Source organism: Aphelocoma coerulescens, chromosome 3 (assembly GCF_041296385.1).
Source record: "Aphelocoma coerulescens isolate FSJ_1873_10779 chromosome 3, UR_Acoe_1.0, whole genome shotgun sequence".
Classification (NCBI taxonomy): domain Eukaryota; kingdom Metazoa; phylum Chordata; class Aves; order Passeriformes; family Corvidae; genus Aphelocoma; species Aphelocoma coerulescens.
This window is the reverse complement of record NC_091016.1, coordinates 78,670,072-78,722,965: the sequence shown is the minus strand read 5'-3', so window position 1 is coordinate 78,722,965 and position 52,894 is coordinate 78,670,072. Positions and strand designations below refer to the sequence as shown.

The window sequence follows — 52,894 nt, the reverse complement described above, 5'->3', positions numbered from 1 at the left end:
AGCCTTCAGAGCTGAGAAAAAGAGGACAAGGCTGCTGAAGGCAGGGCTGGCTTAGGCTGGTCCCAGGCGCTTATTGACCTATAATTTAATTTAGTTATGTTTCTTCTGACAGCTGTCCCTTGCAAATGGTAACTGTCCTCATCCCCCCTGAGAACAGCAGGAGTTGGCAGCCATGGCTGAATGTGGCCTTTCTTGGCCCTGTCAGGCCATCCCAAATTAAAGAAAATCCCTTGCTTATGAAAGGAAACACTACAAAAATGACCTTTGCTCCATTATTAGAACTTTATTTATCAGTTAATTTTAATTACTGAAGGATTTTGAGTGGTTTTATAACTCTATGGACAAAAAAGCTAGACAAAAATGGATGATAACACTCTCAAGTGAGCCATTTAAGATTTAATGAGTCGTTTAATCACTCAGAGTCAGACCTGTACTTTGATGGTAAGATCCAATTTTGGGGAGTGATTATCTTCAGACACATCAAAGGGCTTGAACTGCTGATGGGAGTGTAAAGCCCAACAGAGCCTCTGCCATGGAGTGAGAGGGTCTGGGCTCTGGTGACTCAACTTTCTTACAGCAGAGGAGCTTGCTCATGTCCAGTTACAGACAAATTTTTCTTTAGAATGTTTATCTAGTCTTAAATGCTCTTCTATGAAACTGATGCTGGTGTTAGAATCCTTGTTGGTTTGTCTCCAATTTATTAATATCAGATGTTGTAAGGAAAGCAGACAGTGTTGTTGTGAAGTAGAAAAGGGATGTTGCATTCCCAAGCCCACTCTGAAAGGTCCTCTTCCGTAGAACAAAGGCCATATCAATGTTGCTGTGCGGGGGAGGAGGGGAGGGGCTGGGGGAAAATCATTGGTGTCTGAGAGCAAAATCTGAGGGCCTTGAAGGAAAAAAATAGATTTGCAAACAAGTGTAAGAAAAGATGCACAAAACTGTAGCTCATGTGGGGCAATATTAGGAGAAACTAAGTTCCCTGAGGTGCAATGTGAGCAAATGCAGTGATCAGTATAACAGACCAGCTCTTAAAATCACACTTGCCTGGTCACTGTGTGTGAGAGTGAACTAACACTGCTTTCTGTAACAGCTGACCTGAAGCACTGTAATGCAGCACCGTGTGGGGTTTTCTTTTCCTTCTAAATCATACAGACAATGATAAAATTTGTTAGCAAGATGGCAGAAGGGCAATTCTAGATTAGATTTGGTACAAGAGGAGATAACTGATTTTTACTGAATCTGAGCCTACTGCATCAGATACCCTTTAGATGAAGATGCAGAAATGCTAAGTTTATGTTATTTGTATTATACCACAGCAATCTGATCCCTATTATGTGAAGAGTATTTATGTATCTTATCTTCTCCTTCACATGAGGCTAGGACAAATGTCCAGGGCAGAAAAAATGTCAGATGGAGGAGATGATCAGCTGGACTAATACTTGGATCAACACATCATGCCTTTCCCAGGCAGCAGAAGATACCACTGAGCATCTGCACTGCAACAAGCTGTTGACTTAGTTCCCTTCCATCCAGTAATGGAGTAAAAGTCCAAGCTGCTACTAGGAGATGCAGCACTAGCTGTAAATGGAAAAGGAGCCTCTGGGATTCAAAGCTTGGCCCTCGATGAGGAGCCCTGCAGAGCAGAAATGCACTCTCCCACCAGGTGAGCAGCCTCATTGGCTGTGCCCCTGTGCACTGAAAAGCCACCTGCCCCATGCCCATAGTTGTGGACCACTGGGAGCTTAACTCCTGCTTGGCTCAAAACCCCTCTCTGCACTCTCACACACTGCCTGGATGGCCTCAGGCCCACCTTCACCTCGATATCATGAGCTCCCTGCAGTGAGGGCTCAAGGGAGCAGCATCTGTCAAAGATGTCTCTAGTAGTGCCAGGGTCAGGGGAGAGACTCCAGCTCCCCTTTTCCCTGGTTCCCCCCAGCGTCACCCTGTGTATCCCTGGGTAGATGTAAGTTAAGCCATCCCCATCCCGGATGAAGTGTTTCACCCATGGAGCATGAACCTTCAGTACTTGTCCCCTGACAGGGAAGAGCTGCTTGTCCCCCACCAGCTGGTGGGCTCCCATGCCTGCACAGTTGACAACAACGTCATATTCGCTGTGCAGCTCCCACAGGTCTGCCACTTTCCTGGTGTACATCTGGGTGCCAGTTGCTTTCAACCTGCAAAAAGACTCCAGAAGTGAGGCAGAAAAGAAACCCCTAAGCCCTTATGTTATTATTATGAACATTAAGTAAATGAGATATGTTGCCTTTGCCTCTACATACTGATCAGAACCAAACAACAGATGGGACAAAAAGCAAAGAAAATGCCATGGGGGTTCTGTTTGTGATTTGTCTGATTTGACCAAAGGTATTTTTTAGCCTGGTTGGGCTGGAAAAAGTACAGCAAGTTGAGCAGTTTCAGAGAAGGGTCTGGCATCAGACCCTAGGCAAACAGTCAGGTCCTCATGGTCTCAATTCATTTCTGTAACAGTACCAAGCTTTAACAACCCAAGCAAGCTGGGAAACAACAAATTTATTTACCAACTTGCTCATGCTAGTGGCAGAGATATCATAGTACACCCCTTTTAATGTGCCTGCTATGTGCTGTCACATTCATTCCCAGCTCACCTCCTGAGCCACATAGCCATCTAGTTCCACGTGCCAAGCCCTAAGATCTGCACTAAGGCTGAGTAGATGTGGCACAGGACCCCCAGTGAACCCATAACCTTCTGGAGCAGCAGCCCGGAGTCACCGAGGATGGCTCAGAGCACTAAACACGCATGTCTGCTCTTCAGTGAAAGTCACCTCTTCTTGAGGTTCACTTTTGAGCTCAATTTCAAGCCAAATCCTCTCCTGAACTTGCCTGAATTTTGAAGCCCTTCCCTGTGGAAAATCACTGGTATGAGATGGAGTCACTGCATGCTGTCAGCTGGATCTCGTTGCTGGGGGTTTTCACTGGGGGTTTTAGCATAAACAAATCAGGAGACAGGTCTGTGATGCACTAAGTGGAAAATCCCATCCTCTGCAACATTCTAGGAGCTGGCAAAGTCATCAACCTCACTATAAAGGCAGTGGTTTCCCACAAAGCAGTGAGTGAGCCAAGAATCCAGGGCATAGTTGATGCTCTGGGGCCTGATGTAGCAGGACACTGAAGCTGGCTGGGAAGAACAGGGGAGACCTCGTGCAGCAGCTGTGGCTGGGCAAATTGCAGGGAGAGCTCATAAGTGTTGTATTTGGTACTCTGTCATCATGCCATAGAAAAATACACCAATGAAAAAACCTGTTGAAAACTCCTGAATTCAGGCAATTAAGCAGGAAAAAATTCCAGAAGTCTATTTTTGGAAAAGCAAGGTGGGCACAACAACAATTTTCCTTGTGGATTGCCAGGAGAATGGTCTATAAATACTGCTCAGGTCACTAGGGGTTTGAGAATTAGTTACATGTTTAATATTCTCTCACTTCTCATCACCATGGAGAAGAAAAAAAAAAAAAAGAGCTTGATCACTTCATTAGACTACATCCTTTGAGAAATAAGAAGACTACAGCAGGAACGAGGAGGGAGCAGAAATCACATGGCAGATACTAAATGGGTTGTACAACTTAGCTGTCCTGCAGCAGAAATTTGCTTCAGTTAGGCAATGAAACATGACAGAGCATGTGTACCGAGTAGATGGCACAGACCTCACATGGCACTGGTGCCACAGGAGAACTCCCAGCCCGCCTGGCTGCTACAAGAAATGCTTTTTCACATTTTGCAGTGTGATGAAAGGCATCCAAGTAACCAGCTGAGCTGGCAATTTGTACCTTGTTGTCAGTACGCATCTCTTTACTTAACCCCAAATCAGCTTGCAGCCTGTCACTTTCTCTCAAGCAGATACAGCCATTTGCTCACTTTAGAGGTACTTATTTGGATTAAAAACTTATCCCAGGTGTCAAAGCCTTTTTAGATCTGCATCCTGTCTCTCCTACAGTTCTCCAAAATCCATGTATTTGGGGAAAACTTAGAAATTGGCAGATTTTCTAACTTTGATGTCAATCCAGGCATGAACTCTGAAGCCACAACTCCTCAGAGTGAGTGCATCACCCATTTTATGCAGCCAAATATTTTCAAGAGATTTGTTACAATGGTGCTATTCAATGTTTTGGGGTTTTTTTCACCTAACTGGATTAAGAAATTCCTCCAATTTTTGAAAAAATTTGAGATTAATTGGTTCGGCTACTTTGTAAGTGCTAAGTCTTGACAATAAGATACCTTCGTAGACATGCTTATTGTCTCAGGGACTGGATGTCTCTTCAAAAACAGAGGGATATTATTTGGGAAGTTTGGCAAATGTGGAGCAGCCAAATGTTTTCTCAGAACATGGCAGGTTCCTGATGTACCTTCAAGGTCTGGCTGGCCAAGCATGGCCCCTGTGGCTATGCTGGTCCTATACCCAGGGACATTCACACTCCAAGCCCCACTGTACAGACACACTGGGAGAAAGGGGACATTGCATAAATGGGGCCTTTCACATTTTAGGAAAGTTGGGTATTTATTTCTTGTACTTCTCCCCAAAGAAGAGCTTGTTGTATTTTCCCCAGTGAAAACCAGCCTTTTTCCAGTTTTGTTCAAATCTAAGGCTCTCAAGGAGATCCTGTCTTGCCTCCAGTCCCTCTGCCAGGGTTTCCCTCTGCATGCCCAGCCTTCAGCAAAACCAACCTTTTCTCCAGCCACAGCAGGTATGGTGGACAGTCACATTTCAGTGTCGTAAAGGCCTGACCAAATTGGTGCTGTGGGAACTTTTGGAGTTCTGCTTCCGACATTGGTCGAAATCCCAGCACAATATCTGACCAGAAAGGTAACTCTTCCTTGGGAGTGCTTTTAAAGACCTGCCACCTAAAAAGAGACAGAGGAAAAGATGGAAAACTTCACTGCTAATGCTCTGCCATGTTATGTGTCATGGCAATCTTAGCACAAACCCAGGAGCTCAGGAACCTGTTTCCTCCCATCTGTCCAGCTCTGCAAGGTTAACAGCAATGGGGAAACATTGCTGCCTGCTCCTGCAGTACCTGTCTGGGCAAACAGGCAGGGGGTTGGCACAGCTGAGCTTCAGGGTAGCACACCAGGGTAAATAAACTGCAAAGGGCCCTTCCAGCGATAGTGTATGTACAGAGTTCCCTCAAACAGTGTCCCCACCACAACTGCAGACACCTGGCTGGACCTAGTGGGGTCACTTGCACACCTGTTCACCATTGCTTGGGCATCCACAAAGCTACAGAGTGTTCAGTCTCAATACTCCCAAGAGGCAAATTTCTGAGTATGTCATAGGCAGCATAAAATACCCGCAACACACAGCCCACAGCTGAATCCCTGTACCTAGCTGCTGAAGCTGGAGGATCCTGCAGTCCCATCCCTATGGAGATGACCCCTGCTGCAAACAACTGGTGGGTGACAGTGTGGAAAACATCAGTAATTAAAAGATATTTGATGCTGTTCAGACTTGAGTGGGCTTTCTGTGCATACCTATGCCTGAATTTTGCCTAAAAGTACATAATATGTGAGCAGCCACAATGCAGTTTCTTGGGGATATGGACATAAAAGCTATTCCTTGAAGGGAATATCCCTGAATTCTAGCAAGGAAAACCTGTCTGCCTGCTCCAGAACACAGCACAAATGTACCAAAAGTTGCCCTGGGGGCTGTTCTTACCCAGAGACCAGGTGAATGCCAGCCTCTGATGCCTCGGCTGAGTTGCTGATGGCAAAAAGGTAAGTGAAGGTCTCTTTGAACCACTGCTTCTGCCTGTGGATTGGTGTGTCTGCATGTGAACAAAACCAAACGTGCAGAGAGGAATAATGCAAGGAAGAGAAGCATACAAATGAGTGTCAAGGATATGGGACAGACAGGAAACACAGGTCAAGGCACTTTTCCTCCTGAGCGTCTACACATCATTGCACACCTGGACACAGCTGCATGAGGTGCCATGGGCAGTGCTGCCCTGAATTAAACAAACCTGGGTAGGTGTGAGGGATGAGCATCCCAGCTGCCACATCACTCGTTGTGTTGGGGCTGAACTGGTCCGAAAGGACCGTCACGGAGCAGCCGGGACAAGTCTCTGTGATGCACAGTGCTGTGGACAGGCCGATGACTCCTGCACCCACCACTGCGACCTTGGGGGAGGCCATCTCCAGGATGCAGAGCCAGAGGAGAGAGGTTGCTACCTGCATTTGGAAACAACGTATCACATGTCACTATTATCCAGGGCGAGTATCAGGCTATGAAACACCCACATGAAATGTAACATAACCCCCCTCCCTGACAACTAATTGAAGGCTAACTGCTGCATACAACCAGGACTATGGTGAGGATTAAAAAAATCATCAGCCTTTGATATGACAACAAAGTTTTGAGAAGTATTTCAACAGTCACTACCTCATCCTCAGCACAAGAGAGTGATTTGCATGTGCACCACTGGTGTTTGGGCTGGTTTGGGGAAGGTTTCCACAATAAAACCTGAGGGAGTGAGGCACCCATCTAGTTTTCTATTGTGTCAGGTGCAAAAGGCACAGAGCTCTGGAGAAACTGGCTTTTTGGCACCATAAGCAAAAGGTTACTTGAATATTGGGATCTCCAGCAGTGACAGCAGGACTGTCACTGCCTGGGCAGCAGAAGCAAATCACACTGGAGGTCTCCAATTCATTCCTGCTCCTTGTACCTGCCAGCATGACCCACTACCTTGGACAGATTCGTGGGCATCCAAGGCTGCCTAGCTCTTTCAGCAGCACATGGTGGTCCACTCAGAATCTTTATCTGCTGATTGCTACTCCAGGAAGTGCAGTGTCTCTATTTTCCCCTGTCCTGGGCAAGTTTCAGAGCTGGCACCTGTCATGGGGAGTGGCACACAGCTCTTGGTTGACAATCACCTGGTTGTCCATCCCAGTGAGGTGTCAGCCTGTGTTCCTGGCCATGGCCAGCTCAGGTCTTACACTGGTGAAGGCATGAAGCAGAACTGAACCACACAGCTCAGTCCACCTTGCAAATTCCCTGAAGCCAGGACTAAATGGGCCCAAAAGAGAGAGACTGGGCAACCTCAGAGGTGATAAATCCTTTAGCAGCTTTGAACCAGGTGGCTCAGGGACCCCTTCAATGGGTTACTGCCAAAATCTGACCAAGGATGTAGGGAGAGGATCTCCTCTGCCTATGACTAATTTTTTCCCGGAATAGCTACAACATTCACTCTCAGAGAGGATGCTAAGTGAGACAGACCTTTAGTTTTGTGCCCTGATGGCTCTGGTTTCTCCTGTGGGGCTTGCCTATCAGTGACTGTAGAAATCCAGCCTTGTTAATTGCTTTCTGAGAACTTTTACTGGAAACCAGTGCCTGCACTTATAATGACAGGCTGATTTACCATCTTCCTGCGGCTTTTGACATCTTTGATGTAAATTTAGGCAAGACAGACCATGAGGAATTATGATAGGTCAGGTTTATTTATGAGATCCTTGCTCATAACTGTTCACACAGCTTCTCACTTACCCCTGAGGTTTTACTACTTCAAGTTTGATGTCTCTGCTATGTAAGAAGGGAAAGAGCAGCAGGCACTGTTGCCTGTCACTGCATTCCTTCTGCATCACAGCCAAGGGTTGCTACAACCCGTCTTCTTCCTCTCAGGGCAACACTTAAGTTTCTTTCTGTTAATTATCACATCTTCTTTCACAAGCTGACTATAGAAGTGCCCACACAGTGGAGAAAGAGGACACAGTAGGAGGGAAAATGGACCCTGGACCAGAACTGCTGGCCTTCATGGCTGACACCTGGAAACCCAGACTGGAAAAATGCTGGGGGAAGGAGAAGGGGAAAGAAAGGAAGAATATTAATAACAAATTGGGAGGCTGGGTAATAATCCTGTAATTACTTAGGAAAATTGGCTCTGAGAAAGGTGTCTAAACACATTTTTATGAACAAACCTTTTCACTCAGAATTGGCAGCTGTGGAAATGGCGCGTGGCTCTCAGAGTGCCCAGCGAGCCTCCCAGCAGTCCATGGACAAGCACAGTCCTGCTTTTGCAGCTGCCCTGGAACATATGCAATGGGTACATTATCCACCTGCCAGAGATGTGCTTTCAGTTGTCCCTCACAACCCTCCTTCGCTGAAGCCCTTGGACCACGATGGAGATCAAATTTCCTGACTGACCTCCCTGTCCCTGGGGAAGAAAGGGGAGCTGTGGCTTGGTGGAGATTCAGGTTTCACAAGTCTACCCAGTTCAGATGGGATTTTTGCAGATGAGCCAGTTTGACATTAACTGATCCCTATGCTGCAAAATCCAGAGAGGGCAGGAAGGGGCTGCTGACAGTGCTGGAGCCTGTGGGAGCTGCTCAGAAGGCCATGACAGGCACCTGTTCAATGTACCGTTTTTCCTGCACCTACTGCTGCTGTCCAGGAGCACATCAAGCTTTCATGCCAAAAATTAACTGGGTGCAAAGCAGAGGCTACACACAGCTTGTATGAGCGAGTGCAGCTCGGGCTTTGCAGAGCCACTGACCCCACTATGAGTGCAAGGCCCACCTATGGCTCTGCCCTGGCAGCATGACCTGCCTGCATCTTGCTGGGAGGGGGTACAGAAGGAGAAACTATTTTTAGCTGATGTGGCAACCCAGCTTAGTCCCAGCAGGGGTGACACTTCTCATCCTCTCAGTCAGGCCTGAGCATTTTGCAAAAATCAGCATTTAAAAGGCAGATCAGTTGCAGTAGCTGTTGGGGAGGAAGGTGAATGGTGTCAGGTACTGTTTAGCTCTGTGTCCCTTCATAGTGTCCAAAGCACAGGACAGAAGCCAGAGAGAGTCACCTGGAGCTGTAATTCCCCAGCAATGAGGACACCAGTTGCCTGATGTGGGTTTCATGTCCCTGCCACCCTCCTACTTCTCCCAGGCCAGAATGAATTATTTTTTAAAATACTGAGATATTTTGTGATGCGGCTTCACCTCCCAATTCCCACAGCTGAGGAGACAATGTCAGCCTCATGTGACACAAGGAGATCTTTATTCTTTCTTGCCTCAAATAGCTGTATGTCACCACTACGTGCCACTAACCATCTCTAACATCATTCTGGCAGTGGGTAACATGACCAATATGGATAAATACACTGTTCCCCAGCACGCACACACGCGCACACACACACACACACACACAGAGGAACGTGCATATCCACTGCCAGCTGCAGCTGCAGCCCACCGTCACAGCAGGCTGGATGCTCTTAGCTTGCAACCTGGCTGGCCTACGAAAATAAGCTATTTACACACCCAAATAAACAGTGGAAAAAGCCAGCTGAACTGTTGACCAGAAAAGTCAGAACAGGAAGTAACTAGAGAAAACCAAAACCTGCTATATTTGAAGCCCTTGGTTTGTTGTTGTTTTTTTTTTTTTCAAACTAACTCTCATCATAAGTAAGTGCTGAAACACTATTTTGAATCGCTTGAAGGCTGTGGTACTGGGGAGCAAAGGCTCAAGCCTTTCTGAGGTGCTGGAGGGGCTCCTCATCCACCACGGCAGCTGCACCTGCTGTCCCTGTCAGTGCCTGCTGTGGAACAATTTTTCCCTTCAATGTTTTTTTTTATCACTTTTGTTTAATCACTTCCCCAGTTTACAAGCACCCTTGGTGTTACTTCCCTTCACATGACCCCAGAGAGGGGTTTTTCCAGGAAAAGACTGACCCATTTGTGGCTGTTTGCTGAGGAGGAGCTCCTGATTTTGGCCTTTTGACTCTGGCCTGGTCCCTTTTCTGCTCTTTGGGCTGCCCTGTGAGATTTAGGAAGCGCTGCAGAAGAAAGGCTAGGATGATCTTTCTTCACCGAACAAAGGACTCTAGAGGCTCCTTGGGATCCCCTCAGCCTTTCTGCACACACAGCACTGCTGCCAGAAAGCAGGACTCACAGGTGACCACAGAAAGCCACTGTCAAGAGGGGACCCCGGGGCTACCAGGAGGCCTCAGCCCCTCCTTCAGGTGGATTGTTTGCAAGCACGGGACACACCTTCGAAGCGATGATAGGTATACCCCTGCATCAGCTACCTGCAAGAGCCGCCTTCACCAAGGGCACCGAAGCACCGAGCGATGCTCTTGCTTTCCTCCCGAACGGGCGCTCTGCGATCCTCGCTCCCCGCAGGGCCGGGGTGTCGCCGCTCTGGGTGGGGAGAGGGGGAGCTGGGAGAAGCTCTGATCCTGCACCTTCCCTCCAGCTAAGCCCTGCGGTTCACCCCTCCTGCCCCGGTGTGTGGGCTGAGCCCTCCCTGCCCCGGCTCCGGGAGATGGGATCTGCCTGCGGGAATTCCCCACGCAGCCACTGCGGGTGCTTCCCCGGCCCTCGGCCGCAAAAGGGCTCCGGCGTCCAACATTTACTTCTTCACCTAGAAGTACGGTCTAGAAACAACCCAAGCGGGGAGAGCAGGCGATACCTGGTGAGGAGGAGACCCCCGGTTCCGCCTGGAAGAGCCGGCCTCCCGGGAAGCGCGGGGCAGCGGCCGGAGCGCCGTGCCGGGGCAGCGCGGGGGCCGCCGCACCCCCCGTCCCGGGGCGCTCCCGAGGCCCGGCTCCGCGCCCCGCTGGATGAAGGAGCTGTTTGTGCCCAGGCCCCGGCCGCCTCCGGCGCTGGCAGCGCTCCCGGAGCGCCCGCGGCCGCGCATTGGCTCTGCCGGGGCCGGGCCCGGGCCCGGGCCCAACGCCGGCTGCCAGAACTTTCCCCCTTGATAGTCCCTCCAGGGGAGGCCCAAGTGGACCCGCTGTACTGCAGGGAATACATTGTCCTTTACCCTCCCTCACAGGCAGTTATGTTCTGAGTGTTTCTGCGCGAGCGGCCAGGAGGGGAACTCCAGCCATCACAGGTCTGTGAGGAACGAACGGGTTCCTGCCAGACCGCAAATCCCTAACGAGCGCAGCCAGGCAGGGCTGTTTTCAGCAGAAAAACACGAGTTTGTCAAAAACAAACCTCTCTGCAGGATCGCTAGAATGAAATTGCACGCCATATACCCTGGTTTATTGCCTCCGGGGTGTTTGCCGTTGGCAGGATATTTTGGCTAATATTTGACAGCCTGAGCATTCGTCCCTGAACACTCAGCAACACTCAGCAGGACAGTGTTTGCCGACCACTCCCCTCCAGCCCTGTCGAACAGTGTTTGCAATGGATCTTCCAAGCAGGTGCCTTTTCTCTGTAACCATTTAAATTCAGACCAGCAAGCCATCCAAAGGGTACCTGTATGAACAGCAACAGCGTGCACCACACATGTTGGACTGTTCTTGCCTCCCAGTCTAGCTGTGCTCTTAAAACTAAAGCCATGATACATTACACATCACTGATTTTTAAGATACGTATTTTTAAAAAGAATTTTCCCTTCAACCGTGAAAGGAACTAGACATAATTCTCCCAAATTATAGTATGGCTTGATTTTTCTGAGTGTTCTGAAAATAGGGGATTAAGACAGGGAAAGCAGCAGAGGCACAGAGGTTTGCTTGTTTAGAAATTAAATTGTTGGTGGGCTTGCTGTATTGATTGTAAAACAAGCACTATTCGAAGTCATTGTAGGGTATTTGCAATAGCTTTGGAGAGGATCCTTTCACATATAGAAATCTACAAATATAAATGAAAGTTGCAGTTCCAGCTAAAATTAAAGCTGGCTGCTACTTTTCCTCCTGAGATTCTACTGCTCATTTCTTAGAACTTTACCAAATTTGAATGATTTGGATCAAAACATTTTGTGACAGATGTTTGCACAAGTCTGAATGTTTCAGGGAATTCCCAGTGTGTTTTTTCCTGAGAAGAGGATGCAGGAAATTCAAGCTGGTTTGGGATACCAAATCTAATAGTAATGTCATCAAAAAAAAATCTTCTATGGCCTAAAGTATTTTGCAGAGGTGAACACATTGTATTTGGTAAAGTGCAGGTCATGATTTGGGTGTTTGGGGAGAAACTGCCAGCCTTCTGGCACAGAACAAACATAGCCCTGATTGTACTTGGAGCTCTTCCTGAACCATGACTGGCAGCAGCATCCCAGCACACCACCAACCCAGCTCGAGCAGTGCTTAAGAAGTGTTTCCTTTTTCCTTAGCATTCCCTTTGCTTTGTGTGCTCTCCTGAACAGAGCCATAATGACAGGCAGAAATGACCTCTCTGAACACAGCAGTGCTGACCTGTTTCAGATCTTGTGAATGACATGAACCATTTATCTGGCACTTTTTTAATCAGTTCAAGTCAAGCATCAGTGTCCATGGCAAGTTACTATATCAGCAAGAAGTTTCAGCTGTGCCTCATTTTGCTGTTGTCCCATGCTATTTACTTAGTTCTGGGGAATTATCTCTCTATGAGGAAGAAACCAGCAATGATGACATTCCTGTTGAAAAGCTTTGTGAAAATATTTACTGAGAGATAGCCCATTTATCCCTGGTTGTTTCGCTATGTTCATGATTCCCTCAGCCAAAACCACTTCTAAATCCCATCACTGACAATGAGACTGTGGAGAGAATCTTTATAAAAATCTCCCCTTGATGCTGTTTTTTTCTTACTCCAGTGCAAGTCTGTTCATCTCCATGTGGAAGATTATGAGGCAATGTTAATAACTAAATGCCTATGAGCATTCCATAGCTGGATCCTACTTATCTGTAACAAATACCCAAGCAGTATCCATGCTTGTATGCTAGCCAGGAATGCAGAGACAGAAGTTACTAAATGAGATATTCCCCATTACTTCTGCTTATTCATAAATCTAGGTTAGTAATTTTTTTGAAAAAGCTTGTTTTCTCCAGAAACTGGAATCTGCAATCACTTTTTATATACCAGTCATACCAAAAAGGATATTTCCTTATTTGAGGTATATGCTTCTTAGGCTTGATTTTTCTCAGCTTGATTGAGCTCAGTGCTCTTGAAATCAGTGTATCAGGCTTGATTCAAATTTCTCAGCTTTAGCAAACAACTATTTGAGCCATTCACTACGGTTACTTTCAGGGAAGAATGGAAATCACTTGGCAAGGACCATGTTAAGCCTTCAAAACACAAATGATGAAGCGAAGTGATGGGTGTAACTTGATCAGAAAACACAAGATTAATAAAATATGCATAGAAAGTTGAGTAATTTGCCCAAATTAGAGATTTAAGGGAAGTGAAGAATAAATATGTTCCTGAGAAGCTCTAAGGGGACAAATAACAATAGAGCTATGAATTGCTGCAATTCTTATTTTCCTCGCACTGTCAGCCCACTCCAGTTCCCGCATGAGGAAGCTATAGTTAGTCTTCATATGCACTGAACACCACGTGCTTACAAGTACATTGTTCTGTCATTCCTGTGGTCACCAACTCTCTTTTCTGGTAACTCATACCCATTCCTCAGTGTCTGCAGCAATTTTTGCCACTACTGAACGTATCTGAGGGACTACCGCCCCAGTCATTTTATACAAACAAAGGCAAGAAAGAATCATATTTTTCCTGCAACTGAAATACAAAACATGTCACATTTTTAATGCACATTTTGTCATAGTCACCACCTAACACATTACCCAAATCTTGGATTACACCTGCAAAGACAAACAGGGAAAAGACACACACATGATGCTTGCCATCCTAAACCACAGAATCTCCATGGAATGCCAAAACACCAGCCAGGCCTCTTTAAGGAAATGTGAACCAAATGATGAGTTGGTGATAGAAGTTCATTAAATTAGGTAAAGGTGTAAAGATTAAAAAATGTGTGTCTGACTTTATTCTTGCACATAACTGCAGATAATAAATACACATTTTTTAAACAACCATTAAACTATATCATATTAAATTCACAAATTCTGGGCAAACAAAATCTTTCTTAGGAGTGCATACTTCCCCCATGTTTCCAAAACACACACTTCATCTAGTACAGAATCTTGTACAAAATTATTAGGCTACCAGAACATAGATGTGCTTTAGTCTTTCTTCCTGTGAGAGGTAACTAATTGTCAGCATTGACTAGAAGAAGACGAAACTCAGTTTTCGTCAATGCTATATTTTCTTTTTAGTCCTTGTGTTTAATTTCTCCCCTAGGAATATGTTTTAGAATTCAGACAAACATGCTTCAGATGTTTGTAAAGGGCACAGGATGAATCCAGAGCCTCCTTTTTCCAGTCACAAATGCCTTTCTGGACCAAGTATCCATGGTGCAAGTGAGCTCACCTTTTCCTAAGCACTTCCAAAAAGCACCACAGGCCTTGCACACTGCTGAGCCCCATGCCACAGAGGCTTCCTGAGTGACTGCACCTAAGGAGCTGGTAAAAAAAAGCTGTGAAAGACACAGGAGGATGCCAGTGAGTCCTTCACTCCATCCCAGAGCTGGGATGTCAGGCCGTTTTATCTTTCCACAGAGGCACTGTACAAAAGCTCTCGGCCTTCAGGGAGGCTTCACCCCGTGTTCAGATGTTCAGGGTACCACCCAAAGCATATCATGCACATGATTTACATAACTATTTTTTTCTACATAGTTGTTTAAATTACAGAATTTTGCACAGAGAAATTGAATTGAGTTGTTAAAGTAGAAAATACATCTTTTTGTATAGTTTAAAAATACTATTTTGAAATATCAAACATATGTACTTATTATTTTTCCTTAGTTATCATTAAACTAATAACAGTTGCTCTTATCCTATATTTAACCCAAAAAGGTATGTCCTTAACAAACTGCAAGACTGTCTAATAAAACTGGATATCAAATTTCAGACAAAAATATTTGTCATCATTTAATAGTGACCAGCAATTAAGGCAGATAAGGTTTCTAATTCATTATCTCATAAAATCGTTGTGTAACTCCAGAGACATTGAGGAGCACAAAAAATTTGCACTAAGATAGAGACAACAAATACAAACATAAAAGGACTTAAGAACTGAAGTAAGAAACTATGAAAATTAATTCTTTTTATGAGCATGGAAATGAAAATATGCCCCATAGGAACAGAAGCATTTGTTCTCAGACTCAGTGCTCTCTTGAAAGAGGATTTAAATAATTTATGAATATTTAAGAGAAGGAAATCAACTCACCCTGATTTTGCTACATTTATAATGCACGACTAGTGTTAAACATATTTTTGCCCATATGGAAAAAACAAGCAAATAGAAATGCTAGAGACATAGAGACACATGCTATTTCCTTTTTTTAAAAGTAATGTGCTTCCTCAGGTTAAAGAATAGGATACCCCAAGGCAATCTCCAAGCTATTGATGCATAAAATCACAAAAGGTGTACCTGTAAATCAACAAACATTTTATTTCCAAGGAAGAAAGTAACATCATTAGTTCAGGGAAATTCAGGGGTCATTTGAATCTAAGACCAAATACCAACTGACTTCAGTGACAGGAGGAACTGGCTTTTGGGTTAAAAGCCATCAAGCTACATTGTGGTCTAGAATCATAATTAAATTTTAGTTGTAAACAGTATCAGTATCATTGTGCATTTAAGTTTTTTCTTGTTCTTTTCTTTCTTTACCTTATGTGTACGGATTACAGATGACCAGGTCCTGAATCCCTCAAGCCAAAGGAACACAGAATATGCATTGACTGTTCTTGGCAGAGTAAGACCCAAATCAGTTACTCAGCCGGTAAGGAATTAGAAAAATCAATTGTAAATATTCTTTAGTACCTTGTTAGAAATAGACTGTACTGTTCCCAAAAGTCATGAGTAGTGAGTTTTAAGATAGATGTACTATTAAAAGAGGGAGTATCAGTGTGAAAGAACTCCAAAATAAGGAAAGAATTTGGAGCTCTGTGTGTGGGGATGGTGGTTGTAAGGCAAGACAGTACCAGTTTAATTCCTTGTTAGGTGTATTGCATGATGGTGGTTTTTTTGCATGATTAAACCCTTATTTAAGGCAAGGCAGGCAGAGTTTGGCTGTAGATCTTGCAGATAAAGAGAGCTGTTCTGCTCTGGGAAGTGGAGGGGGACCTGAAAGCAGTGGAAGAATACTGGTCTGCTCTTCAGCAAAATAAAAAACCACAGCATGTGAGTAATCTGATCTTCAGTCATCAAAGTATGTATTCAAGTCATTCTCAGAATAATGATGGGATTACTCACAGGGGGCAGGTCAAGTGCTTTTGTTGAACTCATATATCTGGACAGAAGCCACAGTATTCTATGCAGGTCTCTTTGGAGGTTTTCTCTGCAAACACTGGAATACCCACAGAACTGTAAGGAGCATAAAGACTCCTTTCTGCTTTCTATGTAATTATGTCACAGAAACTCCCTAAACTTAAATTTACTCACTTTTGCTTGCTTCAAAGCATGTTAATCCTCATATAGGATATTATTTTGTCCTAATACCAGAACCAAATGCTAAGACAGTACAGTGAAGAATAAAATATTTTATAAGGGGATAAAAACCATTCTGTTTTTTCTTCTTATCTTCTGGTTTTAGAAGTCATTGAAACTAATATGACTGTCCAGATATAATTGAAAAATGTGGCCATTAATTTTTACAGCATATAGAATATTTATCTACAGTAATATAAATCTCTTTTGGGGGAGTTCATGGCAAAAAACAAGGAAGACTTGTTTTGATGAGACCATGCCATGAGAATAGGGGCCTAAGAGAGAAAAACACTGATTTCAAACCAGGGAGGACTGAGTTCACACAACCCAGGCAAGAGAGGGCTGTCTGAACCTCAACATGCAGAAGTTTCTGTGCTGCTCCCCTCAAACCAAGGGTGGCCAAGCAAAAGGGATGCAGGTCCTCAGTCAAGGAAGAAACCCCCAGGTCTGAAGGTGGACTGAAAAAGGGGAGGTGGGAGGAAGCCATAAAAGAAGCAGCCAGAATGATGCATTTCTATCTATCAGTTTTCTATGGTCCAGAGTCATAAGGCAGAACCACTGCACCAACAATAAATGTTGATGCACGAGGTGTAGCAGGAGTGGGATGTTTTGACACTTTGACTAAAACTACTAGTAACTCTTCTATTGATCAGTGTCTTCCAGCTACCATCTTTTAAATTATATTTTTCTAACTGATTTTGTGTGATATAATAAGGAAAAAATGAATTACAGACAGCTGATCTATGAGAAAAAATGGTGTGTGGAAACCGTTTCTACCAAAAATTAATAACTAAATCTACTTCTGTGCAAAGAGCCTGAATAAGAGCCATATGCCATTTATTCTTTTCCTCTGAGGACTGTGAAGACCTTGCTGGAGGCATTTGGCAAAGTTGCTGGTGTAGCTCTTAGAAGTTATGAAAAATCCGATGCTAAATCTGAGCTGAAATAAGAGAGAAAGGGAGCACTGACATAATGGTTTGGAATGAATATGACTTTAAATGGGATCAGGCAGTTTAGTTTTACCTAAACTAAAACAGCAGTAGATCCAGTGAACTTTTTTTTTCTAAACCACTAATAAAAATAAATTTGCCATTCAACAGAATGAATATACAAACTATTTGCACATTTTGCAAACTTAGTATTATTTTTTCAGTCAGAAGTTGTGCCATAGAATACTTTCCTTTGCTAGCAGTGGCACCATTTCTAGTAGAAAACTTGAAAGAAAAAAAAAGAAGAATAAATTAGTTTAAAATTACTGATATGAACTGATGCAATGTTAAGGCAATTTTTTTTTACATACATGTAATCAGGTAGGTTCCAACATTTAGAGTAATCCTTCCAACTGATCACAGCAAGTCAGACAGGTGTTTTAAAGTCTGGGTAAGTTTGAAAAGGGATCTAGAAATCCTATCAAATTTTCTGCAGTAACTCGGTCGCGTTGAAAAGGTTTCATACAATTGCTCTATTGAAAAGGGAAGACAGGATACAAAGTAAAAGGCACAGATGTTATAGAACAGTCACATTTCTTGAGATCCTATAAATTAGATAGTGATTAAAATTGGGAACAGCCATTTTGCTGCTGCTTTATTTGTCAGTGCCAACTCTTTCTTGACCAAACATCTCTATCTTTTCTAACGCTGCACCACTGTGTGCTGGCGGAGTCTTTTCTGAACAGCTTTTCTTGTTTCTTCCCATTTCTGTAGCTTCCTCCAAAGTATTAGTCAATGGTTTTCCCAGTGTTTCTGGAAGCATTATGGTTAATATTCCACTCAGAAGAGCCATGATTCCAACAAGCAACTGGAAGAAATAAACAGTAGCTGTAAAGGTAGGTAAGTCTTTCAAGCTATATGTAGTTTTGATCTTGCTTGAGAGTAAATTTAAAATAAAGCACAAGGAACTGTAAAGCAAAGATAATAAGTCTTAAATGTTGCCTGTATAAAAGATATACCTTTTTTGTTGCATAAATGAAAAGATTATGCAGCAGAATTAATGAATGAGCAAGTGAAGTGTTTTGTTCACAAGGGATCAATACAGTGCAAGCAGGAATAATTCTGTTTTAGAAAACAATACATATTACCTTCATTTGGTATTTCAAGTATCAGGCATGTATTTAAGAACTGATTCTAGGATTGCATACATTTATTTTTACAGGCATGTTCTCAGAGCTGTAATTTCCCTGCCACCTGTAATCTCAATTCACACTCCAGCTCCTGTGTACCTGTACCTGTGTGCTTGCTCCTTGTGCACACAGCCAGATTGGAGGTTCTCAATATGGCTCATTGGCCCAGAGGCACATAAATGCTCATCTGTGCTCAGGAGAGCTCTTCAGCAGATGATGAGCTGGCTCTCAACAGGAATACTTTGCTAAACTCAGTTTCAAAGAACTGTTAGGAGTGCAGGCACCTACTGACATTTGCACTGGGATCACATTTTTGATTTGTCCATGGTATACACAGTTCCATAACAGCATGAGTGGTGAGAGGATCAGGATAATGTGGTGTAGGTAGAGAAACACTCACTTGTTCCAGGAATATTTACTCTTTCCCTTCACATTCCCTTCACATAGACATTTCTATGTCTAGTTCAATGACACCAACTCCCACTTTGCTCCTCTGAATAGAGAACAGCATTTTAAACCCCTGACAGTCCTCCAATACCAGGTTATAAATGACCTAATTCTCTCCTGATAGAAAAGCTTTCACACAGAACATCATGCCTGGTCTCAGTGTTTTTCCATTCTGTGACTGGGAACAGAATGCTGTATTATCCTTATCTTGCCCTGTGCTGACTCTCAAGTCTGTCCTGTGTTTAATGCTTTCTTCCCAAGGGTGAGAGAGAACATTTGGAATCACTGTGCCTATGTCTCTCACACAGAGCTTGAGACAAGAACTGGCCAGCTACCATCTGCAGCTAAGCCAGACTTTAAGTCAGAAAGGTGCTATAAAATCAGAATTCCCTACTGTAACCTTGAACAGTGCTATTTTCCTGCACATACACCATGCTGGTTTTGCTTCTCTTCCCTTCCAAAAGAAGAGGACAGTTTGTCTCATGTATTCTTTTGAGAAGCAAAAGGCACACTGTTGCATACACTCCTTTTTGCACACACAATAAATATAGAGGCAGACAAAAAAAAATTAAAAATACTGTTAAATACTACAAACTACAGTGAAAATAAAATAGTCATGGTCTTACCATGAAAGTTACCAAAAAAAAAAAAAATCCTAGCAGTAATAGGACTAGAGGAAATGGCACAAACTGAGGAAGATCCTTTTAGACATATATGTGGCAGGAGTGATATTTAAAAATATATTCAAAAATATTAAAACCTCATCTCTGAGTGTCAAAATTCTTCTCTACTATTCAGACATGATTTTCTGCCCTGGAAAGACAGGATGAATTGACATATGGCAGCTATTCCATAATATCCTCTTTTATGTACACCCTTTAGTCTGTCAGAAGTCTATAACTGAGGATATTGAGGTCTGTAAAGGATATTGAATCTTATGGGCCCCCATAAATTTGGAGTGTATGAGAACTGGGTCACTAGTGATACTCTAAAGAACAAGGTTAAAGCAACACTGTGTGCTTTGAATATGTGTCTTTTCTGTTTTGGTTATTCTTTTTAGACACTTGGCATTCTTCTCATGTTCTCCCTCCTCATGAACCTACCTCTCATTCCCCTGAGAACTCTCACTATTCTCTAAGTGTACACACCACCATCTTTCCTGCCTTTTCATCTCAGCTCTCATAACTCTATTTCATCCCATTTTAGTTTCCTTTTTTTTCCTCTATGTGAAAGCTGCTGCATGCTGAGTAATTCAGTACATTTCCCTTCTCCCTGACCCTCAAAGCATTTTCCAGTATTTCCTACAAAAGACAGAGTATGAAACAATTAAGTCACAGCGTATTAATTCAAGAACTTCTCAAATGTCCTCTACCTTTTCAAGGGCAGTAGCCACAGCTATCAATTAATTGACTCACATTTAGCAAAAGAAAGTCTTTTGCAGTCTTGGCACACTTCTTCATAAGGTATCTGACATATTTTAGCCCTTTACTTGCCCACTACAAAGGTGTGCCTTTCGTATGTATGTATTTACTATTTTAAGTACATAATTCAGTACCAGAACATGTTCTCCTGATATGGTCAAATGCTTATGTGTACAAATAAAGCATATTTATGTTATTGTACATGTTATTTAAGTATGTTTAAGTATGTTGAATTAATTTGACAGGCATACCTCCTTAAAAGCATTGTGTTTTCAGGGTGTTAATTTGAAATCTGACCTTCTGCTTAGTCAAACTCTTAGAGTGTTCCCAACACTTCAGTAGCAGCTTCTAACAGATACCATAAAAAACTTCAGAAAATATTTACCATCATTTTTCTTATGTCCTCTTCCCTATCTGGAGCAACATTTATAATTCTGCAGCATAAGGTCTAAGACTAGGACATAATATATTTACTCCAGACCAAAAGATAATTTGAATTAAATATCCCTACAAAATAATACTTTTACTTCTGAGAATAAATTATTATTCTAGTCTGCTATTTATATTTATTTTCACATCTGATGGCTCTGAACCAATCTAAAATTATTGACAAAATTCCTACTTCAACAAAAAACATTATAGTTCAACATGAAAAACCAATAGTATTTGACAGAGGTTTTGTATTCATTTATTAGCATCAGTCTGGGCTTTTAAAATGTCTAATTTATGGTTTTTTGGAGAGAAAAATCAAGCCTGTTAAACAGCTATTGCAACATAATTCTTAACAGCTGAGAAACAGAAATAGGTTAAATAAGGAGCAGTTGTTTTACTGTACATTTTCTATAAAGTTGTCACATGAAAAATGTACTTGGCAAGTTATTCAAGATTTATAGGCATTCAAATAAGATGCTTGCAGTACTCACAGGTGGCATAACTGTGCATGAGGCAGAGTGCCAAACAAATAGCAGTAGTAACTGCTCAACAATGTGTGGTGTTTGCAATAGATCAGTGTGATGTGTATCAGTTTACTTACGAATGTAATCCATTTGATTTCACTTCCATTCCAAAACACTTACTTGACCTGAGACTTGGCATGCTATGCTCCAACTCAAGACAAGCCTATTTAATAAATTGACAAATGCTCTATAACAGGAGCTAATAATGGAAACATGTTCACTGTGAACTACTACTCAACTCTACAAAAACTCTGGATAATTTTTGTACACTGAGACTTGTTCATAGCTGAAATAATTCCTGTGTTTATACTGCCATTTGCACTGCTCTCCAGAATGTTTGAGCACTCTCCCATCTGTGGTTTAACTGCAGCACTTCTGCACAGATAAATCTTATTTCATCCAGTAAAGGCAAAATGCTGACAAGAGAAAAAAAAATGTTCTCCCGTGATCACTCTGCTGTGAAAATGTTTCTTTATCTTTTGTGGACTCATATCTTGGTTTGTGTGGAGACATTGTTAAGAAAGAAAACATTTTTAGGAACTTGAGGAAATAAATTTATTTGTGGTCTCCTTCATCCTCTTAGTTTTCATTGAAACAACCAAATGTCATTAATTTAAATAATGAAATGAGCTCACAAGAATTCTGTGAAACCAATCTCTAGCATCTATAATTAAAGATTTTATAGTTGCCAAATCAAAGGGACACAATGCACTTTTTTAGGAAACTCCAATGTGGTGGACAAAATTTGACTAAGAATCCAGGTTAAAGACACATCCCATTACACTTTCAGTTCCTGACATGTATAATCTAAGTATAATAGCAGTGTCCTAGTCCCAGTGAATTCGAAGGGGAGTTTGACAGAATTTAAACTATTTTAAATCATTAATAAACTTTTCCTTACTTAAAGCTTTAATACAAACTTTGTAATTCCATCTGGTTTTACATATATAGGCATTTATCCTTCAGGAGAAAAAATGAATTGAATTGCTGCAGGATTTCTAAGCAGCAAATGCTTCGTAACAGAAATGCAATGGAGAAATGTGATTCATGTGTGAGCAAGAAATACATAAAATATTTTGTCCAAAGTGGATCTACTGCATAATACCCAAACTACACAAAGGAATGGTGCCACCTCTCTTTTGGTAAAAGACAAAACCTAATGGCAACATGACCTGGAGTTACCTAAAAAGTAAGATGTGCTTAATCAACACAAGGTTCCGTTGCTTGTCAAAGTCACCATGAAGCTCATCACTATACCATTTCTTTCTCTTTTTCTGTCTCATGAATTGTTTTGTTCAGTTCTGGTAAATTAAAAACACAGAACAGAAGCTTTGGGACAGGTGTGAAGACCAAATAATAAGCACAAAACTTTCTTGATCTTTTGGAAGGCTATTCCAAAGATTCAACGTCCCAGAGAAGCCATGGAAAATATTAAGGCATAATGTAAGAAAATCCAGCCACCTGTGATGAGTTCAGGAATGGAACAACTATGCATTTGAAAAAAAGTGAAACTAAATCAGGAGCATGGTCAAAAACTGCTAGGCCTGAAAAAAAGTCTGGACTACGACACTTCCTGAATGTTATATGGTAGATGCAGAATATTTTTATCAATTTTATGCTAGGATTCAGAGCATAAATATTTTTCTTTCTTCTGTCACAAAAACATTTCAGAATATTTCAGTGATTCAAAGTCTCCCTTTTGCTTTAGCTGCATATTTTTAACAATGTGAGGCTACTAGTCTTTGGGACTTAAAATTTCAAACAAGAATGGCTTACTCAATTTTCTTTTTGAAATAAATGTTCAGCTTTTGGTTCCTTTGTCACGTGAAAAGCATACTTGTTAAGTTACTAAAGAGAAAACAAGTGACACATACACCTTTTCAAAAAACATTCACCATTGAAATAAATACCTACAAGTGGCATGAAAATCCAAACACTTCTCAGATATACACAGAAAGGAGCAACCACACTTCCTACACGGCACATCATGCTTCCACTTCCAACAGCAAGTGATCTAGACAGAAAAGAATTAAGTAACAATTCTGGCAGTTAAAGGAAACAATTAGAAATGCATAGACACTTAAAACATCAGTGGGATTTGTGTCTTTAAGCAATTATACTAGGAAGATGTTGCTATGCCAATACAAATTTATATTGTGAAGTTCAGCTGCTTCTGTAATTAAGATTAAAAATATAATTCCCATTCAGCACAGATCACAGGATGAATAACCAGGACTTATATGAAAGGCATAAAAAATGTTTAAGAAAGAATTGAGTATTCTTTTTGTTCCCCAATGGAACTAATTAATGCACATGGAATGCAAAATAAATAAAAAACTATGGTACAGCCAAACTCCAGACAGCTCTGAGGCAGCTGAGGAATTCATCCCATCCCAAGTCTTTCAGATCACCACCACTGATGCCAAGAGCTGCTGGATCTGGTGCAGAAACATAACAAAGGGAATGAAATAACATCAAATTAATGAAAAATACATAACTGGCAAAAGCTCTTACCTTACAACTGTTGGGTACAGTTCTGCTGTGTAGAGATATATAAGGCCAAATGCCACACCTATCGAAAATTTTCCAGCCATATTTGCTAAGATAATTAATATATTGAAATCCTATTGAAAGAAAGCACAAATAAATATATCACCAGAAAATAACATCCTTCCAAACATAATTTACATTCTTTAAAAGTTGTGACCCTTTTTTAAACAATAAGCAATACTCATTGCTTGTTTTTTTAAAAATTGCTCTATAAGTTATTAGTTTCCATATCACTTTTTACAAGTCCTGGTTCACTGAAGCCCGGGGAGCATTTTATGTGTGACTCCAGCAATGACAGTGAAACCTGTACTGAAATACAGAAATCTCTCTTAGGCTGGCAGCTGCAACTTAAAACCAGCCTTTAACTATTCTATGATTTAGAAAGAGCAGCTGCCTCTAGCAACTTAAGAGCCTTTAAAATCAATTTCTGCTATAGGAACACTTCCAACCATACGTGACTAACCTGAGGTATGAACATAATTAAAACACAGATCAGTGCACTTAAAATAAGGAATGGAATGAGTGTGTTTCTCCTTCCCAGTTTGTCCATCGCAAGGCAAGCAATGATATAGCAAGGCAACTCCACAGCACCTGTCAGTATGAAATTATCTCAGTTTAAGTCATGATTGCATATATTCATCTTATAACTGTAACTTCCTCTTTACGAGGAATTAGTCTGATCACGGCTAGTAAACAAGTAAAATCTAAAGATAACCAGTGTGTTGGGCTAGTTCATTTGGTTACAGAAAGTGTGACAGAAGGCAGAGAACAGCCTAGAATACAGAAGTGGGAGTGGAGAAGGACAAGGGAAACAGGTTTCACAGCACAGAGCAGCTCCAGTTCTCTTTGGGGTGGAAAATTACAGAAAAGAGCAAGGCCACAGTTCTGTTTCTATGACACTGACACTTGTGTCTGAAAGCTCTACATTTGCTGCTCCTCTCCTTCAGGTATTTTCACATTAACAGCTCAAATGTGCCCACAGGGAATATTGCTAGTGTCACACCAACACACTTCTCAGGATTTGCCAGCTTCTACCTGGACAGGGAACGGAAGCCACAGGTGCCTCCCCCAGCTTCAGCTCAAAATCATCCCAAAGTAAAAGGCAAGCAAGGTCTGTCCACATCCAGTTTTCTGAGTAAGCTCCACAGATACAGAGTACAGTTCCAGCTTTCTCCCTTCTCCATAAAAAAAGAGGGCTTACAATATCCCACTCTTAATACAGATAATCCCTTCCTAATGTTTCTTTCCAGAGAAAACTGCTGCTGCTCTAAAGGATCTGGCATTTGGCTAGACCTGTTCTCACTGTGTAAACATGATTTGCCCCTAGACAAATTGTATTGAGGCAGAGCCAGTTTGGACATGTTTTAAGTCAATTTGCTCATGAAGAATGCTACTATTTCCAATGTAAAATCAAGGAAGAACATAAAATGCAGCCCTGAAGAGCCTGGATTCCTTTATTAAGTACATAGCATGTTAATACACCTATAATATCAGGGGTTAACAACCTTTTGGGGTTATGTTGGAAAAAGCAGGTTGGAATTACTCAGTGTCTGTTAGTCTGATAAAATATTTTTAGAAGAGGCGGATACAGTGTACTCCACAATAGCAGTTTAGTTATCTGTGCAATACCAGCATCCACTCTTCAACACATCAGTCTAGCAATACACTGTAATACATGACAAAATAAACTGGAATAATGAGAGTCCCAGTCCTTCTGAGAGCTTGTGTACACAATCAGTCACATTCACTTCACTAAGAGTACTCATCTGCACAAAGCAAAGTGCATGATTTAATTCTTCACTGGTTCAGAGCTGCGTGTCTGATCTAGAGTCTTCTGAAGCCAGTGGAATATTTCCACTGATGTTAACAAACTTGGGATCAGGCCTTGAATGCACTGAGCTGCCTTTATAAATAACTTACATGCCAGAGAAAGATTACAGCCAGAATGTTAAGAGAGTATTACAACTTAGTTAAAAATACATTGCGAAAACTAAAACAACTCTTCCTTCTGGCAATTATGACTCTGTTTTCTACAAACTCAATATATCATGACTGTAAGTGATAAAAGGAATATTTTTTTCCCATTTTCCTAGTTTGTCGCTTTAACAGAGCTGTGTGAATTTTTTGTTGCTTGTCTGCTACTCCTGGTGTTTGTGTGGATCTGCTATAAGCTTGCAGGGCAAAGAGAAGACAAGCAGAATATGGTTTTACAATCAGAAAGACAGACAGTGAAGAATTCTGTACACCAAAAAATCCTAATTTTTTTTTTCTCAGAAACAGAGAGATTTGGAGTGAACGATGCTCCTCCTGTGTTAGTCAACTTTATGGAGAGTTAGCAAGAAACCTTTTGAACAAGGTTCATAATTGAATTAACAAAGTAGAAAATTGGCTGTCAAATCTATAGACATTTTTAAATGTTATGTTCCAGTTCTGTCATTAGCAGAATAAGGTACAAAAATATTTACCTATGAGAAAGAGGTTTAAATATTCATTGCCTCCTAGACTGACAGAACTGAGGGAGAAGACATAGTAACCCAAGCTCCCAGTGAACCAGATCAGCCAGACTGTGATGGTCCTTCTTGCAATTTGCCAGTTACAAAACAGGTCTAAGATGGTGTGCTTCTTTGTTGAGGACGTGTCATTGTCACCTGTTCTGGCTAGATCATCTTGTTGGACTGAGCACAGTTCAGAAACTTTGCAGGAAGTGCTTACTTTATTCCATCTTGCCATTGTATCAATCACTTTTTGTGCATCTTCGTATCTTTCCTCGGACAGGAGCCAAAAAGGTGTTTCTGGGAGCATCCAGCAGCACAAGACAAAGGGAAGAGTTGCTATGGTGAGAAATATCTGATAGACCCACCAGGTCCGAACAAAAAATCCCACGAGTGCCACAATCATAATTCCCATAGCAAAAAAAGCATGGACATGCATAGAAGCCCAGGTTCGTGCTTTAATGCCAACAAATTCAGTCACATAAACAAAAGCCACAACCAGATAGCCACTTGAAACCTGGGAGGGTGGGAGAGAGAAAAGAAAAAAAAACAGAGTGAGGTTTGTTTCTACTCTCCTTGTGCACCAGCAGTAAAAACAAACAGCTAACAGTGTTCCACATCTGTGTACGCTTAATTGCCACCGCACTGGCCTGTCTCACACTGACAGAAAAAGAAAAACCATGAAAATGAATTGGCTGGAGAAGAAGTTCACTCAAACCTTCAGACTGCCTGGACACTATTTAAAAATGTGAATTCGAATGCTTCTCTGTAGTGGGGGACAGCCAGCAAGAGATACCTGCAAAGAAACTTAATTTGCTGATGTCATTAAGCCCTTCCCCTCCAAAAAATCAGGTCCCTTAATGACATCACAAACTGAATGCTTGGGAAAGTGAAGTCCCCTGAAGTAATTGCCACTTTTGAAAATCTTGACCTCGGCTTTTAAGCAGGCTATTAATAACTTGCATGCCAGAGAACTGCGCATTTATGAGGAATTACCTTCCACACCCTTGTAAAACATCTCATTAAATCAAAATTTTTACAATGTTGGAAGAGAATCTCATATATGTAATTACAGGTTCTCATATGGTATCAAGTGAATGCAATTACTGGCATGTTCTGCATAATAGTATTTCTTCATTGAATATATATATATTATTGAAGATATATATATATCAATTTCTCAAATATCTCAACATCAAGTTCCTGATATCTCAAAACATTTCAAAACACAGCTAGAAAATACAGACTAGAAAATATTTCAGTATATTGTTTTGACTAATCGATTTTCTGGTTAACGATATTCCAGTTAATAATCTCTGATTCTGAACCCACTGATAGGAAAGCTGCACTGACCTCAGTGGTACAGGGCTTGAGTTTAGGACTGCATCTTGCAAATCAGTCCCAGTGGCCAGATAAAACCTACAGCATTGGTCTGGTCAGGGCTTTTTGCTTTTCTAAACTACCGCAGGCCCTGGCATCAATAGCCAAGGGAGTCAGCAGAGGGACTTCTGTAGATCTCACTCTTCAAGGCTGACATGATGCAGTTTTTCCCACTAGGAAATTCTTCTGGGCTCTAATCAGGCAAAGGGAGCTCCAGGTGCAAGATTCTGTCTTGACTACTGCATTGTCATCAGGAATAAAATAAATTATGGAACTATATTCAAATATCTAACCCATGTTAAATAAGTTAGATTTTTTTTTTTTGTGATGGCATTTAATTTCTTTATGCATTATGTAGTTAAAAGCTACAAATAATGTACTTTTGGCTGTAAAATAGTTATTTAAACTTGGTTACTGTGTATAAATATTGAATATGTGTCAGATATTGGATATATACCACACTCACATAAAATTGTGTGTGTGGCTCCACATAAACACATATACTGAAATACCCTTAAGTACAGTATAAAACATCTAGGTGTTAAACATGTCTACCTATGTATTTAGTATTCCAGATACAGCTTAAAAGACCAAAGAGATGCATGGAAGAGAAAATGTGCATCTCTCCTCCATCAAAACGGTAGAGATAAAAATAATACTTATTACAGACTTGCTAGTTTAAGAAAAAAATATATTCAATTTCTAAGAATAAGGAGAAATGCAACAGCAGCTGCAATGCAGAATCCAGTTTGCTGCTCACACTTGGTATTTAATTACCAGTCCAGCAGAGGTTGGGATGGAGGAAGTACCAAACACTGCTTCATACAGATGCTTTCTATTAATTCAAAGAGGAAAACTGCTGTGGTCCAAGAACATTCAGACTCTCCCTGCTCTGCTGAAATAAGTGCAACAAACGGGGCTTTAGAATAATGAAGTAGGGGAGGAAATAATAACAAAAGGGAGGTTTTCCTGAGAAGGGGTAAGAAATGACATGTAAAAAGGGCCGGGGTGAACATCCTTTCTTACCATAGCAAGGAGAAAGCGCACAATCACGAAACTGTAGTAGTCAAATGTGAAGGCCACTGCGATGCCAAATACAAACTGACCCGCACTTGTGAACCATATAACACGCTGTCTTCCCAGTCTGAAAATTACAGCAGTAATGAAATCATGAATAACCACAAACATTCTATTAAAATACACCTGCAACTCCAGAGAGCCTAGCTGGAAGTTTAACAACTCACCACAGAAACTCTGGTTCAGTTACCTGTATTAATTTGTCAGTAATTCCAACTTCCAATAAAAGGATGGATGGAACTTCCATTCCACAATTCTTGGCTGGAAGCAATGTGCAGTGAGCATTACATATGTTCACCTCCAGTTTTAACTTCTACATAACTGATTGGTAAATTTACTCTTATTTATGAGGACATAAATCAGTTTTTCAGATATTTTATATTAAGTAGCATCATGTTAATAATTTCTAACAAAAGTTAGCTGTGATAACACATGCTATCTTTTGCCAAAGCAACAATCAATTTGGATAGTAATGAAAGGTTTCTGTAACATACCTTTGTCCAGTTCTTTAAAATTGAATTATCTAAAAAATGACGATCACATAGTTCCCTGTAATTTTCTGATTTCTGACAGCACACATGCATGCATATAAAAACACAGAAATCCAGGAAGATAGTATACTAACAGCAAAAAAAATCATGTCAAATACTAGCTTCAGCAGTAGATATACAAGACTCTATTGGGAATTCACTACATTCTATCTACAAACACTCTGTAACACAAACTGCGTGGAATTATTTTTCTTCGCTGATAATAATTCACTTGTCTCTTATTATCTCCTCCATTGCAACAGCTTTTCACAAATGGGGATATTACTTTAAGACAGAGAGTTTGAAGACTTTCAGAGTGTTGTTGGTTTTTTTTTCTGTATTGGTACTCCAGTAAAATTTCTCTTATTTTTCTCCAGCCTTGACCTGGAGTCATGATTTGGTCTTTGATCCCTGCCAGAAAAGATACCAGTAAGTCTTAGCTATCAGAGCTCTTCTGTTGGGAAATCCCTTAATTGGTAGTGGGAGGAACACACAAACTTATTTCCCATGAGCCAGGATGTCTCAGAAAATAATAACTTTCAGCTGTAAAGTCTGCAGCTGTGAATCTGCAAATCAGAACGTGTGTATTATCTTAACTGGCTGCCCGTGGCTTGAATTGATGGAAATGAGAACAATACAATTCTAACCTTATAAATCATGTCCAAGTATTAATTAATAAAGTTATGAATTATTTAAAGGGACTTAAAACAGATGTTGGCATTATATTCTGGTTTTGTACTAAGAACGGTTTTACAAAGCCTGGGATTCGGAGCCAGATTGATTCCATGTGTTCTAAAAGCCAAATTAAAAAATAAAAATGCTCATCATTACTGTTGCATTCCCATGTTGTGACTGTCACACTGTAGTGTTGTGCTAATGAAGGAAAATCAGAAAACAACATGCCTGATCTCCTTGTTCTGCTTACGCCGTTAGATGTGGGATGAAACATCACCCTCCACGCAACAGAACTGTCAGTCAACAAGCTCCTTTATAGAAAGACATAAATAACTCTAAACCAGCCTTCAGGGCAAAGCACAGGTACAGAAAGTGCCCAAGACAAAACCTAGTATGATGTAGCTTGGATATTTGATTCTCATATGGACAGATGGGCATGGCTGGGTGTTCTTCTGAGGCAGGAATATGTCTGTGTTAAGAGAGAAAACCAACTGAGGCAGGAGGATACAGATGTACACCCTGAGTCTCAGTGTTGCTTCTGAGTCCAGCTCTGATGTTGGATTTCAGTGCATGATCTGAGATACCACCCAGGGAGGAAGTGTTGGACGGGAATGGACCTTGGAACCATGAGCAAGGGACTGCTCGGGTCGAGTTGCTCCAGGACTGATGCTCCTCATGCTCAAACAGAACTTTGTACATGCTGGTAAATAAGTGAAGCTACAGCACAGCTCACCCACACCCATTTTGCCTCTTATCTGCACTAGCTTTCAAGAGACTGAAGTTTAAGCTAATTTTTCAGGGAAAACGTACAACTGGACAGCAAGGAAAAATAGTGTATGGATGTTTATTTTAAGAAGGGGGGGCTTGATTAAACCCTTGAAGACTTTGCATCAGCCCCACTGAGCTGTATTCACGACAGAGGTTAGGAAAGGTGATTTTAAATACATGATATTTAACCTTCTAGTAGCCCTTCAGCTGTCTGTCATATTACAAAATAAAAATCTGCATTTCTACAAAGAATGTATCTTCATGAAAAATGAGGTGAAAATCTCCCCTCAGGTTTTACCATTGTTATTACAATGAGCTATTGCTCTTCCTGTTAAGATAAGTAAACAAACAAACAAATAAAATCTAAAGGCAAATACTGGCTGCACAGGGCATTTTCAGGGATTGAGGCCTAGAACAATGGATGACATAAAGTATGAAAAGTTTTAAAAGTAAATGACTTGAGAATACATTTTAAAATTGGTACTTGCTATTGGAAAAAGAAATCAAGTTAAATGGATCTATGAATAAAGCAATATCCAAACCTCCTGAATATTGCATTTGTAGTTATGAATACACGGTGAATGAAAACAACAAAAACAGGTAGATACACATGGAGTTACTGTAGTCTGAAGCTACAGTTATCAAAGGATGGAACTTTACCTGTCAGCAATGTCACCAAAAATCACTGCTCCAATCAAGACTCCAAGCATGAACGTAGGCTGGATTAATTTCGCAAGCCATTCTCGGTCACAGACCAGATCCCACTGCATAACAACAGTGCTCTTCCACTTTGTATCATCATAGAGAAATCCATCAGAACAAGGAAATACAGACTTGTTGCCTTTGTATTCATATGCCAGATCCAAACTAACTTCTCGTTTGGATCTGCTGCATTGATCAAGTTCCCAAATTTCTCCATTTTCCAGCTGGACTACAATGTAATTTTCTGTTGATGTCCATAGTGTCCAGATGTCCTCCATACTTGATGCAGAGGAGTTGTGGAAAAGAACACTACTCACATTTCCAGGGAACCCACATACAAAGTTAGGAGTAACAGCCATGAACACAGATGCTAAGTAATGGATACCACATGACATAGCTTGAAAGACAGATGCAAAATAAACACATGCTTGAAATCTGTAAAAGGAAAGAAAAAAATTTACTGAGGAAAAGCCCTCTACACATGAGAACAATATTCAGCATAATTGTTTGGGTAGATCAGTAAATGGAGATATCATTAACATGTCTAGTGTTTTGTTGTGTAGTGCTGCTTCAATATTAGCTGAGCTCTGCAAAAGATCAAAGATGAGAAAAAGATCCAGAGTAATCTACTGTTAAGAAATAAGTGCTGCTCTTAGTCATATGTTTAGTCATACAGAGAAGATCATTTAAAATGGAACAATTCTGACCTGCACTTAGTTTGAAGCAACCTTCCACCTTCCAATTCTCTGTAGCATATCCCCTTAAAACAAGGCCTGAAATTACTTGGATAGTTAGAAAAACCAAAATGTTGCAACTTCAGATTTTTAGGGATAGAGATACGTGCATCAAATAAAACAAACCAAACACATTACGCCCCTCATTCCATCTAACTGTATCTCTATAACTGTATTCCATCTGTTTTCCATCTCTCTTTATTGCAGCCAAAAGACGAAGAGAGAATACATGTAGACACATGTAGAAGATAGAATCTGAACAATGTGAAATGTTTTGTACCAAAACAGAGCTCTGAACTGGGTTGGGTTTTGGCTTAAATAGGGTATGCAGTTATCCATTAAAGATTGTATAATAAAGCAAACCTAGTAAAAAATGTTTTATGCATAGCCTGAATATTGGCATTTTAACAGCTTTTAAAACTTGCTTGAGATCCAAGTAAATCTTAGTATAAAAATTGCACATGTATTCAGAATTTCAAAAGACTTGCAGTGAACTCTAGTGTCACTGTCTGCAAATTCTAGACAATTTCTGATAATTTAACCATAAGGAGACTTTTTCTCAACTAAATGTTTAAATCATGCATATAATCAGTACAACACCTGTTCAGAAAAAACGAAATAGCTTTTGTTCTCCTCCCTTTTTTATTTCCTGAAGGCTAATCAATTGCAATAATTTGAAGAAGCGTTCAGTGAGATTCTATACATATATTCTTACTGCAGGATGCAGCAGGCCTTGACAGTATGAAACAAAAGGCAGATTTTTTTTTTTTTTTTACATGATCAGAGTCTATCTCTGCTGAAGTTATAGGAAATAATGTCTAAAAACTAATTACCTTGAAATGTCTTTTGGGAAAAGTCAGAGCAATTCCAATTCCTGTAACAAATGTGGCCTCTAGATACTCCCCTCCAAAATGTATCAAATCTAGCCTTGAATTCCTGTAATACAGATCTCAACAGTACATAGCCATAGGACTTTTAAATCATCTACCATCGGAATGTCTAAATAATTTTGAAACTATTTATAAGCAAAGTATTGAAATAGAATTTACTGGATACATTATCTTAATATCCAATTAACCTTTCCAATAAAAGAGTTCTCTTGTAAAACACACCTCCATTCACCATCCTCATTCTCCTCTGCCTTTTATCTTGATTCCTATTTCTTTCCTTGGTAAATGTAAACCCAGTAGCCTGCCCTGTCCTTCCAATGGCATTTGACATTGCTGTTGTTCTGTTGCAGTGCTTTTTATCCCCGTTTCTCTTGACTAACAGCTCTATTGACTTTTCCACAGCAGTCTGAGGAGTGAGTTGAATTGCTAAACCCACCACGGCAGCTCAAAATCTGTCTCCACTTCCCTTTGGAGGATACTGCAAGGCACTCCTCACACAGGTGCTGTGCTCCTCTTTCCAAATGATACCGAGAGATATGGCCAGGAGAAACTGAACATAACCACAGCAACCCTTAAGTCTATCAATTCTCTCTCAAGAGAACAGCTTCTTGAGGATTAGGTAGCTAGCCATGGATCAAAGAAAGGCTGAAACAGCTCTGAAAGGCCTTTGGGCTATCTTGGACCACAAAAAAGCAAAGGTTATTTTGAAATGCAACCCTTGGAACCTTATTGACGCAGACAAATAGGGTCAACAGTGTTATTTAGTTCCTCTTGTCTAGTTTCATTCTAACTGCTCCCAACAAAAGGCACAAATTCATTTTAAAAATAGCAGAGCACAAGTAAATTCAACAACCTGGGCTATTGTTGCAGTATGCAGAATGCTAGAAAGAGATAATAGAAAATTAAACCCCTAGAAGCTGTGCACTTGCATCTTCTACAAGCAGGAAAAAGTGGCATATTTGGAACTAGGATCCCCTAGTATTTGCAGTATCTGTCCTTATGCATTAGAAAATTGCAGTGTCAGAGAATCCACTTGGTATTTCCCAGAGAGAGGGAGAATGAAATAATTTCAAATTCACATACACACTTCTTGAGTTTCCTAATTAGTTCTTGCAATACAAGAAATATCAGGATCATCATTTATCTTCATCCCAGTAAGAGTTAGTAGGAAAAATATATTTATGCCTTTTTTTTGTTGGAGAGGCTTGAAGGGAGATAACTTTTAAGGATAGAGACTGAGAAGACAGCATAAAACAATGCACTACATTTATTTTTACAAATTCAAAGCCCAACAGTATCACCAGGGCTATAAGCAGGTCTAGTTAATCTCTGCTCTCACTACTCACTTGAGAGCTTTATCTTCTCTCTTCCTGAACATTTCTTGTGATCATACTTCAATGACCATTTTGACAGACTACTCCACTGTCAAATCTTTCTGTTGGAAAGTTTCTCATTAAATCTAATCTCTATGTCCCCTTTTCAAATGTAAGACTATTATTAGCTTATAAAACACCCTGGTGCAACCTTGAATAAATCTTCCTTTCCTTTTATCACTTCATTGTACAGGATTCTCAGTTATCCTCCTCCTGTTACTGTCTACAACCATACAAACTACAGTCTGTTACCCTTTCCTTTTCTTTATGTCCTTTCTTTTTTTCCACCTGTAAAATGCAATAAAGGATTCATTTTAAAGAAATATCTGTCATGCCATATTTCACCCATCTTTCAAGGGCTTAACTTAAAATTAGATATAGTTTATTCTTGCAAAAACCTTCTTCCATTTTCAATGTTATGAAAATCTTACTCCATTTCAATAAAGAAATCCACTCTGTAGCACCATTATTTTTCTTAACTAATTTGCACTACCAATGCTAAGCAAACATAAAATGTCAGACAGAATACCAGATATACATTAACAGACATAATTTATGCTGAATATGGCTTCATTTAAGAATGGGAAAATGTGTTTTTACAGCAAAATGACCGTGTTATTCAGAATTTTGCAGAAGGGATTGCAATGCAGTTTTTAACCTCTACCTGCCCAATAAAAGAGCCAAGAAGCAGGCAGGGGAAGTGGGGATAGCGGGGAATAAGACCTGATGTGAAGTTAGAAAAGCATGTGGATGCGTTCTGCACCACACTAACAAGCTGCTTCCCTGCCTGCAAAAAACTATTTACTGCTCTCTCCAGTAAAATTCCACACTGGGCTGGCTAAGCCTCTCTCTGTATATACTCTGTATATGCATATTTTTGTATATACAAAACACACAAAAACTATCCTGAAAGCCCTGTTCTGCTGTGAAGGCAAAATCCACTGCTGACGACAGCAGTGTTGTAACAGCATTCCCACTGATCCTAGACTGAAAAACCCAACCTTACAAGCTGCTGGCAATCTCCTGTGGGTAGGAAGAGCTTTTCTTCCAGGAAGACCAGTGGTGTAAATGTCAGGAAATTCCTTAACCTGTATAGTTACCAAAGAGGAATTAATCGGACCATTAGGGACAACACAAAGCATGAAATGTGTGTAGGGAGGTCGATATTTAGGGATGTAGGAAGACAAGTATGTAGGGATGGGAGGAGATGGGAGAATATTACAGGAGCATGGAATTTTGCTTTCCAGAACAGCTGGAGGTTGAAAAGGGACAAAGACACAGGTCCAGTCTCAGGACAGACAGAGGCTTGCTGGAACAGAGACTGGGGTGGCAGAGAGTGCTGAGCAAGGAGGAGCACAGAGCTGCTGCCTCCTCTACTGCCACCTGGGATGCCTCCCTTTGAACCCCTGGGCACATGAGTTGTATCTCAGAGCCCATGCTGTGGCTATGCCGATGCCCTTCCCCAGTCTCAGAGCCCTGGGACGTTGGCCTGTGGTCACACGATGGCTGAGCAGCCTCTGGCCTTTGCAGGAGCCTGGAGAAGCCCCCAGGACGCTGTGCTGGGCCAGGAGGTCACAACACAACGTACACAGGTCATACACTTCACTGACCCTGAGGCACAGGTTAAAGTCTAGGCTGTCCTTGCTCCCTACTGTAAATCATTAACTTTTTTCCCTAATTCTTAATTTAAGAACACCAAACTGATAAGAAAGTCCTTTATGACTGAGCTTAAATCTCTCTGCTGCAGACAAACATATACTCTAATCCCTATATTAACCTCAGCAAATGCAATTTGAAAAGTTAAAGTTCCCTGAATAAAGAAATACTGTTACTCATGCACCAAAATGGTAAATAAATATCATTTCAGGAGCAAAAAATACTATTGAAAGTCACCAAAAAGAAAGCAAATTCTGTGATTTATTTTCCTGGACTGATCTCAAAAAGGGCAGATTTTGGTAATGGTATTTTATATGCCAGTTATCTTCACATACACACACCAGATTATGTAACACATTGTTGCAAACAGTCATTTTCAATAACCTATTTTACAGATGTTTTTCTTTTTAAAAAACACACTTTTTGCAATTCAAAAAGTTCTGTGAACATGATGACTGTCCTAAAAGGTATGATAATTTCTCTCAGTGTTTTTCCATCTCTTCAGTGACTTGCCATGGGAGATAATTATTTGGCAAGTACATTTTGTCACTCTTGCCAAGAGTGTCAAATATAGAAGTCAAGAAGACTTTATAGGTTACTGCTCCAGTATAGAGATACTTAATGAATGCCAGAAGTCAAATGAACCTAAAATTGTCTTCACAAAAGCTTGAGCAAGATACAACATGAAAATGTTCCAGTCCTTCTTAAAATATTTGTGAAATTTCTCCACAGTTATTTTTTTTCAGTTTGCAGCTTACAGTAAAAAAAAGATCTTTGCATTTTCTATTTCCTCTGCACAGGTTTTAAGATCTCACCAGTAAGAAAAGCAACTGGCAATATCATGTCAGTACCTGAATATAAGAAATACTGTTCCAGAAAGATAATGAACTAGATCTCAGATCACTGTTCATCTGGTTGTAGTCTCATGACACAACATCTCTGTGGCCCTGTCATGCAAGATATTTTCTCCCTTCTCTTTTGCCACTGTTTATTCACACCCTTGAGACAGTGCACTCTACCCTCAGCTGTGGTGGTACTTCTTTTGTACACCATCTGTGAACTTTGTCTGGCAAACTGATCTGACTTGAACAAAAAAGTCAAAATAGATACTAAATTTTAAAAAGGAAACACAACAAGCTAGACTAGTTGCTCAGTCTAATTTATATTGCATCCATGGAAATAATCCACACCAGTCTATTTGAAGGGTGGTGCATCTGGCATGCAAAAAATAGTTGAAGTGCACATTGCCACATATATGTTAGAGAATAAATCCCCAGTCTAAGAGTACTTTTAGCATTGTCAGTTATTGCAATGTATAGCAGGCACAAAACTTCTTGTTGGAGACTAATTTTATGTTAAATTAAATATGATGCTGATTTCCTTGTCTGTCCATCAAAAAGAGAAAAGAGGAAATTACAAGATACTCAACAAAACTGAATATAAACTTTAAAATCATGTTAGTGTAGAATAGACTCAGAAAACTGCTCTGTAATTAGCAAAAGATTTGTACTATTCCACAGGCTTCACACAAACTATTTTTACTGCTTGTCTTCTCAACCACCTCATTTGTCAGTTGCTTAAGTCATAAAACACAGTATGTTTTTGTTGTGCAGTGTACACTCAACAGGATGGATTCAGTGGAAAGAAATTTCTAGATATTTACTATTTCTGAAAAAAAGTTGTGTTCAGTAACCACTTTAACCTCTGTATTCCATCCTGGGTTGGTTGGTTTCTTTTTCATGAGAGAAAAGCCATTCAGCATTCTTTCCGCTCTAAACCAAAAAGCTATGATGCACTTCCACATTTATTTTTTGAGAAGAAAGGAACTGAATGTGACTCAAGAGTATTTTTGCTATGTTGCAGAGATACAGATTTAGAAGCAGCTTTAAATATACAACATGCACAGCCTTATTTGACTTATGGTGTCAAGAATAAACCTCCTTCCCTCCAAAGGGCAGTTTAAACTATGCTGAGAGTCTCAGCCCACATGGTTATTTCCAGAATTTGTTTTCAGAGGCAGCAGATGCTGTGTTGGATGTCTAGTTTGAATGTATCAACAGCACAGAGGCAACAGGAATAAGGAAAAGTATGGAGATCAGGAAGACCCCAGGTTTTATATGTCACCACTGATGACAATGCAAAGCATCAACGTGGAGTTACCAAACAGCAGACATCAAATCATTCTCACAATTATTTAAAGCTGATTCTCTGAGGAATTCACTTCTATCTCATTAAACCTATGCACATTTGCCTTTGATTAAGACAAGTCTGGCATTTGTTCACCAGAGTCAAGAAGAAAAATACATTGGCTGCTCATTACTGCATATTTCATATGACAGCTTAGATGAAGAAAGTCACATCAGCATGAGAATAAAAAATAGTGCAATAGAATTAAGGGCCATACTTAAAAGAAAATATTTCTTTGAAACTTAATAGAACAGTTCTTCATTTTTGACCATTTAAATCAGTCACATAAGGTTCCTGTCATCACCTGTGACAAAATAAATATTGCTGGGTTTCAGCAGTTTAATAACACAGCTTTCACCTATGGACAGCCACGCACAGCTGAAAGGGAGCTGCTGCTAAAGGTGCCCCAATGTTCCTTGCTGCCCCTCTGCCAAGGGTTGCTGCCCCCAGGGGAGAGCCAGGCAGGAGGACAGTTTGATCATGGCTCAGCCACTCCAGCCCAATGCCCAACCATCTCATTCAAATGGCAGTAAAACTGGGAAAGACAGGATCTAGATTTGCACTCAAGCAACCAAGGTACACTCATAAACACTCCACTCGGTTTTCCTGGGAAAGCAACCTCTGATTAAGGGGGAGCACATCACTGGGAGGAACAGCAATTCCAACATTGGAGTCAGTATTTTTTATTCTAGTTACCCACTTGCCCTTTCTGCTTTACACATGTTAAGGATATATGCCAGGTAATTTAATTAAGAAAGAGCATGACCATGCAGTTTGCAAGCTATTTAGCTTTGTTTTGGAATTATTTGGACTAGTGTTAAACACAGCAGAGTGGTTACACTTGAACAGTAGTATGCTTCAGGCTCTATACTTGGAGGTTTCTATTCCAGGAATGGCATTCCTATAAACATCTACCATTTAGAAAATTAGCATGTACTCTCTATGATATATTGCTAGCATTACTTGTCACAGGGAAAACTCAATTCCAGTTTCTCTGGTAACACTGTTTTCTTTTGGTCAGCCTCTGTTTTGTGGACAAATCCAAATTAGGTATTTCATTCCCTTCCACACTGCACCGTTTCCATCATCTTATGTAAGCAAATAATTTCAAATCATAATCTGTAAAGTGTCTAATAGAATTTAAGTGGTTTAATTGAGATTCCGTCTAATTATAGACATAGGCAGTACTTCATTTATAAATTTTTCTATTTCATTCTTCCTTTCCCATTTAGGAAATCGGATGTTTTCTGCTGGTTACATTGCTGACACAATGGACTAATTTTGTTCAAATTAGTTTATATTTATTTTATCTGATTTCTCTTTCTGTCTATAATCCTGAAATAAAACTAGCTGGTTGTCATATTAATTACATTCTTACTCATTTGTTATTCTATTTACGTATTTCTTCTGCAAAACTCTGAATCTGTTGTAGCTGATGGTACAAACACATGAATTGAATATCTACTTCACAGTGGTGAAAACTGCCCATTCCGAAGCAATTCTTCTTCAAAGATTAATTCACAAAGTAATTAAGCCTTACAGTTGTCATAGTTATATTATGCCTTTTAAGAACTCTCCTTTTTCGGTTTTCTATTTATAGTCACATTTAAGAAGATCTGGATACAGACAGCTCATTTTCAGTCTGAATTCTACATAAATTCTCTTCACATCATGCCACACATTGTTAAACATACTACCCAAAGTTTTAAACTTCTGTATTGGAAATTTAATTCTTTCCTGCCTGGAAAATGATTGTAAAATTAGTCACACTTACTGGTTTTTGAAAATTCTCATGGGAAAAGGTAAAACAAGTGAGAAATCTGTGTAATTAATTTAAGAACACTGGACATCACTTTCCTATGAAATGTTTGTAACCATTCCTGCACATACGAGTAGCTTCCTAGTTTTCAGTTAGAAATAATAGGGAATATTAGCTCCATGGATCAAAATATGTTTAAATGATTTCTTGAGAGAAATGTAATGGAATTTTGGGTTTCTCCATTCTGTCAATCTTCCTTAATACAAAGCAATGATTTTATCCATAGCATTACTTTAAGGTAGTTTGGTCTATTTCTATGGGCTACATAAAGCAGTTTTAACTAGATAATATGTCATTTTACTCTCCCTGGCTCCATTTGCAACTCTTACAATGTTCTTTGTTAATTCTGACATTCACCATAGTGACTCTTTATCAAAAGCAAAACCGAAAAGCTAAAGTAGATACCTTTGCTTTATTAGCTTTTTATGAATATTTCATTTAAAAAAATACCACTTAACAAGATGTTACATTAAGGGAATTAAGTGTCAGATAATGCTGGCTTCTAAAATTTGGGAGAAAGTCAACACGTAAATCAAAGTATCACTTTAGAAAAGGCAACAGTGTCAGCCACAGATTCTTTGCTGTTGAAGACAATACTGCCAGTTGCAATACTACCTATATGGAATCCTACACTTGCAATTCTATACCTCTAAGGCTTGAAGAAAGGGATTCAATTTAATGCAGACTCTGGTATAGTCAAAGTATTTTCTTCTGTTAAACATGGTTTAGCTTCTGGAATTGTTTAAGTACACACATATTTAGTGGCTAAGTTGTACATGAGAAATAAAATAGCCTCCACACCAACAGCTCTTCTCCCTGTCTGTAACAGAGTAGCTTGTATCTTCTACAAGCTTTGTTAAAACCCAGTTAGGACACTGAAGAGCAGTAAAACGTAGCTCCTTTCTTCCTCTCTCTTCAGGAGTCTATGCTGGTGATCCACCAATCGTTAATAGCTCTTGGGAGGGCTCAGGTTAGTAGCCCTGACAGTGTATCTTCTCCAAGGCAAGGCAAGTTATCTCTAAACCCACAGAAAAGATGGCTACAAGCACAAGAGGACTTTCAACTTCTTTTGCAGGTTCATAGCTCATCTTCTCTCCAAACTGTTCCTCTTCACTGCAAATGCATAACGCATTCTTTACTTCCACAGTACTGTCAGGTTCTTTCCTTGAGTCTTTCTCTTATTGTATCTCATACAAGGGAATGATCTGGAATAATGCTATATTCTAACTTCACGTTAATATTTACAAGTGATATAGAGGTCCCATTCTCCACAAGAATAAAGAAGCTGAATTCTGCTCAGACCTACGAGGATTCTTCTACATAAATCCAGTTTTGTACTAACTGCCCCCTCTATTCTCAATGAGTGAGGCAGAACTGAGGTTGGCTACACTGATCTACAAAGGATGACAGTTCTTTGAGGAGCCTAAAATACAAGTGTAAATGAGATGAGGTCCCAGTTGCTCTGAACCTGGAACTAACATGAATTATCTCTCTCAGAAAGGTTGAGCTGTAGCAACTTCTTGGTATTCCCAGTTCTGCTGGCATACACCAGTTCTAAAGACACATGAAAACAGATCAAACAACAATTTGTTCTGGAATATGATACATAAATATAAATTATTTAAATGAAATGTGATATCATCAGTATAATTTCACCACGCTTACTGTACACTTTGATGCAATATTTATACAGTATGCAATCCATAAACATCTATACTATTTCTCTAGATCCCCTTTCCACTTGGAGAGGAACCACAGACAAACCAGGATTTACCTTGTCCTAAACCACGTATTGAAAACAAGACAGATGGATCATGCCCTTAATGTTCCATTTCTCACTCTGGACAAGGTGACTTAGCAGAGATGTCTGAAGTTTACACAACATGCCTGTAAAGATACTGAGATGAGCTCATTAGTGCCATGATTTGGACAGCTGATTTCCCCACACAGCTAGGACAGACTTTTACAGATGTATCAGGTAGGAACTTAGATGCTTCCATATCTCTTTCACAACTTAGGGAGGAGAAAGAAATCACCATATGGCTGGAAAAGTTCAGGCCATGGTGGATGTAACACATGTAAATGGCACTGAAGTCCATCCAAAGTGTGGTTCTGATTGCTCTTCACAGAGCAGCAAATTATTCCCAGTTCTTTGAAGCACCTTTTCAGCACTTCTTTTCTACTTCTTGCTGCCTTATTGGCCTTTTCCATCTATTCTCCAGGGCTTGTCCTGTATTCTTGCCTCAGCACCACTGCGGTGGCTGCATCTCTGATGGAGCTACCTAATAGTAATGCCTCCAGATAATAGGAAGAGCAAACCTAACTTCACCTCTTGAGGAAAACATCTTCTTGAGGAAAGGGTTCATTTTATGATCCAAGGGATGGTGCTTCTAGATTCCTCAAATCCTATTTTCACCACATGTGGTTTTCAAAAAAACATCTGCTCTGCATGAGGTGAGCACTATAGTTTGGCCACCAGTGTACCATATTAAGTTGTACATTAGCTCTCTTGGCAGTTTCAGTATTTCCAAAGACAGCTAAGATTTGTCTCCAAGTGCATGGACAATTTGACAGATCAACTATCACAATTAGTGCTTGTAAATCTCTGTCTTCTAGAGTTTGTCATCACACTTTTTCCAGTCTTGCCATTGTAACCAAGATACAGCTACCTCACCTGGTATCTTCTCTGGCTTGCTATTTTTTCCATATTTCTGAAAAGTTGAGACTCTCATGTCCTAGCTCAGCTGCTACAGCTTCATGCCTCGAGCTACCGTAAATAAAATGTCAGCAGTGTATCTGTCTCAGTACCATCCTTGTGGTGTATAGCAAAACTGTGGCACAGAAATTGTCACAGAATGTGCTAAAGGCTCCTGGGGCCTTCAAAAAATTCCCTGAATTTAAAGGTGTTTTCTACCTGCATGATTTCACTACCTGCAAAAATTAGTCAAACTTTCCATGAGTAAGGCCTTTTATAAAGATTTCCTTCCAACTCTGAGATATCTTAGTACTGCTGAAAATCATTACTATTATGAGAAAATTACTGACAGAGCTTTTCTAGGAATGGTATCCCAGTCCCAGGCATTGTATTACAGGGAACACACTGTCCAGTGCCTTACATATTTCATTTTCATTCACACCATAATACTTCAGGATGAAACAGCTGATCATCAGCTCCTTGACGTGTGTGATAATTGCCTTATGCTGCCATAACTCTGTCTGTGCTACAACTTGGTTTAGAAGCTACCCTGGGGGGCTGGCAACATTTCAGAGGTGAATCTCAGCCGTCTGGTTTACAAATCATAATTGATTTACCAGCTTTAAGTTTCAGTGTTGCTCACATTGCAGGTTCTAGCCTTAGAGAAGTAATGGATAGTATAGGTGCAATTTCATGCTGCTTTTTTAGTCATTTTTATATTATTGTAATCTACTTTTTAATCCGCTTCTCTTACTATAATCTACTTTTTCAAGCCAGAAACAGGCAGGCACCTCCAGGGTGAAGATGCCAGCACGTTCTGTGGCAGAACACTTTTGTCTATGCAGATCTTGCTTTAGACTGCCCCCAGCATGACCTGGATCCCAGCAATGCTGTTAGTACCTCTCGCAGACCACACTGCTGGTGCATTGCCACCATCATCCCGGAGCATTTGCCAGTATCCAGCTTAGGTTCTGAGTCTTGAGAATATTCCACTTTTGCCTAGTCAGGCATAGATAATAAGGCCTTTGTTTAAGCTGCTAGAGTTTGCTCTCTCAAAACACATGGGCTGTCTCATTTCTCCAAGGTTATTATGATACCGTTCAACCAACAGGATTAAGTACTATTTGCAAAATATCCCTCCCCCCCACCCCAATAAAAAGGGCAAAAAAAGAAATGCTGCCAAGTCCCCCTATTTCATCCTATGAACATCTGAAATTAGCACAGGCTGATTCAGATGTTATAATATAACACAGTTATAAGAACACTTATCAAACATTTCTGTCAAACATCACCCCTGACTAGGAGCCAAAGGAGGACTTAGATTTGAGATTCTTCTGTCTAGCACATTCCAGTAAATACAAACAGCTGCCCGCTGGTACACTTTGAAAACTGAATGACAGGTATGTTGCAATAAATATTTCCACTGTATAAGGTAGCATATGGGGAAAGAAAAGGACTTTTTTGAAAACAATCTCCAAACCACAGCACTTTGTTCATCTTAAGCAAACTATGCAAAGATTAAACAGAAATTCACATTATACTGTTTAAAAATATTAATTTTGTGTAGAATGTGCTAAATACTAAATGTATTAGTATCTGAGAAAAATCCTGTAATGCTTCCATTTGTTTAATTAAAATTCATCTGTTCAAATGCTGAATATTAATACAACAGTCTGCTTCTCCATACTAACTTGAAAAATGAAAAGCAATTTCTTTCCATGTCTCACAAGCACACTTCTCCACTTGAAAAATGTATTTTTGTTGGGAAAGAATCTTTCGAGATATCTGTAAAATACATGAGTTTGAAAAATCATTGCTGGAAAGTGTTCTTTTTTTTCTTTTTGTGAAAAGAAGTGGTGAGCACAATCTTTGAGATACTTGGGACTCCTTGTTATTTGATACAAACCAAGAATTTCTGGAAATAACATAACACAGCACAATTTGCAGATGTAATCTGCTCACAAGAGCTGTGAAACAAGAGAGAGGATAAGGGCAACAGCATGAAAAGAGGAGCCTGGAAAAGTTCCAAGATGTGAAAAGAAGACAGACTGTTTGGTGTAAAGCTTTAGAAGTGAACCAAGAACTCTGCAAAGTAGGGAGAAGAGAAACAGTGTTAGCACTGGCCACTCAAATATTGCTTCTATGGCACTGACCAGCAGTGCCTGCACTGTAGAAGTCCTCCACAAAAGTCAAGCAAGTTTTTGAGGTAAGCAGAGTCTCTCATATGATATAAACACTAGAAAAGTTCCAGGGTAATTAAGGGAAAATGGTGAAACTGTTGGTAACTGTATTACCATCTGCTAAATCCCACCTTTGGCTGCAACAGGTGAGTGTTCTATCCAAACACTCAGCCTGTCCTGCTTCCCTCCTCCTCACAGCAGCCATTGCTAATCTTTGGTTTGCTTGCTTCTAAAGTCCAAACTGTAGCAACTCCACTGACCAGGCAAAAAGTTCATAGAAGACAACAGTGCAAAGATGTCAAAACCTGAATAAATACATAAACATCTCAGTAAAGACAAATAGCAGTAATTTTTAATTTATTAGATAGTCTAGCTGCTAGTAAAATGTATTATTTATAAAACCAACATTTGAAAATCCAGGTAACTTTCTAAACTTTGTAAAAGACAGAATATTTCAGAAGAAAAGGCAATCTTTTAAAAGATTCTGGAAATATTCATTACAAAATCTGGAAATAGTGTCAGTGACACCCAATCTTCCTCTCTCTCCCTGACAATTTTCACCACCTGCTTTTGGCTAAAGTATAAGCCAAGATTTGAAAACTGTTAATCACAAGGAAAACGCTGCGTACTGTGTAAGCTGCATCTCATAGCTACCAGACGTTCCAGCTGGGAAATCAAATCCTTACTCTCATCCACGCTTACCATAAAGGGTACCTCCCCAGATCTCTCTCTAGACAGTTATTCCTGATTAGATCATGTCTCCACTCAGCACACTGCCATGGTGCAGATCAGAGCAACAGAATACACAGCCTTTTTCTCACCAGCAACCACATATGTAAGTTTTGTGTCCTGCTGCTAGATTAAAGTCACTGAAGTCATTAGAAGTCCTTTAGTTTACCTGGGAATTAGATGTGCAGGCAGTGTGAGCCAGCCAGCCAGCCAGCCCCTAAGGCTCACCTACCCACTATGCACACACTTTGCTACCAACATTATGCCCTTTGGTCATGTCTCCCTTTCCCCAGCACATGGCCTACCAGTGACAGCCAGTGTCTGACTGTACCTGATGGGCCCTTGAGAGGGTTCTTGGAGTTGGAGTGTGTGGGCAGAGAGGGGCTGAGGCAGGAGGCTGAGAGGAAGAGCCCAAAGGTGCAGTCTGGCAGGATCTGCTGCATGGGAGAAGGGTGCAGTTCACTGCAGGTAAACTGTGAGCTTCAAGGCTTGGCAACCCTTTAGTGATGAGGCCATCTGAGTCACAGAGCACTATTTGTCCATCATCCAGTCTCTGCAATAGTGACCGGTGATCTCATGCTCTGCAGACAGACTCAAGAACAATGTTTAAAACAACTTTCTTGAATTTCTAGGCCACAGATGTTACCCATGCCCAAATTCAAAGGCATAAAGTCTTTCTTTAATGGCATAGTGTACAGAAGCCATTACGTTTTTATGGTTGTTCATGCATGTCTCAAGACCCTACTAAGAACAATGACATCACTGAGACTTGTGAAAGAGTCCAGAGAACAAAATATTGTCAGCATCCATGTGAATGTAAATTCCGTAAAATTCACAACCTTAATTGATGTGAATGGTTTATATATTATCTGTATATTAACAACTTCTATATAGCTATATATTATATATTACATATATATAGAATGCATATATACTATCTCCATATTTATATATGTATGAACAGCTGCTCATTCTCTACTGCATCTGTCAGATTTTAAGAAAATCAAAACAGTCTCAAAATACTAACAGTCATGCTTGGATTGCTCAGAATCTGTCAGTCAAATCTACAGAATCTATATATAGTGCATAGGTTATATGGGCCATATGGGAATTGCTCAAACTGAAGAAATGAACAATTGATTATCTGTCAGTGCCATGATGCTGCAAACTGAGCAGAACTAACTTCATGGTTGCAGTTATGAACAGCTTTTCATATGAAATATGATCATCTATCTAGCACTATCAAGGGATTAAAAAGATTTTTTACAATATTTTTAAATAGCTCCACCCACCATAAGCTGCTATTATACTTACTACTATACTATACCACTAGTGTGGTCTTTGAAATCTTAAACAGCCGTAAGTCTAACAGGACTATGCAAATTTTGGTACCCTACATCTCATCTCAAAGCTCCTTAACTTAAAGCAGCTCCTATTGAACTGCATCTCAAATACTCTGCTTCCTAGAGGTGAGGCTATTGCTGTAAAATTGGTCTCATTTTAATTGCAAGGAGTAGTTTTGTAAAACTTATATAAAATATTGATAAATGTTCTCAAGTAGGAAAACTACTCTGGTAATAAAAAATAACTACTTTTGTGTTATTTCAGTATTCAGTGTCAAGCACCTGCTTTCCACAAAGAGCACACAAAACAGAACAAGAGCAGCAGTAAAATTAACTGATTGCTAGGATTTCTCTCCTAGTTCACACAGAACAAGGTACTTTTGTTGCTGACCTAGAACTGATAACAAATGAGATTATGTTCAGATAGATATGCCTGTAAGTCACAATTTAGTCAAATATCTAATTTAAGCACAGGTGCCAGTTAAGCAAGACAATGTCTTTCCATCCTAACCATCTGAAGAGGCTATTGATACCCACCACTACTGCTTGCACATGATATTAAGAGCCTCTCCTGCTGCAGTTCAGACACTTCTAGCATTAAAAGGAGCTCCCAGGCCTTGTCCAAAATGCCACTCCTGCCTGCCCTTGAGAGATCAACATCATGTGTTAGGCTGGCTCACTGGTCACCGAGCTAGAAAGCACAACACTGCAATTCAACAGCTCGAACTCGTAGCCAAATTGTGACACATGGGTCTATTCCAGCCATCTGCTCCAAGGAGCATGTGCCTGCAAACCCCATGATGATCAGCACATTACGGAAGTGCAGGAGAGAGCTCACTGGGAGGATGTGCGCCCATTAGCCTTAATATTCATATCCTCTAAAACTTAATTTCCTTGCCTTTCTTCTCCATTACCCACTATAAGCAGAGTCTCAGCCCTGCATCCAGAGCTACAGAAGCATACACACACACACACACGCCATGTCTGTGTACCCATCTAACAAACCCAGGCCTCTGTACACACACACCCCATAGCCACAAAGCACATCAAAGGAAACTCGCCACCAGGCACCACACCATTTGCCGTACAGGTAAACCCTTGCTGATAAGGATACATGCATATACTCCATATCCACGTAACACAGGCAACAAACCCAGGAGTGTCACACAGTGCTTCCCTGCATACTGCTTGTCACTCCTGAAGTGCATAGGCTGTTCCAGACCCTGGGGCTTTGTGTGTGTGTGTGTGTGTGTGCGTGCAAGAAATGTGTGTGTTAAGTGTCTAAGAGTGCACGGCCACAGATGTGTGGCTGCGTGCACAGTGCGTGGGGATGCACGTGGTGCCGGCAGGTCTGTGAGGCCATGTGGGAACGGGTGCCGTGTGGGTGCCTATGTGAGCGCGGCACGCACAGAGATGTGGTGCACGGTGTGAGTGAGCACTCGCGTGTGTATGGAAAAGTGTCTGGGGGGGTGTGTACAGCGCTGCAAATACAAGCAGCAGCGCCGGTCAGTTCAGTGTGAGTTCATACACCGCGGTGCGGTGTGCGTAAGCGCCTGTGTCATTGTGCGCGTGTGACAGTCCCTGTGCATGTGTCGCTGTGACGGCCGGTGCGTGTCTGTGCGAGTGCCCTGCAGCCTGCGCGATGCCGCGAGCACACGCGGTGCACGGCGCTGTGTCCCCCTGGGGTAGCTGTGACACCCGGCCAGGGCGGGCGCCCATCAGTCCCCGCTCGGGGATGTCCGGGTGTGACAGCCGCGTGCGCGGGGCACCCCCAGTACCTGCCGAAATGTCCCAGGGAGTCGAAGAGCCGCTCGGAGCTGAGAGCCATGGCGGGGCGACTGCAAGCCGGGAGCCTCGGCGTCGCTGTCCCGGCGGTGCGGAAAAGAGGCGCTGTCCCGTCCCGTCCCATCCCGTCCCGTCCGCCCCCCGCCCGCCCCCTGCGCCCCGCCCGCCCGCGGGGAGAATGGGCGGGCGGGAATAACGGCCGCGCCCAACGGCCCCGCTCGAGCCGCCCCCGGGAGCCGGACCCGGGAGCCGGACCCGGGAGCCCTCTTGGAGGCGGCCCTGCGCGCCCCGGCGTGGCTCCGGGCCAGTCACGGCCCCCGTGTTGCCATTGTGGGGCTTTGGCTCCCTGGCGAGAGGCTCAATCTCCCGCACTGACCGAGCACCTCAGCCCGCTCATGTTTTTCAAGTTAAAACGAAATTAAAGGAAGCCGTTATATGCTTAAATCCTCCTGTTGCAATCCCATAATCCAGTATATTTAGGATCTTGCGTATTTCACATGGACGTTTTCAATTAAAAGGAGGGTAAAACCATTTTTTTTTTTCCACAGGGCAATATCTGAATCATTTTTAGCAGCCTTACAATCTGCACTGCTATTTGGATACATCACCTTCCCTCCCTGCCCCCAAAGTTTCAGCACACAATGTAAAATAGAATTATCATTTAATAAAAGCAGAATATGTAATGTGTCCCATATCTGCTTGACTGTCATTAGTTCTCAAATTTGTAATTAAGCCTCAATTACATTTGGACTTATTTTCTGCCTTGCCCGTAGTAGGCTAAGATAATCAGTTTGAAAATGTTTAAGGATTAGCAAAGTGAGTTGCAACAGAAGAATTTTCTGATTAACTTAGCAGAAGGTTTTGTTGGAATAGATACACTTTAGCGGTCCAGTCATTCTGGTCTCTGAGAATTAGGCAAGATACAGGGAAAAAAAAACCAAAACGAACTGTTGCAGGTGCAGCTCTCATACTTACGGCTTTTCCTCCCTAGAGATCTTCTTTTCCTTTCTCGGATAGATACAAGTTGCAAGTTTTCCCTGCTCTGAGCAAGGAGGTGGACCAGATGCCCTCCAAAGTCTCCTTCCAACCTAAATTATTTATGATTCTGTGATGAAAGACAGCTTTTATGATCTCTTTCTGGGCTGCTCTATTGAAAAACACAGGAGACAAAAAACCAAAACAAAACAAATCAGCAAAAAACCCCAAGTAAATTCAACATTATTACTTGCATACTTCACTTTTTAGGAAGCACAGAAAAAGCTAAGAGGCAAACCCCTGTTAAATCCCTGGAAGTCAATATTCTGTCTCCAAAACTTGACCCAAACCCTTCTGCTACCACACACAGGCACCACTGCCTCACAGGGAAATGTGCCTTTAAGAGGCTCTGGCACCAAGCAAGTACCACAACTGTTCCTCTGCACAGAGCAGATGTTGGGGTGACAATCTGTTCCAGCATAGACCTGGAAAAAGCAGATGTTTGTCAGGCTCCTTGGCTCTGAGTGACTCTTGACCACACTAGCAAAACGAGCAAATAGTAAGTTACACAACCAGGAACCTGAATAATAAGTTCAGCAGAGGATTGCTCCTTGCAGCTAGTGAGTTGTTAGGCCCCTCACCTCATCTACCTGCTCTGAAGGCCTTGCTACTTCTGACAAAGGCTCCCCGTATGTCTCTGTGCATCTGCAAAGGATATTTTTAACACTGAATCTAGACTTTGCTGCAGTTACTTCCTTAGGATATGTAACCCAGAAAGCTTAAGGATAGATGTGTTTTCTTTCAGTAAGAATTTTTGAATTGCTTCAGTTTTACCTTATAAATACCAGCATTAAATTTAATAATCCTAGGGGTTTTTGGTCTGTTTGTTTGTTTGCTTTTCCTGCAGAATATTTTTCAGATTTAAAATTATATGTGCTTGAATACAGCACAGGTACTTCAACAAAGCATTTCTTTCTTCAAAGAGCCACACTAGTCAAATAATTATTCATATAAACAAACACCAGTGAATAGTAAACATTCTGGTTAAATATTGTGTTGCTGGTCATGTGCCTGGTTTTAATGTCTTGCTTCCTGCAAGTAAATTAATCAGTTTTCAACAGCATTATCGTATGTAGTGAATATCTGGTTTTGGTGTAAAAGTTGAGCACAAGAGAACACCTAATCCCTTTCAGCACCATTTTTTAAGCCTAAAAGGATCCATAAATAGTTTTTTCTCTTTGGAATCTCTTGTAGGCATTCTTGTACACATTTCTATGCTTGTCTCTTTGATAATATCATGACTTTATTGCCCATAGCAGAGTAAAGGAAAGAAATTTGCATGCACTCCTATTAAAGTTAATAACAATGCCTGCATTTCTAAAGGTTATTAGTGTAATGTCTTCAATGTCTGTTCTCTTAAACTTGTGGTGGTCAGAGATTTGCCTTGTTTCTTTCAAGCCTGTGAAGATGCACAACATGGTTTAGGTCTGCCTTTTCTCCTATCTTGTTATGCCAATCCTACATGAAGTAGTAACTGTGCATTTAGTCCCCATCATTCCTCACTGAGTTGTTTTTCACCAGGAACCAGGAAATAGTCATAGTACTGTTCACATACAGTACACAGCTCTCTTTCCAAAGGATTGTGTTCCATGATAAACTCTTGTGCAACAGAAAATACAGGGAACATCAAAGAAGAAATGATAGATTCCTGTAATTAAAATGTGTCAAGGTGAGGCCATCCACATCCAAGCTCTATTTACTCAAGAATTTTAGGAATCTTACTAGGGATTTATTCAGAAGAAACTGAAGCAAGACTGTGATCCCTTTCCTATAATGTCTTTAGGTGAACATCAAGGGTATTCACAACAGACAAACACTTTTCAGGGTATTCCAGAAGTTTAAAATATTGGTCTTTCAATCCTGCAAGGAGAATGTGGGACAGTTCATCACAAAAAAACTTCAGTTAGCCTCATTTCTGGCACTCACAAGCCGGCTGTTGTTCAACAGAGACATTTGATACTGCACAATCCTTGAGGAAGGAGTGAACTTTACAACTTGTAATGGGAGAAGAGACGGCTTACAAAATAATCTCCTTCAGTCTGACATTCCCACAAGGAAAAATCCAGCACCTACCAGTAAGGGCTGTTCATGGTCTCCCCTTTTTTAAGTCAAATTACAGTGTCACCAATACATGAGAAGTGTTTGAGGAACATGCCTGTGACGTGGTTCTAATGCATGCATGTTTGTACACAGAGTTTCACATTGCAGCTGAACCCGAAACACCAAAGTGGTGTGGATGGCAGATAACTGGCAGTGTTGCCAACAAGGGACACAGATAATAACTTCGTAAATAGAGCCAATTCCTGACCCATCTGTTTCCCCACTCCTTTTGACAAGGTTTGTAGCCCAGAGATGAGGAGCAGTGCAGGAACTGTAGCTGTGTAAAGCAAGAAACATCACAGTAGATCTACCTACTGCCTACTTTCCCCCAGGCTTTCAAGAAGAGTCCATCCATGAATGCTCTCTTGACATCTGCTTTTATCACACTAGTGAAAAAAACCCTCACTGAAATCAACCACAACACATCTTGAACGTAACCTCTCACTTCCTGTTTTGAAGTTAAAAATTTCTGTTTCCTTGTAGGAAAAAGCCCACAGGACCCATGGCAAATGTATTTATCAATGAAAACACAGCTTCTAGAAAGTAAGCCCAAAACAAGCTTTACTTGCATAAATGTGTGTCAGTCATTGAATTGCTGCTGTTGAAGAATAATTGCAGAAAACTTGTCTTTACGGAAAGTTAGGCAGCAGTGCAGATGCTACTTTTATCTGCTAGAAAGTAAACTAAGGCAATACATGAGTTTTACTTTGGCAGTTTGGAAGTTTTGCAATTACATTGCAGTAGCTTGTTCACCATTTTGTACTTAACAGACTTACAAACATTGGCAGCAGTGTAGCAAGCAGGTTGATAAAGCAGATCAGCACATGTAACCAGCTAAGCAAAAACTTCTGAGTCTTCTGAACTACAGGGAACAAACTCTGCAATTACCTGATTTCTCATGAGTTCAAGCATTGTCTCATCAGTCTGAAAGAACCAGAGCTGTAGCAAGGTTGATGGGAGAGTGGTTTGTTGGCAG

At 40.8% G+C, this 52,894-nt stretch overlaps 2 protein-coding genes across 4 annotated transcripts; both read right to left on the bottom strand.

Annotated features, from left to right (window-relative positions):
• Positions 1-258: 258 nt before the first annotated feature.
• Positions 259-10,637, bottom strand: DDO (D-aspartate oxidase). 2 transcript variants are annotated; one of them, XM_069010989.1, is made up of 7 exons: positions 10,421-10,637; positions 7,939-8,045; positions 5,988-6,195; positions 5,684-5,792; positions 4,696-4,872; positions 2,018-2,174; positions 259-886 (listed from the first exon to the last, which is right to left on the bottom strand). In XM_069010989.1, exons 3-7 carry the CDS (start codon positions 6,157-6,159, stop codon positions 812-814), a joined length of 690 nt encoding a protein of 229 aa, XP_068867090.1. In that variant the 5' UTR covers positions 6,160-6,195; positions 7,939-8,045; positions 10,421-10,637; the 3' UTR covers positions 259-811. The 2 variants fall into 2 exon arrangements, with proteins under 2 accessions (XP_068867090.1, XP_068867089.1); XM_069010988.1 differs by having other exon boundaries at positions 794-2,174; positions 10,421-10,636.
• Positions 10,638-15,217: 4,580 nt separating this feature from the next.
• SLC22A16 (solute carrier family 22 member 16) lies at positions 15,218-48,899 on the bottom strand. 2 transcript variants are annotated; one of them, XM_069010985.1, is made up of 8 exons: positions 48,777-48,899; positions 31,351-31,827; positions 28,667-28,784; positions 26,234-26,777; positions 24,232-24,359; positions 23,733-23,842; positions 23,133-23,232; positions 15,218-18,072 (listed from the first exon to the last, which is right to left on the bottom strand). In XM_069010985.1, exons 1-8 carry the CDS (start codon positions 48,824-48,826, stop codon positions 17,860-17,862), a joined length of 1,740 nt encoding a protein of 579 aa, XP_068867086.1. In that variant the 5' UTR covers positions 48,827-48,899; the 3' UTR covers positions 15,218-17,859. The 2 variants fall into 2 exon arrangements, with proteins under 2 accessions (XP_068867086.1, XP_068867087.1); XM_069010986.1 differs by lacking the exon at positions 24,232-24,359 and having other exon boundaries at positions 17,904-18,072.
• Positions 48,900-52,894: the final 3,995 nt, after the last annotated feature.

Bases quoted from the DNA above. Each gene is read 5' to 3' on its own strand.
- DDO (XM_069010988.1), bottom strand. From the start codon at position 6,159: ATGGCCTCCCCCAAGGTCGCAGTGGTGGGTGCAGGAGTCATCGGCCTG. The intron at 5,793-5,987 runs GTTTGTTTAATT...GTTCACATGCAG, and splicing joins CATCCCTCACACCTACCCAG to ACACACCAATCCACAGGCAG. The intron at 4,873-5,683 runs GTAAGAACAGCC...GTCTCTTTTTAG, and splicing joins GGCATTCACCTGGTCTCTGG to GTGGCAGGTCTTTAAAAGCA.
- SLC22A16 (XM_069010985.1), bottom strand. From the start codon at position 48,826: ATGGCTCTCAGCTCCGAGCGGCTCTTCGACTCCCTGGGACATTTCGGC. The intron at 26,778-28,666 runs GTAAGAAAGGAT...CCACCCTCCCAG, and splicing joins TGCGCTTTCTCCTTGCTATG to GTTTCAAGTGGCTATCTGGT. The intron at 23,843-24,231 runs GTTAGTCACGTA...TTCTTTCAATAG, and splicing joins TAATTATGTTCATACCTCAG to GATTTCAATATATTAATTAT.